At 36.4% G+C, this 72089-nt stretch overlaps 1 protein-coding gene and 1 long non-coding RNA gene across 2 annotated transcripts in view; both read right to left on the minus strand.

Annotated features, from left to right (window-relative positions):
• Positions 1 to 14835: 14835 nt before the first annotated feature.
• On the minus strand, positions 14836 to 19885 carry LOC149963342 (uncharacterized). The gene is made up of 13 exons (XM_090166254.1): positions 19142 to 19885; positions 19040 to 19100; positions 18754 to 18983; positions 17378 to 17561; positions 17152 to 17310; positions 16977 to 17090; positions 16297 to 16896; positions 16026 to 16175; positions 15789 to 15950; positions 15623 to 15724; positions 15316 to 15554; positions 15076 to 15235; positions 14836 to 15015 (listed from the first exon to the last, which is right to left on the minus strand). Exons 1-13 carry the CDS (start codon positions 19883 to 19885, stop codon positions 14876 to 14878), a joined length of 3045 nt encoding a protein of 1014 aa, XP_090022380.1. The 3' UTR covers positions 14836 to 14875.
• A 48584-nt stretch (positions 19886 to 68469) lies between these two features.
• Positions 68470 to 72089, minus strand: part of LOC149963343 (uncharacterized) — a 13529-nt gene continuing 9909 nt past the window's right edge. The window contains exons 3-4 of the long non-coding RNA XR_016480222.1: positions 68653 to 68805; positions 68470 to 68596 (exon numbers count right to left, since the gene is read on the minus strand). This is a non-coding gene — a long non-coding RNA (uncharacterized LOC149963343). The remainder of the gene's footprint in view (positions 68597 to 68652; positions 68806 to 72089) is intronic.

Raw genomic sequence — 72089 nt, forward strand, 5'->3', positions numbered from 1 at the left:
TGTTTCGCTTTAAATTGTAAAAGTCAAACAAGAAGAGTTTATAGTTTATCCTTCTATTCAATATCCGGTATTTTTAAAAACCAAAGTGTGTATACTCGCGAATTATCCGATAATTACCTCTGAAAAGAAGAAATGCATGGATTAAGGCTCTTTAGTTAAGAGATTTCAGAACCAATGAGATGGCATAGAGTTTGTAGTCGCCACTTTATTACTGGTAAGTTTTGTTTTAAGCTTAATTAATATAACATGATTTATCTTAATTGCAAGGAAAACCACATTTGTTGGAAGATGAAACTCTTCGGACTGGGTTCCGACAATTTGGGGTATAATACCAAAGAGGGTAAAGTCGCTTCGCTACTGAGAGGCGTCTCCCGTTCCAAAATCCGCATTTATTTTTTCCCGCGAAAATGCCCACAGGATCCGAACGTTTGGGGGCGATGCAAGAGTATCCGCCAGACCTAGCGCGCGATTCAATATTCAGTTTAGGACGACGCAAAAATTGATTAGTTTGTAATTTACATTTTTAATAGTTTTTAAATGTTTTAAATATGCCTGGACCATTTTGTTCCGCCGCTAATTCTTCTAATACGAAAAATAAGAATTATCATTATCATTTTTCAAGTTTCCAAGGGAAAAAGAACAGTGAATACGCGTTTTTTGCATAGGTTTGTTCTTACTTTAACTTTCTTATTGAAATTTCAGTTCCCTGTCATGGTTGAATAATGTAAAAAATGAAAAACTAACAAATAAAAAACGGAATACCTTCACTTTAACCATAGGCTTTTAATAATTTCACTGACGAGAGTTAGTCTAGCAGCCCAAGTATTAAGTAGAAGCGTTGCTAACTGTATCCAAACAGCTTGCTCATTGGGGTTGGGAGAATTAACGATAAAAAGCAAGTTCACCACAGAGTTCCTCTTATATATGAATGATTTATTTGATTTGTTCAACCATGAAACCCTGTGTAAGAGAGCAATGAGCGAGACATCAATTCATATACAAATGTTGAAGGATAAATTGGAATGGTTCAAGACCATAGCTGCACGCCCCGTGTTGGACTCGGGCTCGTCTCAAAGTTTTTACAGAAATGTTTAAGTGCTCGTCTCGGGCTCAATTTAAGGGAAAATATTGTACAGGCTCAGCTCAGACTCAGTTAAAATGACAATATTCGAAACGTCTCGTCTCGGACTCGTGTTAAGCTTTATTTTTTCTGTGGACTCACCTCAGTCTCATTTGATTTACAATTTTTCGCTCGTCTCGTCTCGAGCTCAATTTTCTTAAGTTAATGAATTTTGACTCGTCTCGGGCTCTTCTCACCTAAACAATTCGTTTAGGACTCGTCTCGTACTAGGTCTCTGAATAAATATTAGAGGGCTCACTCGTTTTGAGTCCACGGCTCAACACAAATTTAGCTATACTTTACTTAAAAATTATATTTTTATCAAAAAGAAAACGGTAGAAAGCAGAGCCAATCTGAGGCCCGTGGCGAAAGTTACTCGCGAGCCCTTTAGTTAGCCTCTCCCGTCCAGCTTCCAGGTTAACATGATTTGGCACCCCCACGCCTTGTAAACATTGTCTAAGTTATCCCCCTTGGGCCTTTAGAGCGTTTTCAATCCGTCTGATTTGAACCCCCCTGTTGTCTCTTTGATGGGCCCCTATCAGTCCTTAGTGGGCGATTTACAGCACTGCCCCCTCCTGCACGGTCTTGATGAGTCACAAGATTTTTAGATATAGCAGGATACGTGGATTACGAGACAAATAAATTTTAAGCTTTAAGTCTTTGTTTTGTGCCCTACGGAATTTTAACTATTTCTATAGTATAGTATCCTCCAATCCAGGGACGGAGATCCCGTAGGGGCTCCGGGGCCAGTGTCCCCAAAGAGAAAAAAGTAGGCGCATAGCCCCCACTGAAAAATATTTGTGCTGAAAGCCCCAAGACCAATTTTAAATTATGGTTTTTAAATTATTAAAATGTATTAATTTGCTATTACTAAAGAACATAAAAATAAATAAGCATAAGTTTTAGTCCTATAAAATGTTTAACCCAAAGTTTATCCGTCGCGTACACAGCTTTATCAAAATATTTTAATTATCCGAAGACAACGACTTTGAATTAACTATAAATGAATTCATTGACGTTTCAGATATCAGAAAAACACTTTTATAGAAATAAACATTAATATTACCTATTTTAGTTTGATGTAAATAAATTTTATATGAAAAAATCAGCCGAGCCCCCACAATAATTTTGTACGATCGTTAGTACACTACTGCACATTTATGAGTGCTTATGTTACATATGATGACAGAAACTAAGCGAATTTCTAATTCGGGGCTAGCGATCATGAAATATTAAACACAAAATAAACTTTAATAATACAAAGTACACATAAAACATTTGACCTGAATAGTGTTTGAATGTTTTGATTTCTGGTTTGAATTTCCACTATGGTACCGATTTCAAATGTTGCTTCAAATCCTCGCCGTACTTGGAGGAAAAGGAATAATTTTCTTCTTTGCAACCGTACTTACCTGCCTCCAAAGATTTCAGCCTCCCACACTTTCTTGTGCTCATAATACCAAGATTCTTTCTTACACTCGCATACTTTTCTTCGAATTCATCTCAATTCTTAATTTTTTCGCGCCAAAAGAAATCTATTCCACCCGCTTTCCCCGCCAAAACACGTAAAATATCTTTTCCACCCGTGTTTTCAACACGTAAGACTTGTATACACTTAGACGTTAGGAGATATAATAATAATAATATCCAATAATTAAAATAAATACACTTTCAAATAATTAAAATAAATGTTCTATAAAATAATTAAAATAAATGTTCTATCTCATAATTAAAATAAATGTTCTATCAAATAATTAAAATAAATATAGTATCATATAATGCAAATAAATATACTATCAAATAATTAAAATAAATGTACTATCAAATAATTAAAATAAATATACTATCAAATAACTAAAATAAATATACTATCAAATAATTAAAAATGTTCTATCAGTAGTGGTACAATGAGAGAACTATATCGCTTGGTGGAGGTGTGGTGGAGGTGTATGTTAAATTTGCCTAGAGTTTTGCTGGATGAGAGTTCTAAATCAGGAATGGCGGAGGTGTACATTAAATTTACATTTGAATTTTTTGCTGGATGAGAGTTCTAAATCAGGAATGGCGGAGGTGTACGTTAAATTTACATTTGAATTTTTTGCTGGATGAGAGTTCTAAATCAGGAATGGCGGAGGTGTACGTTAAATTTACATTTGAATTTTTTGCTGGATGGGAGTTCTAAATCAGGAATGGTTGAGAGTTAAATTTCGATAGAGCTGGTTGATAGTTCGAGACTATAGAGATAAGTTTATAAGTTAAGAACTTGATATCGCGCGTGTGTATTTACTACGAGATAATACCGATATATAAGACGCGTCGCGAGAGACAATCATCTGTCAATTTGTGGAATAAACGAAACACGGCTCCATGTAACAACTCTAAAGATCTAGTCCAACAATGGAGATCGAAGACTGTTACTTAATTTTCTCTCAGAGATTCAGAAAAATTAACATTTACCTATATACATTGATCAATGGGATTACATTATATTTGACGCGACCGATTCCTTAAAACAATATGTTCAGTCTTTTCTTCCATGGTGGAGGTGGGATTGAGGTGGGACTGAGCTTATGATTTTGGCGGAAAATTTTTCCGAGCACCAACGCGTTTTCCGCGATATTTTCAGTATATGAGCGCGTTTTCCGCATACGGTGGTTGTAAAACATTATACATTTGTGTCGGGCTTGTTTATTAAGTAGTGGTGGGTGTTGTATGTTAAAAGTTTAAGTTTTTTAGTAATAATAGGTGGAATAGGTTGCGAATGTATTGGAATTTTTGTTGTATCGTGTATAAACGCACGTGTCCAAGATCAGGTTGACTCAAGTGGAATATCTTAAGTTGAGATTAAAAACCTTATCAACAATATCGGAATATTTACCCTAAACAAATGAGGTGGAGATGTGTGTAAATTCACTTTATCTTAAAAAGACGATGCTGATGAGAACTATATATCAAAAGTTATTGGAAAACATCATCACATTTATTTATGACCACCCTATATAAGATCGATGTTTGGTATATTTGCGCTTAAATCTCCAAAAGCTGAAAAATGTAAGTAAATCAACGCTCTATATCTATAATTTTTATAAGTTATTAATAACTGGTATCCTTTATTTTAGGGCTGACCTCAAAACGTTTCCAGTATCTCGAGCTAAAGGCGTTACTATCACGGCGGAATGCGAAATAAGACTAGGAGTATTGGATGGCGGAAGTGGGATAACTCTAACCGACAAAAATGTGAAACTCTTCATGGGAAAACCGGAGATTAAGTGTGTTATTTTGATCCACCGTGCCGCAATCACTATTTTAATGATATCTGTGGACGGTACCCGTTTAGGGTTAAATACTGGATATGTGAGAAAATATACCTAACCACGAGATTACTTAAAGTTCATCTACTAAGTCATTTATCTTGTAATAAAATAAATGAATCATCGGATGATGAAGTGTGCGATTGTTCGGCAAGTGAACATTTGCATTATATAGCTGAAGATGAAGCTATAGATGATCAAATTATTGATTATCTTAACGAGTTTATTGTCAGATGTCAAAAGCCGTCCAAACGTGATAAAATTAAAAATATGGAAACAGCGTCCGAGCTAACAGCGGCCAAAAAAACTCTTGATTCGCTAATGCCATCTAACGTTGTTTTTCCACCCGATTTAAAAATGCCGAATGATGAACAGCTGGAAGCTTTGGTATATTATCAAGAATATTGTAAGAATAATCAAATAATTCACAATAACGGTATGGAAACTCTCGCCGAAGATTCAGAAAATTTAGAAAAATCTTGTTAATTGCTTGAAAATATGTGAATAAATTTTATTTTTCCTATAAAATCCATTGTTATTGTTTTAAACATACAGTAAGAGTGACTTCAGATATTTGCATTAATAAATAAATAAATGATTGTGTTTTATGGTGGTATATTTGTATATACAAAATAAAAATAAGGTTTTGTATGGTTTTTGTTTTTCAAGAATAGTAACCATTTGCTTTAAAGAAATTATTTTATTGAATACTTTTTATACATAAACTCTTTAATCATTTTATCGTTTACATTTTTATCTTTCTTAAACCTAGACACATTATTATACATTTCTATTCTTTTACACCTGTTTATAGCAAAATAGATACAGAATGCTCCACATGTATTAATAGAACTACTCTGTAATTGGTTAGAATTGAAAGTAACAGTTTTACTGTTTCGTTCAATAAAGTCATTAAATTTAAAATAATCTGGCGGTTTTCCAAAGGAATCCATGAATTCACTATTTTTATGTTTAGAAATATATATTAGAACCCAGTGTTCTCTAGGTCCGGCACTCGTATCGGTATTTACAATAAATAGAGAAGGGAATATTTTTACATATTTAGGTAACTTGTCAACCGCGAACACGCCTCGAAAAATACTTTTAGTACTTAAATCTTTTTCAAGAATTTTAGTTATCTGTAGCGAATCCATTAATTACTGTAATCAACAATCACGGTTCGATTTTTATCAATTTCAATCAAATTTTGAAACTAGGCGTAAATTAGAATGGAAATCGTCTCCGGTAACGGTTTTGCAAATTTTAATTCTAATCTCAGGTTACTGTTTTTCACAAGATGCAAGTGATTAGCGTTGTTGTTAAGATCGGAGGTTAAATTGTACGCGAATAAACAATTTCCGTTGGGATAATCTTCCCGACTTATCTGATTCCCTTCATCTACGTTCCACTGATTAGTTTGAATGAAAAGATTGCAATACGCTTGAATATATTGATTTTCCTCAAAGTTTAGGGATAACGCCTTATGAGGGACGCTGCTACCGTCAATGTACAATCGAATGCTTGATAAATCGAAATGTTGAAAGTTGTACGGTGATATTTTCAAATCTCCTAGAAACGCTTTTTGTTCCACAAACCCGATAACAACTTTTTTAGGTGCTTGTCCCGTAAATAAATGATCTTGCACACTAGTCATAAGACCAACGGGTATAGAAAATGAGGTGCACTACGAACGAGTTACAGGATATTTAGCGTTTCCATATTGTAGCGCCTTGGCTTGAGCGAGCGATAGTTCCGGTATCACTTTAACTTTCCTCAGATAAACGGAAGCTGATAAAATCTCCACTTTACATTTTACGTCGGAGTGAACGCAAAAAGCTGCTCTATTTTTATCGAATTTAAATTTCAAATCAACCATATTTAATAAAAAACGTGGTTGTTGACATAAATCAGTATGGACTACGCCTAACAAGTGAATCGCCCCTTTTTGCGCTAAACTCGCTCGTTTAGAGAAACCATCGTTATCGAAAAATGAATCGAACTTTCCAGGCGTATCCCGATAGAAAAGTGAACTTGTTAAGTAACTTTTTTTCGCCGAATCTCCGAACGTTAATAGAGTTTGTATCATACTTTTATAAGCGTAATTTTGACTGGAAGGTGTTACTGATCTTTCATTGAGAAATAAATGAACGTCGCTAAAAAGCGAATGAAGAAACAAGTTCTCGGGGGCGATATTGTCGGCTGGAGTTACGGCTGCCCCACCCGCAACACCTGGAACCGCAGGCTGTGGTAGTTCACCATTATCTTTAGTTACGTTAACTAGAACGTGCAACAAAGTTTGTGAAAGGTCTATATACGTTTCAGAGTTACCGTTGATAGAAAATGTAATTGAGGCGTTATCAACTATATTTGATATTGGATTATACTCAACCCATTCACAACTAATAATCGAAGATTGTGTCATAGGTACTTGAAACAAATCTAGCTCGGAATTTATACACTCAACTGAGTGCGGGTGTAAAAGGGACATTATGAGAATATATCGGATCGTTTAGGGAACCGTCCTTTCACTATCCCGCCTGCTGTTGAAATGCCGCTTTTCGGCTGAATTCGTTTCCTTTTATTTCCGGAACCTGTCATTCTTTTAATATGATCCGTAGCTGAAGATGTTAATCTCATGGCTTCATCAGCTGCTGAAGCTAGAGTTTCCTTTCCGGCGTTAATAGAATGCGATTTAAGCGCTGTTTTAATTGGGACTCCGCTAACAACATCGGTAGCTACTTTCGCTCCGGTACTTAAAAGTTTTTTTCCCAAGTAAGAAGTGCCTTTCTTCAGTAAAGGTACCGCGAATCTAAACGCTGAAGATAATATATTTCCTAGTCAATGTCCTCTTTGCACGGCTAAACCTCTATATACAGGTATTCCACCGAAACCAACCTGGTTTAAATAGTAACTTTCATAATCAGTTCTTGAAGGTGAATATTCAGACCTCATGATATAAACTGTTCGCTCTCTTAAGCTATAATGAGAGTGTGTCCTGAATGATTAAAGGTTTATAGTGAAGTCCACATTTTACGGGGTTTAAAATGTAATACAACGTGAGCTTTTCCACTATGAAACTGTATTGGCTCACCTAAATCAATGAGGTTGTGAAAATATTTTTGTAACCGTTTTCCCGTTAGACTCGGCTTTCCTTTCGAGGCTTATGATTCTTAATAGAGGTGCTAAACTATCTAAGACAACGCTATTTTCAACCAGACCAGAATAAACGAATAAGGAATGTAACCCAGCGTCCATATCAACTGGGTAGGGTGTTATCATTGAGTTTAAAATGGTGAAATCATTAGCTCTTCTATCCTTAAAACCTAGTAAAATCGATAGATCGGGGCCAATTACAGCTCTTATTTTCGGTTGCAATTTAACTTTAATTCGATTAGAATAATTTAAATAAGCGAATGTAACTTGTTCTTCTTGGTTGTGGACGTTCATAACATGTAATAGTTCTTCCGGAGTTTTATAAAAACCCGCGGGAACTTCAATTATTTTATCATATTCGAGAGGGTCTTTAACTAGAGGGTTATCAGTCATTTTATCATATTCGAGAGGGTCTTTAATAACCAATAGATTAGATTTTCGAACGTTATGCCATGTCCGAGCCTCCGAGGATAGCTTATTTCCGCTAACCCAACTTCGTACTGTTCCTCAAATCTTAACGGTTCAGCTAAATACGTTCGAAATTTACCAACGCTATTATCTTGGTAATATAATGACGAGGAATCTGAAGGGGTGGCGGAGTGTAGTGGGGTGGCGGAGTGGTTAGCACTTTCACCTCGCAGCAAGAGGAGCCGGGTTCGATCCCAGCTTGTGGCACTGGGCGAAAACTCGGAACAACTCATTCTGCGTTGAGTTTAAGGGGTTTTCCCCCGAGTTCTTCGGTTTCCCTTTCCATAAAAACTTGTCTAGGTTAACGGTAATAGTTAGTGTAGGGAGCTGTTGGCTCGATCTCGTGGCATGCAGGGCTTGCCACCACCCTCCTACGCATTGTAACCCGGCCACCTGAATTAAGGGCTTCAAAAGTCACATGATGACTTAGGCCTAAGGTGGTGCCTTGGGTATTAGCCTAGCTGATTATTATTAAGATAGCGTTACGAAAAAACTCATTTTAAATCCACTTCTTGTATCCAAGAATTAAATGTAGGGTCGTAATCTTGCCACTTGACCTACAGTTCTACGCGGCCGTCCGATCTTTTCCTCTTTTTTATTACTTTTCCGATTATGAAGTAACAGTCTTTTAAATCTCGACCAACAATCTGAACCTCCTCGCGATAGAATACTCCTAAAATGGGGTTAGAATTTAAATCCATCAGCTTATATACAGGTGGGTCTCAGCTATTTTAAACAATTCTGTAGTAAAATTTGGGTTATATTTCTTATCGAAAATTGATAAATTTCTACTTATTCTACAAATATCTCTAATTTCAAACGCGTATGTTAACGGAGGAGAAACATTTACCGAACCGTAAAGATTTTTCCATATTTTAGCAGAGTTATCTAGAGTAACTTCCACAGGCTTAAATTTAATTGATCTGTGATAACTATTGTTATAAGCGTTTATAATATCATCTAAAACGTCGATATATTTAAAGGTGTTATTCTGCGTGAAATAGCGGTATAAACGAGATTTAAAACTTCTAATGAATCTTTCAATAATGGACGCTTTCATTTCCGATCGGGTAGCGAAAAATTTAATGTTCCTTCTTTCTAATTCACTCTGCACTTCTTGACAGAAAAATTCGTTTCCATGATCACTTTGAATTCTTTTCGGTTGACGGGCTTTTTCAAAAACGTTACGTAACGCTTCTGAAATTGTTACACCTTTCTTATTTTTAACCGCTACAGCCATAGCGTATTTGCTAAATAGGTCAATAATACATAATACGTAGCGGAATCCTGAATTATATTTAGACAGCTTCTGAAAATCTGCCAAGTCCGCTTGCCACTGTTCGTCAATTCCATAAACAATAGTTTGATTTCGTTTGAATCGTCTTCTAGCAGGTTTATGTAATGTATATGTATCCTGCTTTATTAGAAATGGTTTTACTTTTTCCAATGAAACCTTTAAACCTTTATGTCGAGCTGAATTATAGAGCGTTCGAACTCCAGCGAATGACCCTGGGTCTGCGGGATTAGTATAGATTTTCTCAAGTTCTTTCTCCATATCGGGTAATTTTTTGATGTAATGGTATGTAACGCCAAAAAGTTAATTAAATAATTCTAATATTATAATAACTATGATAATTAATACAGCTGTGATAACTTTCGGTGATTTTGAAAATGATTGTGATAAATAGGCTAAAAGTCCTAAAGAGACCGTTTCTGTACAACATTCCATTGTAGGCTTATACTATGAAATGATAACAAAATTATCAGGTTAATATATTTTATTTAGTATGTATCCAAGGTCTTAGAGGACTAGGTGAAGATGAAGATAACGTTGAACTACTTGGCGGTGTATGAAATACGGCGTTTTTTTTAACAATGCCAATCTTACAGGATTTTTATTAAACGTTTTGAAATATTTGACTTATGAACACCCTCGTAAAACTCTGTAACTCCTAAATGATCGATTGCCGTTCCAGGTGTTTTTCTCACAGCATCATACAAGAGATCGATTATATTAGATCCTCCAATCACCTGCCCACGAAAAGAAAGCTCTCCTGAGTTAGCCCATCTAATATATCTCGGATCTTCCATAGTGGCTCGGTATAGCGCAATTGCATCACTAACATAAGTTGCAGGTAGAGAATAAGATATTTGAGCGAACCAGGTCTTTGGCTGTCCAGTTATCAATATCGGGAGTGATTTGCTCTTTACGTATGAATGTTAGACGTCGTTGAAGAGTTTGATTGTATAATGCTAATTTCTCTGATTCGTTTAAATCTGGATTATCTAGAATGGATTTCATTTCATCATCGAGTGTCTTCTCTTTTTGAGATATAGGTGTTTCCACAGTTTTGGGTGGTGTAGTGTTTTTTAATCTCTCCAATACATCTTCAGGTACTAGAAGCATTTTTCGAGCCATTATCGGTTTATAGCTCGACTTATTGCACTTCCCGCGACTGAGCTAACGATAGATAATAGCGGTGCTAATAAAAATGGTAGAAAACCGCCCTTTTGTACCAGAATCTTTCGTCGTTTTGATATAACTATCTCCTTTGACACGTTTCGTATAACTGCGCTATGTTTCTTTAGCCGCTTACGATGACGTTCTAACAGTTCAATTGTTCCGTGTAATACATTTATACAACATTCAACAACGGCCAATATAGCTTCCTTACTGGCGTACTTAATGGCTGTCTTTCTTTGATTTGGATTGCAGGATGTTAGGAAACGTAGAAAGTCTATGTTTGGAGGCATACATTTAGAGATTTTTCTTAACCTTTCTTTAAACGTAATGAACAGTCTTGGAATATCTTCTAGTTATGATAATTTAGTGCCACCGATATCTTCGATGTTAGTAACTGAAACTCTTAGGAGTGTTGATAACTGTCTATAATACACTTCATTTGGGGATAAAGACCGCTGCTTCTTCACCAGGTATTAAACCCGTTCGCAGTAAATACTGATCTGAGGTGTGAGGTTTCAAGTCAACTAATAAATACCCAAATTTCCGTGACGTGGCTTGTTGGAACGCGTCTATAACGTATTTACTATTGGTTGGAGATATTTGTCTCGCGAGATGGTAAATTGTTGATTTGTCACGTGGTGATTTAAAAATAAACAGATAATGTGCATTTAAATTTAAAGTTCTTATTTCTTTCCAAGGTAATAAAGGTTTTGCATTAGAATTAGCACGGAGGTGTTTCTGTGATGAGATCCACGAATAAATAAATTAGTTACGTCTTTATTATTAGATATCTCGCATAATAAATCGTCTAAAATAACTAAATTCCTAATTTGAGAATTTAATATATTAACGTTGAGTAACCCTTCGTGAAACTTGACTGAGGGTGTATGTTCTAATATTAATTGAAAAAGTTTCGGCTGATACTCGGTATAACACCATATTATCCTCTCTGGAGGAGGGGATATGCAGGTGTTCCTATGTTGAATCAACTGCCCTACCAGGAATGACTTCTCGCATTGGGTTGACCCGGCTACAAGCCCATTCATAGGATGTTGTAAGCTTAAATCCATAATGGATAATGAGAATTGGGGCATTAGTGTAATCAATTTTATTAGTTTTTATCAAGTTTTTTTAGCATTGCATATTATTAGCAACATTATATTATTCAAACACGAATTCATCCAAACGTTAAAAACGGATTTCAAATTTGGTGGTAAATGTATGATGGGTAAGATTCTTGTTAGGATAAAATTTCAGCACATCCATGTAGGGATGAAAATCACTTAAATCACCTCCACCATGGAAGAAAAGACCTAACATATTGTTTTAGGGAATCGGTAGCGTCAAATATAACGTAATCCCATTGATCATTGTATATAGGTAAATGTTAATTTTTCTGAATTCCACAAATTGACAGATGATTGTCTCTCGCGACGCGTCTTATATATCGGTATTATCTCGTAGTAAATACACACGCGCGATATCAAGTTCTTATCTTATAAACTTATCTCTATAGTCTCGAACTATCAACCAGCTCTATCGAAATTTAACTCTCAACCATTCCTGATTTAGAACTCTCATCCAGCAAAAAATTCAAATGTAAATTCAACGTACACCTCCGCCATTCCTGAATTAGAACTCTCATCCAGCAGAAAATTCAAATGTAAATTTAACGTACACCTCCGCCATTCCTGATTTAGAACTCTCATCCAGCAAAAAATTCAAATGTAAATTTAACGTACACCTCCGCCATTCCTGATTTAGAACTCTCATCCAGCAAAAAATTCAAATGTAAATTTAACGTACACCTCCGCCATTCCTGAATTAGAGCTCTCATCCAGCAAAAAATTCAAATGTAAATTTAACGTACACCTCCGCCATTCCTGATTTAGAACTCTCATCCAGCAAAAAATTCAAATGTAAATTTAACGTACACCTCCGCCATTCCTGATTTAGAACTCTCATCCAGCAAAACTCTAGGCAAATTTAACATACACCTCCACCACGCGATATAGTTCTCTCCTTGTACCACTACTTCTATCAAAGAATTAAAAATGTTCTATCAAATAATTTAAATAAATATACTATAAAATAATGCAAATAAATATACTATCAAATAATTAAAATAAATATATTATCAAAAAGTTAAAATAAATATACTATCAAATAATTAAAATAACTGTACTATCAAATAATTCAAATAAATAAATACAGGGTGTCCATTTTTAATCGAAAAAGTGATTTTTCTCAATAACCGTTGTAGTTATAATTTTGCAATTTTTTGTGTGAATTGTCAGTACCGGGGGCCATTGTTGTACATAATGTTTATCGATTTTAAAATAATATTTTAAAATTTTGAAAAAATAAATTTTTATGTATTGGAGCTCGTAAAATTTTGTCAATGAGAAAAATGTAGAGTGGCGTCGAAAACATAAGAATAACGTTTGGTCGTTGAAAACACATTCATTTTTCACGAAATTACACGCGTTTGAAAATTGACTTAACGGGTAAACAAAATAATTGGAAAAATCAAAAACTAGAATCTTTTGGATGCAGTGGAAGTCGTAAGACAATATTATTTTTAGGATGAACTATTTATTATTTTTATTTATTTAATGTAAGATTCTAAATTTCTAACTCTCATTTAAATGCTATATTACCATAGAACATTTTCGTTCAGTAAATACTCGGGGAACCTTCAAGATATCACGTATCTAATTTCGGGGATATTGTTTTTGAACTTTCGGTTATTATTCATTAAATTTAATTTAAATAAATAAAAATAATATTTAGTTCATCCTAAAAATAATATTGTCTTACGACTTCCACTGCATCCAAAAGATTCTAATTTTTGATTTTTCTAATTATTTTGTTTACCCGTTAAGTCAATTTTCAAACGCGTGTAATTTCGTGGAAAATGATTGTGGTTTCAACGACCAAACGTTATTCTTAAGTTTTCGACGTCGCTCTACATTTTTCTCATTGGCAAAATTTTACGAGCTCCAATACATCAAAATTTATTTTTTCAAAATTTTAAAATATTATTTTAAAATCGATAAACATTATGTACAACAATGGCCCCCGGTACTGACAATTCACACAAAAAATTGCAAAATTATAACTACAACGGTTATTGAGAAAAATCACTTTTTCGATTAAAAATGGACACCCTGTATACTATCACATAATAAAAATAAATGTACAATAAAATAATTAAAATAAATATACAATCAAATAATTAAAATAAATATACAATCAAATAATTAAAATAAATATACAATCAAATAATTAAAATAAATATACAATCAAATAATTAAAATAAATATACAATCAAATAATTAAAATAAATATACAATCAAATAATTAAAATAAATATACAATCAAATAATTAAAATAAATATACAATCAAATAATTAAAATAAATACACAATTAAAATTATATAATTCGATAGACCAGGACCATATATTTTTATCAAAATTTAGAACTTTTAATATATGGCGCATATAACACCGCGAAAAAGCGAAGAAGTACCATTTTAATATTTTGCTTAATTCAATCAGCAATGTTTCCCCGCCAAAACACGTACAACATCTATTCCACCCGGATTTTTAACACATACGAAGCTAAGCTTCCAATATCAGTATGACTTGTATACTTAGACGTAAGGAGAGCGTAGGCTTGAGCATGCTGAAACAAGGGGTGAAAGAGAATATAAAAACACGCCTCCCTTTGAAATGCGCTTTCCCATAGGACAAAAAGAGTCAGGTGTAGTCGAGGAATTATCGGCTCGTATAATTTTTGGTTAGACTAATTCCCTAAGCTCATTTTAAATTTTCGAAAGGGAATAGTATCCCTAGTAGCACAAAACCACTGGCCCAACTGCGTTGGAAAAGCAGTTGGCCTATACAGTTGGGAAACCAGTGATTTTACCGTCAAAATGTCCGACCTGGCCGCCAGCAGGTAAATTAGTGGGGTACATGCTGTTGGCCAATCGTTGGCCAACTCTAAAACGGAAAGGATATACAGTCGAAATACAGTTGGCTTTCTGAAAGAGATTACGAAAAACGACTGTTATTTAACATCTATAATAAAGATGGCCAACTTATGGTTCCTAGTTGGCCAACTCTAAAACGGAAAGGGATATTTAGTCAAAATACAGTCGGTTTTCCGACAGATTACAAATGTTAAATAAGTCATTTTCAGTAATAAAGTTGACCAAATTACGATTTCTGGGTAGGAATTCTAAAGAATTCAGTTTTTCTCTACATGATTTAATTATGCTTAACAATATACTAATTTAAATGAAAAGAAATTTGAATAAATCCAATCAATTTTATTTGAAGATCAATCCAAATAGTCTATATGTCATCAAATACATTTGATATTTTGCTTCTCTTTTCTCGGCCTCCTTCTCGATCTGGAGCATATTTTACCCAATTTTGAATAACTTTAATTATTTCAAAATCTTTGCTATTTCGGAGATTTTGTTGGACGGCTCCTACAAACAAGACATTTATTTAGAAATTAAAAAAATGCAATTCAAAACTTTAATTCTCACCTACAACCACATCATTTAGCTTTAGACTTTTAAACGAGAATTTTCCATTGACACCTTGCCAATTAAATTTCAATATAAGTGTGTGGGCTAACACTTTGCGTAAGATCCTTCTGCAGCAATCAGCTAGGTTGCTCCCACCATATGAAGAAAATTTCTTTACCTAAAAAGTTAATTGAAATTTGTCATACAATCATATTTTTTGGCATTCGAGTTATGGAAAGTAATTTGATATATACTTACTGCAAGTTTCCTTAATTCTGGTGTCTGCAAAATATTTTCTAATTTTTGAAGATCGTCTACATTGTTTATAGGGATTTCTGGAAATCCCTCTATTTCAATCTCGTTATTTTGAGCACAACCTAATTTGTCCAATACAAAATTCATTTTGGAATTCAATTCGCTTATGCTAGTTTTCAAATCTCCAAGAATAAACAGCACGCTCTTTTGAAATTGCAGATTGCCCTTTTCATCACCTCTAACTACCGAAAATAAAAAAATATAATTTTACTATATGCAAATCGAACAGTATTTTTAATTTCATCCTTACCAGAAATAGATGGAAATCTTAATTGTTCATCTCTAACATCACACCGACGAATATTGAAATTATTTTCTAAACCAATTTCTGAATAAATTCTTTCATCTTGATCTACATAAGAGAAATTGCCAGTAACCACTTAAAAAGTTGCCTAAATGGTCATTTTGAATATTACCTTCTCTGACTGTAGAATTTCCAAAATTAGCGGAGTTCTCAATTATGGAAGTAGGAACTTCATTTTCTGAATTTTGAGAAGCGTTGAAAGAAGAGGTCCACAATGAAGTGGTATTGTTTGAGCGACACAAACTGTTTTCTATCGGCCTACGTAAATTTTGTTCTGTAAAAAAATAATTTGTAATTAGTAACTTTATTACAATTTTCGCAATACCTTTTAAAAGGTGTTAAAAATTACCTTGTCTGTATTTATATTGTCGATCCTTGGCGTTGTCAAAAATATAAGTTGAATCTGGAGTTTTGTGGTTTTGAAACATATCGGAACTTCTCGAGTCCTTACTCCTACGGGGACTGAAACTCTTTTCTGAACAATCACGAGCATTTTTATCTATTAAATATATAGTAAAATTAAATATACCAAAGATATTTATCATGTTTATCAAATTATATTTTAAATTTGGGTGAAGAATTTCCTATGTTCAAATATATAGAGCTGCAAACTGGATTACTTTGGCTTGTAGTATTCTGGGATATTTGTCCATTAGATGTAGTGTTCACCCTTTTAGTATTTGGATTTAGAGGTTTAGTGATTTTTTCGGTCTGAGCTTGAACAAATTCTTTCCTCGATATTCCTTGGAAAGAATAGTTTTTGACACTGGCATGAGAAGTGTTGGATAACTTATCAGCGTTGCTTGACTTTGCAGCATTCTTTAACTTTGCGTTATTTGATTTTGCAGGGTTTTTCAACTTTGTCTTGTTTGATTTTGAAGCGTTGTTCAACTTTGAATTATTTGGCTTTGCAGTGACGTCGAATGATTTTGCAGCGCTGAATGACTTTTCATTTGCTATATTGCGACAGCTCATTGAATTTGATAGTGGGAGAGAATCTTCATCAAACGAATCAGGAGTGTAACTAGTCAAATGGTCTTGGTTTAAATTTCCCGCAACACTAGTTGAATGTTCTAATTCTGAATTTGACTGGTTTATTTCATCCTCTTTTTGAGAAATTAGTTTCTCAAGAAACGTTTGCATAGAGTTAGAAGAAATAGATTCCTCCCGTTCAAGTTGAGAAGGTTTATTAACGTCCTCCGGTAGTACCGCTATGCCAGCTAAAAGGAAATTTCAAAACAAACCAAATAAATTTATTATTATAAATTTCTATTATACGGTTTCAAAATAAAATAATTACAATTAATAGCTGGAGCCAGTGGTGCTTTTGGTAGCTCCAACAACTTTCTTTTAGAGGCCTCCGAAGATTTTCTTGGCACTTTTAAGACTGATCCATCGTCATTGTTGAAAGTTTCTTTAAGAATATTTTTAATGAAATAATTATAATAACTCGTGGTACGTAAGTAAGATTATACCTGCTTCAGACAAAGAACTTTCACTATCATATACTCTTTTTGAGGAAAAAACCTTCTTTTTGCAATGCCTTTTTCCACGCCCTAATAATTCAGTCTCACTGCCTAAATCCGACGTTTGTTCAGCTTTATTTAGCAGTTGCCTACAGCCTTGATATGTTTCTATTTTGATGAAACAAAAATTAAGACAATCTGGAAAATTACAAAAGCCAAGAAAACTATATTTTACTCGATTTTCTTAAAATCTTTCCTTGGTGAAGTAACCAGTCTTTTTCAGGAACTGCGTCTTCCAAAATAAGTTTTTTTGGATTTAAATTTGGTGGTGGGTAAAAACATAATGTTTCTGTTTTGCACCATGAATATGGTACTGCTTCTACAGTTTCATCTGCTGTGAAACTAAATATTACATACATCTAAGAAATAGAAAAGAAAAGCAAATAACATTTTTTATATACATAACTGAACTTCAAACTTTAAGTCTACTATATATAGATCTAATTATAGTCATTAGTAATTTTTTTAAAAAGGGTACGGTTAATTCTTGTAATGGATAAAAACCTTTTGTTTTAAAAACACTGCGTTAAACACTAAGTCGATTAACAATAATGTAATAATGGAACAACAGATACCAATGATTCTGTTTTGTTAGGAAACAGAAAACATTTACGTTCCACTACTGATAGTGAAAAAACCTTAAATGGTTTTGACACCCTTGCTTTAAAAATTCCAAGTTCAGATGATCGTAAAGGATATTTAAAAACATCAGACATATTTACATAAATTTCCTACTACATTAATTGATTTATCTTCTGCTACATAAATACTTTTGACAATAATTACATCTCCAGTACTTAATCGAAAGCAATTATCAGGAGTTGAAATTGAAACTATAAAATCAGAAGTAATAACTTTTTTAAAAGACTTTGCATTGTGTGGGATATATATACTACGATCTTTGAAAGGTTTCTTAAGAATAGTGTCTCGGTAGGGTTTCTTTATTTCTAAGTAAGAGCTTTCATCCACCCGCTTTATAAGTTGTTGTAGGGGCTTACTCGGTGAACGTAATTTTTTTTTTAATATTTGTAAATGGTTTTCAAATGGGAAAGCACTAAATTGATCAAGAGGGCCAAAGTTTTCAACGTCTTGCTTTAAGTGAGTCAGTGCATGCACATTAAGAGAAATAAACTCTTTTCCATAAAAATCTGGCGCCAAGGATACAAACATATTTAATAGCTCACCAGCATAGTCTAAATGGGATTTAACTAAAATTGGTGATGCAAATATATATATTGCACAATGTAGCAATGTGAAATGTTGCAAAACGTCACTAGCAATAATACCCTTGCAAAAAATTGGTCCTGTATACAACAAAAACTGTCTCAGTTCAGTTGCTTTCCATCGATCTATATGTTGTAAGGACCTTGGTTTCCTAGCAAATTCACTAGGAACATATCGACGACAAGATTCTAATTTATCAGAGAGTTCCTTAGTAACGTGTCTACTTAACCGAACTACATGCTTGCCTTTCTTTACCCAATAATGTAACATACGCCTAACAACACCGAGGCAAACTAAGTGCATATAGTCGAGAGGGAATTGTTTTACTATATCTATATTTAAACGTTCAAGAGGGCTACCATTTCCGGCTAAGTGATGTTCTTCATTGTCTCTAGAACGAAATGAAATATTACTCCGTAAAGTTACAGCTCCATATTGTGGATCATGTACAAACACAGTCCGTCTTGCATAATAAAATCCCCTAATAGTACATTTGTCACACGACCAATACCCTGTATGTCCTTTAGTGTGTTTCAAGTGAGCTTTGGCGGGTGTATCTACAATTATTGGGCCATTTAAATTGCAATTTATGACTCGTTCATTATATACAAACCCATTTTCGTTAAGCTCAGAAAGTTCATCAATGAAAGGGTCAAGATACTCATTAAGAGTCTCTGGTTTTGATTCACCAAAAAAAAACACCAATTATGAATACCTTCCCTTTAAACCCATCGGGAAAAGAATAAACGGAAGCCAAAATTGGCCAGAACTGTTTCCCTGAACTTTTATATAATGGAACTCCATCAATATTTATTGCAAAAGATAGATCACCGTTATAATTAGGATTATAATCTAAAAAATCCTTAATACCTTTAGAGAAACCACAATACCAGTATTCCCCATTAGTAATATTTTTAATACCAGTTACAAGTCTTTGAGTTTTTAATAGGGTTCTTGTATCTGAAGGTAACTCATTGTGACCATACCGTTTGAGAATTCCTAATAAACTGTTAAGCTTAACTGTATCAATATTGTGTTCTAATGACCAAGTACGGAGAGCTTCAGATAGCCCCGTTACTTCCTCATCTGATGAGCTATTATTACTTGCTGTTGTACTGATTATTTCATCATACCTTTCATTATTATCTAAGCTATAAGATGAATTTTCAGAAAAATCTGAAAACATATTTTCATGATCATCATGAATTTCATCAGAATCGGATTGCAATAATCTCTGTACATTATAATTCGTGTCGCCCTCATTTCCCATGTGTAATAAGTTGTTTACGGGGATATTGATTTCTAGTTCAGACTCTTGCGTGGCTGTTACACGATCTAAGACACTATTAACGTACTCTGCCCTTTTCCTCTGTTTATGCCTTTTACTTAAGCCATTCACAATGTCTTTACTATAGGAAGTACCAATTCTATTCGACTGATCATTATTTGTCCTATCCATGATTGGAAACGTTAGTTATTTAGAACTAAAACAGTGTGATGTATGGCTAAAATTTCATTATGGTGTAAAACAATTTAAGAAATGTTAATTTCGAGACTAAAAGATTCATTTTAAATAAAGATTGAGTATAATTTCGGCAATATATAACAGAAATAAAGAAAAATTCAATACTACTTTTTATTTAAGTTGTTGGATTACACGTACAAGGCCTTAGCTAAATCAGCCACCTAAATATAAAAAAAATATTAATATTGAACTGTATAATTACCAAAAATATATAAATAATAGTAAATAATACCTTTAACTTATTAGATTTCCGTTTTCAATTAATCTTGATGTGAATATTCTTTGTATGAATCAAATTAGTTGCAAAATACTTAACCACACGAGGGTTTGGCTAGGCCTAACTATTGTCCGAAAGAATTCCGAAAGCTATGGAAAATTTTTGGACTGCCAGGTCACATATGATGGACGGTACCCTCTATGATCGCATGCACGCGGGAGCTACTTTAAATTTCCAGATGGTAGAATGATCTGCCATCTAGCTACCTCATTCCAATAAAATAATTATGGTTTTTAAATTTGTAAATTAAAAAATATTTATATCTTTTAAAATCAAAAGTTTTATCATTTTTAAAATATTTTTTTATTATAAGAATAATTTTTATTTCTTTAATTTTTGCTATTTTTAATTTAAAAAGGCCGCCGTGAGAGACATCTGTTGAAGAATCAATTCAGTCGTTTTCATTTAAATATTTTATTATGTATTTTATTTTATTTATTTAAATTAACTATAATATAAAATAGTATAATATGAATGATTTTGCATTAATTGTAACTAGTTATCACTTAAATTTGTTGTAATTACAATAACGGGAAGATGCAGTTGGCCTTTTGGTGGCCACTTGAAAAACGTCACAGTAACTAATTAAGGATATTCTTACCTCATAATCACCTATATTTTAAGTATTTTAAAAAATAATTATGAAATATATCAAACCCACATGAATTATTTAAAGTTGGGTAAGTTTTATTAAGTTTAAAATATTTTTAAAAATAGGGGTCGGCAAGTATATGGTTTTATAGTTGGGGAAAATATTGAAGCTGTTGGGCTTTGGACTTTGAATTCCACTTTGCCAACTGCGACTCTCTCCCAACTCGGCGACTATTTGCCAACTTGAAAACGGACTACTCGTGCTACTAGGGATACGTAGCAAAATGTTACAGCCTTTGTAGAAAATATTAAAAAACTGACCTTTGGAATAGTCTTCCAGTGACTCTTCTATAAGTAATCCAATTCTTCAGCCTCAAAATCAGAGTCCTTAGACAGAAGCGCTTGCTTAACAATCACTTTCGCAGTTGTTTCACTAAATTCAATTAAATCGCTTTCAAAAGGTAAAGATTATCTTCGAAGACCATTTCTCGTGATATTTGTCACAGTTGGAAGAGTATATTCATTAATTTCATTTTGACTTTTTGATGAACATTCTTGGCTTCGGCTCGTTGAATTTACAGCTGTAAACACTTCTGTTACTCTATGATCTTCTTTAAACAGATAAGGTCTAAGACAATTCCTTTGGTTTTCTTTCTCAAAGTTTTCGAGCTTTCGTTTCCGACGTTTCTGAACCCCCGATTTGTACCTTTTGTCACTCAATGCAATTTTCTAACCCGAAACCGTGAACTGTGGCCAACTTACAATTGTTGCAAAAACACTTGCCAGTTGCCACGCTTTATTTTTATCTTTATTTTGGAAATTGGGACCAGAGAAATAGAAATGAGACTAGAACAACGATCAGATTATGGGGAGATGTACCAGCTAGAGAGCCTCCATTAGAGTGGAATCGCGCATATCCGCGCCATCTAATGAAAAAATTGAAACAAAATACGATCACGTGGCATAACGTTGTTTGGTTGGTTTATGTTCTTCGATCGGTTTTCGACATTGTTGAGTTGTAAATAAGATTTATTTATTATTTCAACGACATTATGTAAGTTATTCAAACAACTATGAAAATCATTACGTTCACAAGAATCCACATTACCGTAAATTACAGTTTTATAAACGTTTTAATTTTACTGGCCTTCAAATTAAATAAGCTTAGAAAGCATGTCTAATTTCATTTCCTTTCATTCCATGTTTTTGTCTCTGGGAATTTTGTTCAGGAGAACTTTGGCATATAACATAATTAGTTTTCTAATTAAAGTTTGCTGAAAGTGAAAAACATTTAAATAACGAGATTATAAAATAATTCTTATAATATTACATACTTATTAAATTAGCATTTTATTTCCGAAATCGGTTATTACGAAGCCAAAAAACGCAATTTTTTACCATTTCGAATTATCCAAGGTTATGCTTATAGACGCAAAAAATGCGAACACTTAAATACCGCCACGATGCGCAGTGGCTCGCCACTTCCAAATTTCCCCAGTAACCATGGCGATAATATTTAATGCGCTTGTCAGATGGCGCGGATAGCCCGATTCCACTCTAATGGCTGCCTTCTAGCTTGCCCGTTACCCTTGGGATTGGCGGAAAGCGCAATGGTTCTAGTCTCATTTCTATTTCTATGATTGGGACTTGGGAAACCGCGCAATTAATCATCTGTCTAACGATGCAACACTTTTTGATTCTTTTGAAGTAGCTAGTTTAGCAGCTACAACGAATCAAGGCGGCGTTCGAAAAAATATTAGAAATCACTGTTCAGTGTTCGCAACTTAAAACTGAGCAGGCTTTTAATTCGTATTTTTATATTTCTGGTTTCGCAAATCATTTTAGGGGGCTGTTTGGGGCCCTTTCATCTATTTTTGGGGCCCCTACAAGCGAAATAAAAGTAGGCTGTAGCTTGCGTAGCCTACCCCTGGCGCCGCCACTGAAAAAAGGTCCCAAAATATTTATTATAAATACTCGTGGCTGACTTGTCAATCGTGTACCGGTATGGGTGTGTGTGTGTGTGTGTGTGGGGATGTGTGTGGGCTGCGAACGCGTTACCGGGGTAAAGTCCAAAACGCGTTACCGGAACAAAGTCGAAAATCCGTTTTTGTAGTTTAAAGGTTGGCAGTTAACGGAGAAATTTGCGGTTGGTGCGGTTTGGTTTGGTTGGTTTTTTCGTTAACGCTCACCGTCATGACGGTTTCAACTCAGTTTCATTGGAAATTTGGTTATTGTAATGCTTATGCGTAATGTGGGAATGTTGAGTTCGTGTTAAGGCGGTTGTGGGTGTTAAGTGTGTTGTGTTTGCATTTTGTATGTATGGGCGCTTTCTCTCTAACTTGTTCTTATTGACTTTTGGGAAGGACCGAGTGCCGAGGGTTACGATAAACGTCTCAACGTCCAAATGGCAGGGTTTCCACCAATTGCTTACGGTATTCATCTTAGTATCAATTTGCGATCGCATCACGCGGAATTCGAACCCGAGACCTCCCTTATGAATGTCGGACGTTCTACCAAAGAACCACCGACACTTATTACGCTTCATCCAAAATTAGACCTTCAGCTTTATCGGAAGCATTTATTACAAATTTACAGAGTATTAAATTTCGGATTTTATTAAAATAGAACGAAATTTCGTGTTCCATTTAAATTATTGCATTGAATATATTCTAATGTAGTCTCTTCTCTGTTGATTAAAAACGGACGCGCCGCCCAGGTTTCGAACCCGAGCCTTCCTCCATGACAGGCGAACGTTCTACCACAGAACCACCGATATATGTTACGCTCATTTGAAAATTATAAACTCAGCTTAGCGGAAGAGTATATTAATGGTTTTTAAAGTCTACATTTTTTACGTATGAAAGTTTTAAGGTCAAATCTTGTTTTAGCGCGGTCAGCAGAGATAAGAGGATTAAAGGGTAGAACCTGTGGGTGGTCCACTTTGTTATTTTTTGTTATTTATTTACGGGTTTTCTTATCGACTAAAATATAGTTGTATTAATGCAAAGACGTTTATTTAACGTTTATTGATATACGAGCTGTCGTTTAGTCAAGTGGCTCTCTGTGCTTTGTTGATGGTAAGGTTTTTGCTTCTTGTTAATACATTTGGTGTGGATATTTGGATATCTACGATTCCCAATGCAGTACGTCTAACTCATTGTTGTAACTACTTAATTTATAATATTATAAATAAATTAAAATCGGTTGTTTCGTCTCAATTATTTTAATTATAATTAAAATTTTATACCGGGCGGGATTGAACCGGGATTACGTTTTTAGTAAATAACTCTGAATAGCGGATATATATCTCTAAGAATCATCTCGAGAAATTAATACCACTAGGGACAATTCTTCCGAGGAGAGGTATATTTTGGCTTGACGACTTGTTTGTAATTTATTTCGTTTTTTCAGTCGTATATTTTTATCTATTGTGTGTTTAGCGTATTAGTTTTCAAGCGTAATATTTCATTTATGAAGAAAATATCGAGTTGTATACATCGTGCTCTTACACTTATCATGGTCTGGTTTTTAACTGGGTCGTCATTACTTCGTAATTTATTTTAAACTTTTTCTCGACTGATTAAGATGTTTAATGCAGTTCATCAATTGGGTTCTTTTGTTTTTATTTATAAAGAGCCCTAACTATTCCGTCTACGGTCATTTATTGATTTAGTTTAGTCAATTGTATTTCTGTGCTTTGTGAATGGTAAGTGTATCGCTTCTTGTTAATACATTTTTTATTGGTGTGGATATTTGGACATCTACGATTCCTAATGCAGTCATTGATTTCCTGGGTGTGCGAGTCATTATATGAGATTGGAAATTTAACGGTATTGGTCTTTTTCATGCGGTATGTGTCACAACGTCAACAGGAAGTCTACGAACGTCCACTACCAGATGTCGAATATAGCTATTCTACGGTATCTTCATCAAGGGCGAGTGATGAAATAAAATGAGCGTTTAAGATGAGGCAAATATTTCGTAAGCGAGAAAAATACAAATACCCTCTGTAGATATTTCTTTCATTAAAATTTGCTTCGTGTTATATTTAACTGATAAACTTGTTCTGTAAATAGGGTTAAATTCAATTGTGCATTGTTTTAGTACGTCTAAGTAGCTGTTGTTATATTATTCTGAATAAATTAAACTCGGTTGTTTCGTCTCAATTATTTTAATTAAAATTAAAATTTTATACCGGGCGGGAATGAACTGGGATTACGTTTTTAGTAAATAACTCTGAATTGCGGAGATATCTTTAAGGGTCGACTCGAGAAATTAATACCTCTAGGGACAATTCTTCCGAGGAGAGGTATATTTTGGCTTGCCAACTTTTTGATAATGGTTTTAGTTAATTCTATGGATATTTTCAAAAAAGTTCAATTTTAAATTACGAAGATACGCCTGCACCAAAGCAAACGCGTTAGAATGAATAGAATAATTCCGGTATTAGAAACGAAAGTAACGAAAACACCGTAGAATGATTTCACTAAATTTCTAAAGCCCCACTTCACGCTTTCGTGATGGCGTAAAAAAATTCCGTGGTTCGAAACGGAAGTGAGGAAAACGCGGCAGAATAAGTTTCAAAGAAAGATATCAGTGAAAATTGTACTTTATCTTCTGTTTAAACAAGCCTTTTGGGTTTTTCACAGCAAAATGTTTAAAAACACTTGATTATCAAAAACACCACAGAACTATCATCATCACTTAATAATTATATTTTTTCTATGCATAGAAAGTTCTTACGTAACTAAAATGCTGCGAATCATTTAATTAAAACCGTACAAATATTATATTTATTTATTTTTCGTTTAAATATGAAGTCGATTTTCTTTACTATAAGGTTCGAATAACGTTCATGTAATTGAAATATATTTCGAATAAACCGCCACGGGTACAGCATAATATATCCGCTCTTGGAGAATGTGTCGCCATCTAGTGGATGGCGTAAAACATGCACAACGAAAAGCCATTCGAAAAACGCGTTAGAATAAATAGAGTAATTTCGCTATATTTCTAAAACCAGTCCGTGCAATTTAACGAAACTACCATGAAATATACCCCTCTTCACGCTCTTCGTGACGTTGTGAAAACATTGTCGGTATTGGAAACGGAAGTAAGGAAAACGTGATAGAATAAGTTTCAATCGCGGAAAACGCGTTGACGACCAAAAGCATACTGAAAACGCTTTAGAATAAAAAGAATAAATTCGCTTTGTTTTTAAAACAGTGGCGTGGAAATTAACGAAACTACCACGAAATATACCCCTCTTCACGCTCTTCGGGACGACGTAAAAACATTGCCGGTATTCGAAAAAGAAGTAGCAAAAATCGATAGAAGAAATTTGAAACACGATGAATCGCTGAGACGCCATATTTCCTACCCAAAAGGATTTAGAAGAAATAGAGTAAATGCCCAATATTTTTAAAATGGTGGCGTGGAAATTAACGAAACTAGCACGAAATATACCCCTCTTCACGCTCTTCGTGATGGCGTAAATATAATTCCGGTATTCGAAACGGAAGTAAGGAAAACGTGTTAGAGTAAGTTTCAATCGCGGAAAACGCGTTGACGACATAAAGCATACCGAAAACGCGTTAGAATAATAATAATAATATTTTTACAACAGTTCCGTGGACATTAACATTTTTTGGACTCTAGAATAAATAAATTAGTTAGTTAGTTATTATAATTATCATTATTATAAGAATTATTATTAGTATAATAATAATTATTATTATAGGTTCAAATAGAAATAAATTAGTCTAGATTCCCTTGCTATTAGGTTCGTATAAATTATAATTATCTAGATTCCCTTGTCTTAGAATAAACTCTAAAATTAGTTTTAATTCACGCGATATAAACACAAAGAAATGGCCTAGATTACAATAAACGACGAAATCGAATATAAATATTTTATTTACCTTTATGACAATGCATTTTACTTAGCTTTATTGGTATTACACGTATTTAATATTTACCTCTCCGAGGGGACTTTGTACCCTGGAGGGGTATTACAATAACCGTGTCTGTCTGTGGGTCTGTCTGTCTGTCTGTCTGTGAGTCTGTCCGGGCTGCGAACGCGTTCGCATTTTCCGTGCAAAGGTACGCAGTTTCTTAGAATCAGGGAAAAGGTTTTTCCAAAAGCACCCTCTTTTTGTCATTGGGTGTAGTATAATTTTTCTAATCATCCGTGATTAAATACTCTTATAAATAATTATAAGTGAAAAATACAGCAATTCCAAAATTCTTAGTAATTTGTTTGTAACGAGATGGCGTTGGGAGCCCAAAATGAATTAAAATGACAATTAATTCGAGGAATTTAAGTAATATTATTCGAGGAATTTAAGTAATATAAATTATTTGATATAAAAAACGGAGAAAATGTTCAAACTGAAAGTAAAATTAAAAAAAAATTAATAAGAGATATATGCGGAAGCGAGATTCGAACTCAAGCCTGTTAGCTTTAAGCGTGCGTCCTTAACCATTTACCGGCCTCTTCGGACGGGGAATATTTTCAGGCGACTCTTAGCGGCGGCGCTGGCCGTTGCTGCGAAGAGTATCCGTGGGAAAATATTTTTAGTCTTATCTCTTCGGGGGGGGGGGGGGGTCAAGGGTGACCGTGTGGCCACAGGTAGCCTGAGCCCCCCTTACGTTGTCTTCTCTCTCCTTCCTTGTCGCCGTCGCTTGTTTTGGGATAGAGCGAGGTCCGTCCCGTTCCGTTCCGCGTATTCCCCTCGAGCCCATTAACCCCTTTCTCTCTTTTCCCCAGCTCAATTATTTTTATTGTCCGTCCGAATTGAGGGTTGCCAATTACCAAGTTCGGAGAATTTACCAATTGTTAACCATTGCTTAAAGTGACTCATTTTTAGTGTTATATATGGCTGGCGTCTTGTTGGCGCCAGTTTTGACAGAACTTGAACCAGTGATTTATTGGTCAAGTAGCGACTGACCCTTTGAGGTGTCCCGCCTGTGGGACCCTTATTAAAAAGTGAACGTCACGACACGTTAGATTTTCATTGGTTGGAACCCAGCAAAAATTATCCGGGCCCAAATGACGGTTGGAGAAAATACTTTTCCCGCCAAGCACCGGATCACGTTCACGTGACACGCGAGAGAACAAAACCGCGGACTTGTGGCAAAACGAGTCACTCTGGTCGGGACGCACTTCCTCGACTGGTCGCGCTTGACCCGAGAGACCAATGCCACGATGGTCAAGTTACGAGATATCTAAGAGCCGGAAACAATAGGACCACCGCCGTTCATCTAGCCAACCCGGGTAATCACGAAAAGTGCGGTTTGTGCCAACCACGGATAGTGGCGTGAAAGATGTGCGTGTGCTCCCGTAAAGCGAGCAGCCTGGGAGAAAACAGGTGGACTCCCGAACTCATGGACCAATAAAAGGTACTATCTTATATATAAATAAATATGACCATTTAGTCATTGGCATTCTGCCGTTATGAGTCGTAGTACTCAGGCCCTCGTAATGAGCAGGGTAAGGGCCGAGAGTGATCCCGCTGTAAATTGAAAATCACGTGTTATGTTCTTAGTATGTCATCACCAGTCAATTTGTAGTGTAGTGTATTAATTATTTATCAATGTGTCGTGTATTAATTATTTTTCCAATGTGTAGTGTAGTGTGTTAATTATTTATCAATGTGTAGTGTATTAATTATTATTTTTCCAATGCGTAGTGTATTAAACTTTAATCTTATTTCTTTAACTTGGCAATCCTCAATTCAGTAACTTAAGCAATCAACCCCTAGACACCCTAAATAATCTCGCTAACCCCAAATGACAAAGTTACGCGAGAAGGGAGGACCAAAGAAACTAATGTAGGCTAGTACTCGCAGTGATTCCTTTAGGCTAGGAATAGAGTTCAGGGTTTAGGCAGAAAACCCCCTACAATTTCATTTCTAGCCGGGAAGGCGAAAAACGCATGCGCGCACTGGTGAAACGAATATAATTCAACCTGTGGTGCCACGTCAATTGGCCGTTGTATAGCGCTCTTGATGATCTACACAACGCAAACTAAGAGGAATTTCCCCCGCTTGGCTATGTTTTTTCGCGTTCTCAATCATACCCGATCACACACACATACCCACCCACACACATGGGCGACACTAAAGTACACGATTCATAAAAATCTAGTAACGTCGTTTTTTACACTCTGAAAACTAAGGGTTTAAATTTAAACCATTTTAAATGTGTATAAACTTTTTGTCCAAAATCCAATCCATCGAAGGACTTCATAAAAACCATTCTAAATTTAATTGTTTTAGTTTTAAACCATTTATATTTCCAGAGAATTAAACATTTATTTATTTGGTTTAATTTTAAACCATTACTGTAGCAATATAAAACGATTTATATGATATTAGAGTTTAATAATGGCTTGTATATAATCCATTTTAATGTTTAAAGTTATACTCTTACTAATATGGCGAGATACCTTTACTGCGCTTCCAATAGCAGCTTAATGGTTTGAATTTGATCTCTTACTATACTACCGGGAGACCTTTACTGCGCTTTCAATAGAAGCTTAATGGTTTGAATTTGAACTCTTACTATACTGCCGGGAGACCTTTACTGCGCTTCCAATAGAAGCTTAATGGTTTGAATTTGAACTCTTACTATACTGCCGGGAGACCTTTACTGCGCTTCCAATAGCAGCTTAATGGTTTGAATTTGAACTCTTACTATACTGCCGGGAGACCATTAATGCGCTTCCAATAGCAGCTTAATGGTTTGAAGTTAAACTCTTACTATACTGCCGGGAGACCTTTACTGCGCTTTTGAAAACACAGTAATGGTTGATCTGTTAGCATTATTTACCAGAAAACATAAAGTAGATTGTACCCTAATTATTATTTAAATTTATATACCCAATTTAAAATACCGACCCAAATTGAGACAATTACCCAAAATTTTATATTTACCCAAATTTAACCACCTTTGTTATGTTAATTTACATAGAGAAATATAATATTGTAGTTGTCAAAAACGTTTTCAGTTGCCATGGTAAAACTAAATCCCATCGCATTTTTTTCCTTTTGGGGTTTTTTAAGTTACATGAAGGTCTACTTAATCCCTGAATTTAAACAAAATCGGTGAGTTACACCTCGGGTAGTCTCCTTGCTAGTGTAAGGTAGGTGATGCTAATATAAACAACTTTAATCTTTATTATAATTAAATTTAATCCATTTAAATACAGAAACCTAAATTTAATAATTAACAAAAGAGGTAGGCTTACGTTAACCTAACGCCGCCAGGCCCGCCAACCACGAACCTTCAACGAATGTAGAAATCAAAATGCCACGGACATTTGAATATAAATAATCCAAGCAGTGTTTTAAGTGTATCTTACATATTATAGTTACATTTCAAAAACATAATTAAGTATTCTGTACATTCAGGGGCGTAGCGGAGGTGGTTGAATTGGGGGGGGCGGGGCAAGACATGGTTTTGCCAACTATAATTTCGACGGTTAGGGAAAACTCAAGGGGGAGGATGCTGACGAAACATTTCAAGAAGGGGGGGGGGACGAAGCTTCGGTAAATAAAATTTCAAAAGGGGGATGCTGATGGAGGTCTTCTTCGTTTCGCCAACCCGACCTCGATTATACATTAACTATAAGCAATATTTGAATTAACATTTTCATTAGTAACGAAGACTGTTTTAATCACCCTGTACACTTAGAACACATTTACGTACGAAAAAAAGCCTTACCAAGGAAAAACGTAACACTTTACTTGTTATATTATATTACTTTTGATAATACAGTATCCATACACTTAAATTTGTAACGCTTGTAGCATAACTATTAGAGGTGTCAATGAGCGAGCCGAGTCGAGTTTCGAGCTCAACTCGGTTTAGGCTCGGCTTAGGCTCGACTCGGCTTAGGCTCGACTCGGTTTAGGCTCGACTCGGTTTAGGCTTGACTCGGCTTAGGCTCGACTTGATATGTGCTCAGCTCGTTTATGGATCGGTTCGACAAAGGCTCGAAAAAAACTGACTTGGCTCGAGTTCGACTCGGGTGGCGTTTTAGCTCGCCGAACCCTATTTTAGTCGCGCTCGACTCGTTTCAGACTCGCTCGCCGCATAACTCGATCAAAATGTCTAAAATTCAAAATTTCAGCCGGAGAATCCAACCGTAGACCGGTTTCGCTCTTTTGTGGCTCATCAGTACTGTGTAGGATTTCTGGCTTTTCTTGAAAAACTACCGATATCACTAAAACTAATAAAAAGCTGTGTATATAGGGCAACACAGTTGTATATTCGCTCAAAATGGTTTCCGATTTAAATTGCTCTGTTCGACTTGTGTAAAATACATAGTTGTACCGAGCGAGTTTATGAAAATAAATAAACACTTAAAATCCGTTAATTTCTGTTTTAAAATTAATTACCCGAACAATAATAAATGCGGCTATTTTAATTGAAACCTTGGTCACCACTCGAGAATGCCATTTACAATTTTTATTCTAGCACCAAAAAATAAAGTAAAACTTATCGTCGAACTAGACAGTTTAAAGGCCCATCCATACTATCCAACTTTAGTCAGCTGACAACTTGAAAGATTTTTGTCGGACGAACAAGGCGGGTAATGTGAACGTGTCAGTTGGTTAGTGTGAATGCAAAATAAGTCAGGCTGACTAGTCTGCCTAATTTGGTCAGCTGACGAAAGTTGGTTAGTTAGAATGAGCGTTAAGGGTGATTTCAAAGTGAACTTTAAATCGGTGCAAATGCAGACCGTGTAAAGCACAGTTAACGCGTCACGTTCAAGTCAATGAGGCAATGTAGAAATCCACAAAAAAATGCATATAAAATGTTTTCAATAAGTAAAATAAAAAGGAACTGTCCAAGCCTAAATATAATTTTCACAATCAACTATTACTGTGTAAATCGTGTTAGGATATAAGACCGTTAAAGGTCTTTGATATGTACAGAAACGTCAATTAAGGCCGCTAAATTCAAGACCACACTGACCTATAGGCCGAATTAGCGATCGCCCTTTTGCCCTGGTCTCAAGAAGCAGTTTCGCCGCCCCAGTTTGATACCCTACTGCTGACTACAGCAACTTCCACCTGAGTCATTTAATTAAGTGCTCCAGGAAACCACATTTGTTTAAACGGTTTATTGTCTGCGTTTAAAATAAAGGCCAGCTATAATGTACAAAAAGTTTTATATATTCATCACCATCCATGATTATCGCTGAGCAACCACTTGTTTGCTCCCACCCCCAAAGAACGTCCTTGAATGCCTCAAATATAATACAGAATAATATGAACCTAATATCCATTTTTAGAAAGGTGCGTTCCTTTAACCTTAGAAAGTAAGCTGTCGAGCTATTAAATAGCGAGCCAATGGTTTTTTCAAGGGAGGGCACTTGATTCGTTTCAGGGCTCAACTTTTTAGCTCGTAGTTCGATCCGTTCGCCAAGAAACTAGCTCGACTCGTTGCTCGTTCGCCACGAAACTAGCTCGACTCGGTGCTCACTCGCCAAGAAACTAGCTCGACTCGTTGCTCGCTCGCCAAGAAACTAGCTCGACTCGTTGTTCTCTCGATATGACATAGGGTCGGTTCGTGACTCGGTTCGTTTTCTGCTGATTAACGAGCGAGCTCTAGAACCCGGCTCGATACGTTTTTGCTCGACTCATTTATTCTTAGCTCGACTCGGTTCGATACACTTCGAGCGTGTCGAGTTGCGAGCCCTCGCGAGTTTTTCGGCTCGTTGACACCTCTAATAACTATACAGTTTTCGTTTACTTATCTGTGTCATAACCATACAGTTTTCGTTTACTTATCTGTGTCTAAACCATATAGTTTTCGTTTACTTATCTGTGTCATAACCATATAGTTTTCGTTTACTTATCTTTGTCATAACCATACAGTTATCGTATACTTATTGTTGTTATGTTACTTTTGGTAATACGATACCATATGCACAGCCTTCAAACCAACCATCACCTACTTAGAAATATAACTTTTGTAACGCCTGTGGCATAACCATACAGTTTTTGTATATAAAAGCCGGTACACATTCCCAGGGCCCGTACAACCAAAGGGTCCCAGGTTTGAGCCTTTCCCTCATCAATGGGAAAGAGTTATGTGTTACCTCTGGTCATACGTTGAAAGTGACGCATAATGATTCGATAAGTGCCACACTTACTTATTATTTCTGGTCATACTTTCAATGAAATTCAAATATTCCAGCATGCGTAAAAAATCCACGTTTAACGCGAAATGGCTAATTATTTAACTTTTTTTTTCTACGCGAGGCGCCACAAACAGGCGGATTTTGTCCAATGCCGACCTTTTTTATAAATTCATTTTTCTCTCGATGGTTTCAACAGCACAGTAAGGGTTACCCAATATTGGAAGAATAGTTTAGCTTCCCACCATTATGATGATTTAAATAGCACAATAATGGTTTATTTCAAATATAATAAGAGTTTAACTATAAACCATTATAGTGTTTTCAACTTTATAGTAAAGGTTTCCTGCCAGTATATTAAAGGCTTACTTCAAAACCAGTATAGTGCTTTCAGCAGCACACTAAGGGTAAACCAAAAATGGAAGAATAGTTTAGCTTCCCACCATTATGCTGACTTAAATAGCACAATAATGGTTTATTTCAAATATAAAAAGAGTTTACCTATAAACCATTATGGTGTTTTCAAAAGTATAATAAAGGCTTCCTGCTAGTATATTAAAGGCTTAATTTTAAACCAATATAGTGCTTTCAGCAGCACACTAAAGGCTACCCAATAATGGAAGAATTTTAACTATATTTATGGTTTAGAACCAGTACAGCAGGTAATCCATTTATGATTTAAAGTTGGTTAAATTATTTACAAACCATTATACATCCATAATTTTCGCCATTAATGGTATACAATTTCCATTTAAACCAATTATATGCCATATTTAAACCTGTAATTTTTAGAGTGTAGTCTCAGTTTTGTCCGTCCTTGTATATACGCTTAGCTGTGGCTTCATTTTAATGAAATAATTAGTTTTAAATTCCGTAATTCGCTAAACTTTCGTTTTACTTTATTAAAAGGATACCCCAGTTCAACTAAACAAGGTAATAAAATTTAAGCCTAGTAAAAACACAAAATTCGCTTCAAATTCCAAACTAAAATACTTCGTTAAGTTTTCGCTGTTCTAAACGGTGTTTCCATATGAAACCAATTTGGTTTCACCCAAATAAATATTATTACGTTCCATTTAATCATTTTTCTCCTTCTGAAAAAGGGACATACATTAAACAAAAAACAGTGATTATTCTTGTAAGTGTTACGGCTAAGAAGGGACAGACATTAAAATAAATTTAGAATTCATGTTTTTACGAAACATCATAACAAAACAATGTACGCAAAGTTTATCCAGAATAAACTCTATAAACGTTAAGATATTATATACAAAATTAAAGAGTGGAAATATAATTATGACTGGTTTTTGTTTAATTTATTCTTTTTAGGCAGGCCCCTTTTTATCTGGAGTGTTTGATACAGAGAGACCAATGACGTTTAGAAAGTCATTTATTGTATTTTTATTGTTATTTTGATGTTTAAATACGTTAATTAATTTTAATCGTGGCCCTGCGGCGGGTATAGTTGTGAACAGCACTGTCACCAACCGGAAATTGTAAGTGGGGCACACTTTTAAATTACATAATTTTCAAGGGCAAACTGATATTTAAAAAGTAAAATAAGTTGGCATTCTATTTATTATTTTTAGGCAGGCCCATAAAAAAGTAGTTGTTACAGTTCTACCTCGCGTTCTGAAGTAGGACTGATAAGTTCATACATTTAGAAGGTGGACAATACTATTTTATTTTTACATATGATATTGTGTATTTTATTAGGCTTATTCCCGGGGGTTCCCGATTTAACGCCATGCATCTGTAATGCGAGTGTTCAACTAATAAGTAACTGATTCCCCTGAAACTGCTTATTTGATACCAAAGCTATAAAGTCTCCATTTTTTAAAAATAATTATAATTACTTTTTAAACAAATAATTATATTTTAAATAATCGGGGCTTAATTTTAAGCAACGCCGTCTTCTCTCACAAATTGGCGTAGTGAAAGTAACCACAGTAGAACATACAGTACATACGTTTTATAACGATAGTCTCTACTTTTCTATATAATTGAGTTATACTATAAACTTTTGTTAGTACTCAGATCCTACAAACATCGTAAAATATATTTAAAGCAAATCGCGACCATTTTCGTGGAATTTTAAATACGAGTAAATAGTGTTCTGTTTTAGTATTGTTAAATTAAAAATAAGCTTTTCTTTTTGTCATTTACGCACTGTACCTCAAAATTTGCATTTTCTAACATATAATATTGATATTGATCAACTTGCTTTAATGCCGTTGATTCTCGATTACTTGGACCTTGTAGGGGGCCCTCCATAAGTATTTCAAGCACAGGGTCTTCAGTAGTCCACATCCGGTACTGGGAACAATCAGTCGGTCCCCACGAAAGAGTAATCCATTATGAGTTAATATCTCCTCTTTGTAGGGCCAGTAGCGTTTCGTTAAAGGGGTTAACTAGTGCGAAAATATTGGTCCACCATCTTGTGCGAACGTCAGTAATTGTTTCATTTCTGCATCTTGTTGTATTTGAGCCTTCATTTCAGCTTCACGTGAAGCAGACAATGTAGTTAAAGAGTGTAAAGCTGTGTAAGTGTCTTCGAGATATGAGGTGTCAACATCAGTGGTCTGTAATGGCGCTCGTGAGAGGGCACCAGATGTATACATTTTAGAACCAGGAACCAAAACCAGTTGTTAAGGATCATATCGAATTAGGTGAAGTAGAAGGCGCTGCAGCCGAGGAGATAATGCATGAAAAGGATGCTGGCTATAGCCAGTAAACGTTTATGATCGGTCCGGACAATCGTTGGAGTGTCACTGACGAAGAAGTTGAAGTGTTCAAGGGCATACAGTATGGCTAAAAGTTCCTTCTCAATTTGGGTGTAGTGCTGTTGCGTAAAGTCTAATGTAGTTGATACACAGTGAACAGGGTGACCATCTTAAAGGAAAACCGCACCAATGCCAGTTTGACTGGAATCAGTAAAGATGACAGAACGCTTGATGGGGTCTTAAAAAAATAACAGGAGCCTGTGTTAGGGCCTTTTTTTACAGTTGGAAATGTGCTTGGGCGTTGGCGTCCCACAGGAAGGACGTATCAGATTTTAACAATGCACGTAGCGGATCAGTATTTCCAACGTGATTTTCGATAAATTTGCTTAAGAAATTGACAACACCTAAAAAACTTTGCGATAGTCATGAATACGGACACCCTGGGCAGACACAATGTGGCGTAGGTAAACAACTTCAGAGCACGCCAATTGCAATTTTAAAGGCTATATTTTACGCCTGCTTCCCGCGTTTTAGAAAGTACAGCCCGTAGAATAGTATTGTGTTGGAGCGTGGTAAATGTTGAGATTAAAAAGTCATCTGTAGATATATGAGCCACGGTATGCCCACAAAGATATTCTCCATAAAACGTTGAAAACTTTCCGTGGCAGTTGCTATATCATAGGGTAGACGTAAATAGAAAAAACGCCCATAAATAGTGCCAAATGTAGCCAGGAGAGAGTTTTTGGCGGTGAGTCGAATTGCCAAAAAGCCGAGGAAACATTTAAGACCGTAAAAATAGTGAAGCCGCTAAGCTCACTGAAGATTTCTTGTGCTTGAGATGAGAGCGCAGTATGAATTCATTTAGATTGAACCCAGTCAGTGGGCTTAGTGACAGGTTTTATAATTTTAAGTTCAAGCATAGGTTGAAGTTTAATCGCAGGGGCTCACGATAAGCAAAAGGAACACTTCGAATAGAAACCACAACTGGTACACCGTTTCCCTTTATTTTATTATCATAAAGTCCCAGGAGATAACCCACGGTTCCAAAGTCAATGCTGAATTCTTCGATGAGGCTTTGTGAAGTGTCACTAATTTGTTCATAAGTTTTCATATTCACAGTGAGTAGTTCAATAGAGTTGTGGAACAGTTTGTGGTATGAACTTTGTGATGAAACATCATCAAGGCGCGTGACCCAGAGCAGCTGATGTGTCAGCACTAATTATTGGAATGGTGTTCAAAGTAGTGATGTAAAAAGACAGTGCATGTCGTGTGCCAGTGACAGATTTGCACAACAGCTGTACCCAGCATAGGCACTTGAGTTTCCAAATAAGTCATAACGCGATTTTCAGGAGGTAAAAGAGCTGGTTCGCGTTGAAGTTTATGGTAATAAGCCGCTGGAAGAACATTGACTTGGGAGCCAGTGTCAATCTAGAAGGACACATTTAAGTGTCATATTTCAATAGTTATTATCAAGTCTCTTGAGGTGGTAGTAGTTGTAGAATTTTATGATAGGAATGATATGTAGAGCGGATCCATGTCCTGATTAAGGTCCGAAGGTTGTGCAGAGCTATCTTTAAGTCTGAGGTGAGTAGGTCGAATACATTGTAATTTAGATATTCATGGTCCTCAACATCAGACGTGCCATATGATTCGCTGGGGACAACAGGAGTCCAAGTCTTGATGGTTAGTGTCCTTGTCATAAGCTACAAACGTTTCATATAGTGGAAGGGAACGGCACTCTTTAGCAAAATGGTGAAGAAACGATAACGAGACATGATAACATTCTTGTACGGAACAAAATATATCGGCAATAAAAGCAGTAACTACATCTTGGAATGTACGATGAGCTCCAGCCGCTAATAGTGGCAAATTTAGAGTTTTGTAAATGTCACGACCTTCAGTTCCAAAAGTCAACCATAGGGAATTAATTTGGACGCTATCCGCTTGAGTGGTTAGTTCGGTAGCTATCGCAAAAATGTTAAATTCATCTAGCCAGTCGTTCCAAGCATCCGCCGGTTCACCACCAAGAATAAATTTGGTTGGAGGTTGAAAATTAGTGAGAGTAGTAGACATTGCAGGAGCCTTTGTTTAAGCCAAGGCCCACGCTGTATACACAAAGCCGGTACGAAATACTGAACGTGTTTCAAATATTGATCCTGTATGTAATACTGATCGTGGACGAAATACTGATCGTGTACGAAATACTGAACGTGTTTCAAATATTGATCCTGTATGTAATACTGATCGTGGACGAAATACTGATCGTGTACGAAATATTGATCGTGGACGAAATACTGATCGTGTACGAAATACTGATCGTGTACGAAATACTGATCGTGTACGAAATATTCATCGTGGACGAAATACTGATCGTGTACGAAATATTCATCCTGGACGAAATACTGATCGTGTACGAAATATTCATCGTGGACGAAATACTGATCGTGTACGAAATATTCATCCTGGACGAAATACTGATCGTGTACGAAATATTCATCGTGGACGAAATACTGATCGTGTACGAAATACTGAAAATTGTGATTCGGGAGATAAAGATATTAGGGAAACTTTACTTTTGACACCATGTTGAGTTTATTGATGAGTGAATAGTAACACAATATCTTGGACTAACTTTGTAGCCACCTTTTACAATCTTTATTCCTTTACATTGTGCCGCTTCTTTGTTGGCTTTCTTAAGCAGGTGTTCTTACGTCATCTATATTGACCTGCGTGTTTAAGATTACTAACACACGTGAACAACATTTGTTATTACACGAAATTCAAATCGGGTTTTAAAACACCTAATCAACAAGTCGAGTGTTTTAGGACCAAACAACACCACGGGTATGACACGATAATACTTAGTCAACAGGTGATATAAACGCCAGGCACCAAATTTCGACCATATATTCAAGCGCTTTTGCTACCTGGGCGTCGTCTGATTATATCGCAGTTTTTCGTCCGATTCTTTAATATTTTTGGTATTTTTGGTAAAGAAATTTTCAAAATGAAAGTTTGATAAAACAAACATGATACACAGAGAATATAATAATATTTATATGTAAGAAAAATTTGTAAATTGAGTGGGATGCGTTATAAAAGGTGAAAATAAAAGTATGGCGATTACTCAAACAACAGATTCCGGTTTCTTGAACTAAAATTTTTAAATTACATTTCCAAAGCGAATTAGTACTGTAACAAAACTGTATCTACAACGATTTTTCGTCTGGTGGAGACAGTCGCGGAATAACTACCACACAGGCCCCTAGGCTTGAGCATTAATAGACCTCTCTGAACATGGCCCCATCCTTGTCTCCTTCCCTTAACATTGGCAAGTTCGGGGCCCCTAGCGGTTAAAATGCGACAAAAAGTATTTTCGCACGGACATAGTGGCTCAAAAATGGCTATAAATCGCACGAAACTGTTTCGAGTAACATATAAAAATAAAATTTTACAATTATTTTTGCTAATTTTTTGAAAAAGTCGCCCCGGCCAAAAACATCGGCGACGGCGTCAAATTTGCCGTTTAAAAACTGTCCACGGCAACGGCGTTGAAAGATTATCGGCGTCGGTGGCGTTGATGGCTAATCCAAACAAGGTATTGCGGCACACTTCTCTCTCCGATCAAAACTAATACAGACAGAAAGAGTCCATATATCCAAATGAAGAACGGCGGCTTCAGAAAAGTTATTGTGTTGGCTTCCCAGGAATCGGACTTGCTGACGTAGTGAGAAGACAACAGTTTCCTGAGGTATGGTCGGGCTAGGTCTATTTCCACGTATCTCAATAACCTGATATTAGATTTAGAAAAAATATATACAAATTTAAGAGTTTTCACAGTAAAGTAATATAGATTTAATGAATAGGTTTATCACATGGTTTTTAAAATTATAACACTAAATCAGGTTAAAGGCAATCTAACCTCCAGCGCAATCTTTACGGAAGACCCCAACAATTAGAGGGATTTTCTCCGTAACAAACTACAAAGCAAAATATCAATATCTGAACCCTTTGGGCCGAGCGAGATAAATAATTGAAAATCAATTTCCTTTAAAGACTGATTTCAAGTCAATTCGAGGAAAGAACACAAAATGAAGTGAAAGTTGTAAATCACTTACCGCGACTTAGTACTAGAGGTCGGCGGAACGAATAAATTAACCGTCAAAATTTCGATTAACCATAAAAATTTGGGTTAATTGTTTTTTTATGAACATTTTATACGAATAAACAACGATTTAACATGCAAAAATAATCGGTTTTTTCGTATATTTTTTGGATAATTTGCGGTTATGAATAAAAATAAATAATTGCATAATTTCTTATTCGAACGCTGACCTTTACGACTTACGAACTGAAATTCAGATAAACCTGAAACTAGGAAAATCGGCTCTTGCTCTTCCTTCGCACACTAGGAACAATCCACTGGAGGGAGCTACAAATTTAATTCCTGTTATGTATATTTATTGGTTAAAAATACGTAAAACTCAAATTGCAAAAAGGGCTCCAAATTTTAGAGATGTTACTATAACGAAATTATGAACAATTTGAGATGATAGGAAATTCAATGATAATTTTTATTTAATTAATCTGAAAATTTACCTAAAATCTATTATTTCGAGGAGATTTTTGGCCAATCTCTTGTTGAAGAAAAGATTGAGAGTTCGCAGTTCATACTGATTCGTTCCGAAATGAATTTTATCCTTGCATTCGGGAAATTGTTTTTCTATGTTCTTCTTGAAATCCATGGCGTATGTTTCGGGGGCAAAAAACACCGCGGCCGAAGAAATAGATTTCATTTCAGCAAAACTCTTTATTCCAACGAGTCGATCACGAAATTTTTCATAATTATGATTCTGCCATTTCTGTTAAAATAACATGGATTAAATATTGAGATAAAAATACGAAATAAACCTGGCAATGGAACTATTATTTTAACAAATTTTTAAGAAACACTTTGATCAGTACATCGTCGTTTTTGGACCGGAAGGATTCCAGCTGGGAGTATCATCGCGCGTCTACAACCAGTCGCTATCCACTAACTTCAATTTTTTTTAAATAATAATCAGCTAGGCTAATACCAAGGCAGAACCATAGGCCTCAGTCATCTAGCGACTTTTTAAGCCATTTAATCAGGTGGCCGAGTTACAATGCGTTGGAGGGTGGTGGCCAGTCCTTCATGCCACGCGAGCCAACAGCTCTCTACACTCACTATTACCGTTAACCTCAACAATATTTTATAGAAGGGGAAACCGAAGAGCTCGGGGAAAACCCTTTAAGCCCATGGGGAGAGAACTTGCAAACTCAACGCAGAAGGAGTTGTTCCGAGTTTCCACCCAGTGCCACAAGCTGGGATCGAAACTGGCTCCTCTTGCTGCTAGGTGAAAGTGCTAGCCACTCTACCACCGCACAGTTCTACAGTTCGACTCCTTACATTTTCTCCATGTTAGTGTTATGGTTTCGTGCTATTAATTATTATTATTAAAGTGTTAAAGGGCGTAAGAAACTATTAGTTTTTTCCCTTTTAACTCTTCCAGCCTTTGCTTAGCTCCCCTAAGTTGATATCTTTAAAATTTAAAAAAGACTTCTCCCTTCGAATCCAAGAGACAACGTTCAAATAAAATTCTTCTAGGCTGCCAAATTTCTTTTAATTAGTAATTTATTAAGATTATGACTAGTTTGAAAAAGCTTGGTGACAAGTTGGCTAGCGCTTTTCGCTCGCCAACATTTCGTAACAACAGTAACTAGGTCAACTCCTTCCACATATACCATTGATTTCCCTGTTTGTTTCTTCACATTACGGCATATTTTCGGCATAACACTTTACAAAGGTTCTAAAGAAACTTGTTTCGCGAATGAGTAGAATAATCTGTAAGTTATAGCCAAAATTACATTTTCTTACTTTCTAAAGGGGGAATCAGGGAAAACAATCAATATTGTATATACTTTGTTTCGCGCCCAGATATGAGGGGCGCCATTTGAAGGAAACCTTTTTATTTTTCGGTTTACTGTTTTTCACCCTCCAGAAGGTCGATATTTTGAACCAAGCTAAGGTGGTATTTTAAGTGTAACGATTCATTTTAAATATTTAAATATTATCAATAGAATTTTAACACAATCAATGTGAAGTCGCTATTTCATTGCATACAACGCTTTGTTTAAATAATAAATAAGTGTGTATAAAATATATTTTTAATTAAACAGGTTTAAACATTTATTCTTTCATCCTCAAAAGGATTAAATCAGAGTAGCAGAAAGAACATGGAACGAATCATCAATCACAATCAGCGCTAGGTGAGAGAGAATGGTGGACATCGTGGCTACTTGAATCAAAGAAATGGCCTAATTTATCTCATATTTAGAGTACAAGGACACTAGTGATTAAATCTGGCCACGCTAGCCATAACCTGGTAACGCAATAAACATATAACTACATTTAGCTATATCAACTACATTTAGCTATATCAATTACATATAGCTATATCAACTACATTTAGCTATATCAACTACATTTAGCTATATCAACTACATTTAGCTATATCAACTAAATTTAGCTATATCAACTACATTTAGCTATATCAACTACATTTAGCTATATCAACTACATTTAGCTATATCAACTACATTTAGCTATATCAACTACAATTAGCTATATCAACTACATTTAGCTATATCAATTACATTTAGCTATATCAACTACATTTTTAGCTGAATCTGAAAATTTATTTTAGCTCTAATCTTAAACAAGAATCAAAAATGGAATAACATAAACACTTTTCTGCAAAGAGTATTATGTTTCTTTACGTTACTTGCCTTAACTCGAGGATAAAAGCTGCTTTCGAAAAGGCAATAGGGAACCACATTTCCATGCTGCATAGTTTTTTCGATTGTGTCAATGTATTCTTTTGCCCTCAACGTCGCCTGCCCATTCAGGTTCGAATGGTACGATGTCACCAAAACAATACATCCCAAACTCCAGCTGACGATTATCCATTTGCTTCCAATATCATGTTTTGGCAATTTAACAGCTTTGGACAAAATAAAATCATTACAGGGAATTTAATATTGTAGAGCTTTCACAATAACAAATTTATAGAAAGATCTAGAGGATCAAAACTAATTTGCAAAGCTCTATAGGTTTTCATAGCAAATAGACATTTTTGGAGTAATTTAACACAGGCCTGTGACGAACTGCTGGTTTTCCCCTCGTCGCACACGCATAAGTTAGAAAAAAAAATTAATATAAAACCAAAGTCTCTAATTTTGGCTTGGTTCGTATTTTGCCAATTACTAATCCCAGAACCCAGGTAACTCCGCCCTAAAAGTAGTAAAAATACCGAATATAACTCAAAGATAGAAAAAGTGCAAATTTGAGAAGGTAGTGTCAGGTTGTATTAAGAACCCTGGTGTTATTTTTCATTAGTTTTCAGCTTAATTCGACTATCTAGTTACCCGCATATACCTTGTTCAATGCCCAAAGAGGGGCAGGCACAGCCGAGAGAGACAGAATATATTCTCAAATTGCATCTGGCTCAAATTAAGAGACTTACTAGCTCATAATGGCTATTTCCTTTTAGTAGTACCCAGAACTATTTTAAGGGACTACACCACTGTATAGCGGGTTGTTAATTACCAGAAAACAAGGGGATCTTATTTCTGGACCACCCATTTACTGGGCAAATACTTTGAGACTAGCTGCACCTCTCACTCATTTTAAGCGGTTTTGTTAATGTGTGTGGTAAACGATTCACTTGAGCGTGTTTGAATAAATTATCTTCAAACATGGCCGAAAAACGTTTGGATTGATGTAAGTGAAAATGTTTCAGACATTTACAGATATATTTTTATAGAAAGCTTATTCTAAAAGGACTTAATATGTTTGATGAACTTTAGGGAGCACGTGAACAATTAATAATTAATAATTAATAATTAATATTTGTTTCAACTAATTGACAGACCTTTGCAACATAATATGGTGCACTGAATCAAAATACGCGAATATTTCGTCAAATTATCCGTTTAAAAATTTATCGAAAAGTTTGGGCTGAAAGTAGAAATATCTCGCGAAAACCAACAATTACTACTTACAGGTCTTCGTCAAATGCGAAAAATTAAACAAAATGTTGTCAACGAAGAAGTTCAGAATTTTCTTTCGTTGGCGAATCGTGTTTCTTGGAAATGTTTGGAATAAGATCGTGAACACGCAAAGGAAGAAGAAAACTCCCAGAATTCCGTTCCAGAGATTCCGTTCGAGAGCTTCTCCCGGGAGCAAAATATGCCCGAATCCTTCGGAGTTCTGTTCGCCCAAGCAAGTGATCGTTATGAACCCGCTCAAGTCGAAGGCCGGAGTTACGCGGAAACTCGAAATATAGCTTTCTGATTCTAAGAAATTGTACAAGACGTGAAAGTCTATTACCTGAAATTAAATTTACACATCAGGTGAAAAGCGATTACAGCATCTAAATTTAAGGCCGAAGACCATACTTATCGAGCTATGGCATCATATCCTCCTCGATTTGCAACTGATTGAAAATCAATTTGAAAATGAAAGCGTACGTTGCGGTACGAGGAACGAAGATTTTGCGAGATAGGCTTACCATACTAAATCGTTGAAGTCTCATAAAAACCTAGCGATTTAATCTTGACTTCGTTTGAATTTAAATTCCCTTACGGAAATGGGAAATCAAAATTGAATCAAATGTTGATTTTACTTAATTGATAAAATTATTACTTGATCCAAATTGGATCCAATGTTCATATAATTTTTTTGAACCACATTCGATCAAAATGAGATCATAAAATTGCGTATCATTTATTTAATCCACATTTGGTGATATAGGCATAAAATTATAATTTGATAAAGTTTCTATCCAAATCTAATGCAGTGTCTATAAACATATGTAATTAATACTAAGTTAATAAGTTTTCGTAAAAAAAGTGAAGCTAAATAACCTATTTCGTGGCTCTAACTGCTAGGTACATGTATAGCACCAAGAATCCATTTAGTTACCATAAGAATATGGGAGGACCGCGATTCAATACCCGTCCTCGCAAACTTTGTAACGAAAGTTCGTCTGCTTCGATATTTCGAGTAACTCACTCCTGCCATCTATGATAAACCCGAGCTACTACACGACCTTGACATATTATTTTTTTGAGTAATTGAAAATAGGGAAGTAGTTTACATCTGCCCCAATACTAGTTTTGGGTGACGTAGGGTACGCGACGATTGTATTAATAGTTGCAGGCTAAACTAAGTTTTGTTTAAATGGAAAACAGGATATTTAAATACGGAGCAGCTACAAAAGAGCGATAAATGGTTTGTTACAATAGAAAACAGGGTAATTAAATACGGAATAACTACAAAAGAAACAAATTTTTTATTTCAATGAAAAACAGGGAATGTGCATTCGGGGAAGCTACAAAGAGACAAAGATGGCTGGTTTCTATGGAAAACAAGGTAATTAATTACGAATCAGCTACAAAAGAACCAGAAATTGCTAACCTAACCTAAACCTAACCTAACCTAACCTTACCTAACCTAATGGTAGAATAAAAAAAAATCCGGAGAAAAAACAAAAATTACAAATGGAAAACATTTTATCAGATAATAAGAAACTAAAATCTTAGTTTAGTCTACAACTATTAATACAATCGTCGCGTACCCTACGTCACCCAAAACTAGTATTGGGGAAGATGTAAACTACAGTCGAAAATGGAGCTGACTAAAAAAAGAACTACGCGTAGAAATGTTAAAAAGAAAACGAAATCAAAAGCCATTATTGAAGCAAATACTATTTATTAGAGAAAAACGAAATTCGGAATTATTATTTAATAACAAACTAGTATTAAGATCTTTCAACCCATTGCCGTTCATAAAATTATTTACACTAATTTCCGCCAAGGAAGAGAATAAATAAATTAAACCCATTTGGGCAGATATTTGCTTTTTCCGCCATTTTAACGAAATGAAAAAAAAAATTAAAACACCAGATTCTAACGCCTGAGTGCGCTGTGTACAAGGTGTGAAAATTGCAGACGAACTTTCGTTACAAAGTTTGCGAGGACGATACCAGAGGCTAAAGCTATGCTCCCATATTCTTATGGTACCTAAATGGACCCTCGAAATATTCTACAGAACAAAATTAGAAACCAGCGAAATTGGTAACGAAAGTGTAGCGGCTGACGAAAACCGCCAAATTGTAGTAAATAAATAAAATGTTTCTTTTTGTTAAATTGACGAATCCAGTTTAATTTAGTTATAAACAAAGATTGCGACCGATAATTAATAATTCCCAATCAGTCTAATAGCGAGCAAAACAAACCGCTCTCCCAGTTTTGTAGACCCTGGAATACGTAAAATTCTACATGGTGCCGAAACCCGGGAAACTTTAGATAGATGTCGGTCGTGAAAAAATATAGTGAAAATAAAGCTACGGAACAGCAATCGGAAAAGAAAATTATTACCAGAAGTAAATCAAAAGAAACCGCAACCAAAGACGCCGAGGACATTCAAAATCAAAAAACGAATAGTGATCATTCCAGAATTAGTGATCAAAACATGGCAAGTCAAGATGACCCCAAAAGAGCTAAAGCCACAAGAGAAGCGCTAAGAAAAGCGGTAAATACTAGACGAAATTCATTAGAAACGGAGCTGCGAAACCAAAATGCGTCTTTCGAGGACTTAGAAGACGAATTAGCGATCCTAGAACAGCAAGAATGCAAACTTTCTCAACTCGATAACACGGTAATAAGCCTTTTAGACGACGATAAAGAAATCGAAAAAGATGCGAGTGAAGCTCGAGATTTGATAGATAAAATAACGCTACTCAAAAGTAAAACAAATAGGCGAATAAATCAATTAAACAGCGCAGGGAGCATAGCTTCGAGCATCACCACGCAAATTTATTCAGTGGGTCTGAATGGGACTGGAGCCGGAACTCAAAAGCCGCCTATCGGACACCAGCAGCCGCCGCCGCTCGGGAACCATCAGATTGTTGTATTTATATACCCCGTGCACCGCCAAAGCATTACAGGGGTTACTCATCATCTGTCCCGGTCGAGCCGTCGACCTGTATACAAAGATAGGAAATGCTTCCTAAATCACATACACACAACGGTATACACCCGTATACCTGCATCTCCTACTCACGACTCACTAGTGAGTTCGTCAAAATTCACAACGATATAACGCATTACGCGTTCAAGATCGTTGATCGTTTCGTTATCCAGATTGTGGAGTCCATTCTCGCGGATTGGTCTCCTTAACAAATGGTTCGTTCTAGGACAATTACGAACATAGTGCTCTGAGTCTGCTTCCAGAGCACCGCATATGCATTTGGGCGATGCAATATGACCCAAGTTGAACAGGTAAAGTGGGAACTTACCGTGTCCACTTAGAATTTGCGTCAAATAGTAATTCGTGTTGAAGCTACCATTGACCTTAGGAAAGTACTTCTTAGTTACCTTTCCCTTCTCACTCTCATCCCACGACTCCTGCCACCTTTGAGTCGTCACCTCATTGAGCCACCTTTTAATCACCAACTTAGTTGGCTTCATCTCCTTCTCCTCGGGAAGATCGGTTGCTGACTTTGCAAGAAAGTCAGCCCTTTCATTCCCTGCACACCCAGTGTGCGACTTTATCCAAATAAAGTTGACTTGAGTCTCCATCCGTTTTAACACCTTACGGATATCATGGCATAAACCATGATTGTTTTTATGATTGCTTATTGCGTTAATAGCAAAAAGACAATGTGTAAAAACCGTTGCACCATCACCAGGACGTTGACCATGCGTCCTTAACCAGCAAATACCCTCATGTATTGCTAAGAGCTCAAGAGAAAACGCATCCACCTTACCATTAATGCGAGTGACCTCGTTGTACACTTCCATACCATCTCTGTACACAGCAAATGCCACTCCGGCACCCCGACCGGACAACGAACCGTCAGTAAACATCTCTATCCCATTGCCATTGGGTAGTTGCTCTGTGATGTTTATACTGCTTCTGACCGCTGGGTGGTCCTCCCATGGGTCGCCTGGGTAGAGGTAGTTACCACCACGTAACTCCACCCAACAGTGCTTACTGTCTTCTCTAAAAGAAAAGGATCTGAACACAGCAGCTTCCTGACTCACCACCAGGTCCAACGGTTGAATACCAGCAAGGATCCGCAGCGCATCGCTCGAGACAGTCCGGTAAGCACAAGTAATACGAAGGGCCGCAATTCTCTGAATTGAGCTCAACTTCCTCACCATCACACTATTTTGCGTGCTCTTCCACCAAGCACCGCAAGCGTAAGCCACTACTCTCACAATACAGGCCCTAAATGGGTTAGAGTGTGCAATAACTGGTGGCTTTACCGGGGAGTCGGGGTCCGGCTCTTGTAACCCATAAGGGCGGTGGCGCACTGGGAGATGTTAGCTCTGATCAAATGGTCCTATCTCCACCTCCGACTTCGGTCAGGTTTGGGCTGGATACTGAACTTCGGTTCAGGCTAACGGAGAGGGTCCAGGCAAACTGGCCGCCTCGGCGGATTGGGTAGCCTGCTGTGGGGCGGCGAGCCTCCATATGCGGGCACGGCGGTCCTGTTTCCCGGCCTTTTGGGGCCCACCGGGATCTCCGGTGCCAGCTGTGCCGGGTTACTTGGGCTGCTGTGTGCTCGTCGTTCCCCTTTAGGAGCTCTTTCCAAAGGGTTTGGCTCCTTACCTTCATAGGTAGGGTGTCGGCTGGAGTTGCTATAGCATCCATTCTAAATCCCACTGCTGTGTGCGAAGTGGGGATTGGTCCACCCATTGCTGCACCTTCTGCTGGGTTGAGTGGCTTGCGTCAAAGGTGCGACCCTCAGTAGTGGGGTTCTGCTACCCATGCTGGATTTGTCCCCTGTCCGGGCTTGGGGACGCTGGCGTAGGGCACTATGATGATAGGCCTCCGGTGGTATGGTCTTTGTTACTAGGTACACCGGGCTATAAATTCTGACACACTCTCACAATACGCCCATTGTAGATAGTCCTTAACGCTTTATGGTCAAGGCCCCACTCAACCTTTGCAAAACAAGCAATGCTTTGCACCGGCTTCGTCACCCGGACACTTACTTCCTCGAGATGAGGAAGAAAGGAAAGCTTGCTGTCGATGGTGACATCGACAACTTTCAACTTGTCAACATTTGAAATGTTGACGGCTCCCATCTTTTAGATTGGGAGCCTTTTCATTATGGATTTTGCGGCGAAGGTGATAGCCGCCGACTTTTTAATGGGAAAACTCAGCTTATAGACTTTGCTCCACTTAGTCAATTTATCCACGATCATCTTACCCGTGGTTTCGAGAGCACGCCTGGACGTGCCCCAAAATAATGACTGCAAGTCATCCGCTCGGGAACCAGCCGACGTCATCGTTCACGCCGCCGCTCGCAAACCAGCAGCCGACGTCATCTTTCGCGCCGACGTTCGGGAACCAGACGCCACCGCCGATGGGAATAGGACCTACGAATATGGTTCAACTTAATCCGCCGAACTGGCACCAAAACTTCCCCGTCTCACCATGCAAAACTTTAACGGCGAGGTAACCAAATGGACTACATTTTGGAATAGGTTTAGATCCGCGGTGCATGAGAACCCAAACTTGAATAAGGTAGACAAATTCAATTACTTAATGTCGTATTTAGAGGGTAGTGCCGCAAAGGCTGTAGAAGGGTTATTTGAAACCGAAGATTTTTACGACGAAGCTGTAAAAATCTCAGAAAATAGATTCGGGAAAAAAGAGACCATAATTCATTCTCATAAGAAAAAATTGTTAGAGCTTAAGCCCCCGCGAGATTCGAACGACTTAATATCGTTGCGTCGCCTTCTCGATACGGTTTAATTAGCTTAAGAAGTCTAAGACTGGTAGGCATATCAACTAACGATAAGGTCTTTCTTTTATGTCCCACACTATTAGGATGCTTACCAATTTCATTTTGCCAAAAAACCAAGGGCCATTCTAACTGGGCTGCGGAAGAATTAGTGGAGTTTTTTAGGGAGCAGCTCGAGTATAGGGAAATGTCAGATAGCTTAAGCGGAGGTTTTAAACAAGAAAATTCGGAATTTGGGAATAAGGATAGACACAAACAAAAGAAATCCTTTAAAACGGATAACAAGCATTCATTTTCCGCCAGCGCGCTAACCACTCCGGTAACAAAGTCTAGCGACTCAGTTTATTGCATATTTTGCCAAAATAACGACCATAAAACAACCCACTGCAAAAACTTAAATTTAGAAGATAAAAAGAAAATAGTCAGGGATAGTGGAAGATGTTTTATATTTCTTAAGTTAAATCATTCTGCCAAATATTGTAGATCAAATTTACGAAACTGCAGAATTTGTAAAAGGGACACAACGTGGCTGTGTGTGAAGAAAATGAAGTAAACAAACCCGTAACGTAGGTAGAAATTGAAGAAGTGACTTCGGCAGTAGCCCCTGTAGAAAAGGGGGAACAGATTATGCTATTACAAACCGCTAAAACTATAGCTTTAAACCCTACCAAACAAACAAAACGCGGAGAAATTAGAATTCTCTTGGACGGGGGGAGTCAAGCCACCTTCGTTACTGAAAAATTGTCAAAAGCTTTAAGCCTTAGGGTTGAGGGAACGGAAAGGGTTAGGGTTGGAAGTTTCGGAAACGAAAACTCGGTAGAAGCTCTAAGAAAAAGAGTAAAACTAACTTTACAAAGTAGAATAGACCCTAGAGAAAAAATAGAAGTGGTAGCGGTTGAAGTTCCATTCAATTGCAAAGCCACCGCCAGGTTAGAATGCCGCGAAATTCAAAAATTCATGGAATCTAGAGGGTATGAGTTAGCGGATGACCCAGCCGAAATAGGAAACTCGGTCGATTCGGAAATTGACATTTTGATTGGGGTCGATTACCTATGGGAAGTGGCCTTTAACAAATTTCATAGATTTAATGCAAGTTTAGTCGCCCAAGAAACCAAATTTGGGTGGGTAATGCAAGGGCCCACAAATAGGGTTTTAGATAGTGCAAAGCCAAAGACTTGTTTTTTTACTACTGTTATGAAAATCACGTTAGAAGAAAGAAAGGTAAATGAATCTTTAAAACTATTTTGGGAGTTAGAAAGCTTAGGCGTTAGCAACACGGAAGAAACCTACAAAAATAGCGATAGTGACGTCGTCCAAAATTTCAAGGACACAATAGTTTTAAAAGAAGAAACATACCACGTAGAACTTCCGTGGAAGTTGGGAAAAGAAAATCTTCCCGATAATAAACAAATTGCGTTAAAAAGAGTGCAGGGGTTAGCTAAAAGATTTTCCAGAGACTTATCGCTCTATTCAGATTACAAAAAAGTTATTAGCGAGCAATTAGAACTCGGAATTGTAGAAGAGGTCCCTTTGAATGAAGTCGAAACTAACAAAGAAGGAGTCTATTACTTTCCCCACCAACCTGTTAGGAGAGATCATTCCACAACAAAATTAAGGGTTGTAAATGACGCCTCATCCCACGCCCACGGGGTTCGCTCTTTAAACGAATGTTTACATCAAGGCCCAAATCTAAACCCAGATTTGTTGAAACTTTTGCTTGGATTTTGGATAAATAGGGTAGCGTACGTAAGCGATATAGAGAAAACGTTTTTAATGGTGGCGCTAGCCGAAAAAGAACGAGACAGTGTAAGGTTTTATTGGGTTATTGAAGAAAATGGAAAAATTAGAGAAGATAAATTTACAGTACTCAGAATGACGCGCGTTCCCTTTGGCGTGACGTCATCCCCTTTCTTACTCGCGGCCACCATAAAATACCATTTAGAGGTTACGGAATTTCAAAACCCAAAAGTCAAGGAGGTCTTAGATGAAACCCTTTATGTTGACGACCTAGCAAATGGGGAAAGGGGTGAAAACGAAGCTTTCGAAATAACAAAAGAAATTTCAGAAGTAATGCTACGAGCTAACATGAGGTTAAGAAAGTGGGAATCTAACTCCCCTAGATTAGTAAAATTGTTGGAAGAGCATGACAAAAATTCCGAAACGAAACTATTTCCAACTCAAGATCAAGGCAACGAATTAAAAATATTGGGTATCAATTGGAGAAAAGATTCGGACACCCTATCAATAGCTTTGGAAAATTTAATTGAATTTTTAAAGGGCGCGAAGAAAACAAAAAGATTCGTTCTAAGCGCTATCGCCCAAATTTTTGATCCAATTGGTATTCTTTCTCCTTACACGATAAAGGGAAAAATAATATTTCAAGAACTATGGAAATTAAAAATAGGGTGGGATAAAGAATTACCCAAAGAAATAGGCAAACAATTTGAAAATTGGTATACGGATATGGGAAAATTACAGAACGTTCAAGGTGACGTCATAGAGGCAGAGTTGCACTGCTTCTATGACGCCAGCGTAAAAGCATACGCCGCTGTAGTTTACTTGAGATACGCAACCTCAAATAAGAAAGTAGGAGTCACCCTAGTGACGTCAAAGTCCAAGATAGCCCCTTTGAAACAAGTCGAAGAAATAACTGAAATCACACTCCCCCGCCTTGAGTTAATGGGTTGTTTATTAGGTGCTAGGGTCGTTAGTAACGTAGAAGGGATTTTTAAAAATAAATTGACTAAAATAAATATGTGGTCCGATTCAACGGTAGCCTTGTATTGGATTCGAGGAACCAATTGGAAAACATTCATTTCGAATCGAACCGCCGAGATAAATAATCTCACAGACATAGATAGTTGGCGACACTGCCCGGGAATAGAAAACCCCGCGGATTTGCCCACCAGGGGAATCTCAGCAAAAGGGTTAGTAAATAGTGAACTATGGTGGAAGGGGCCTCCGTGGTTAAGCAAGTCGAAGGAAAACTGGCCCAAAAATATATTTCAAAACGAAACTCCCAAAGAGGTCGAATTAGAAAGAAAGAAGACGGTTTTAGTAACCACCTGTCCAGAATCAACGGGACCCCAAAATATAATAGATTTAAATAGATATAGTTTTTTAAACAAAATCCTTAGGGTTACCGCGTACCTTTATAGAACTCGCGACAAAAGTGAAATTAAACCGGAAACATTCGCGTTGACAGCTAAAGAATTAGAGAGGGCGGAACTTATCTGGATTAAATCGGTCCAAAATTCAGAATTTCATAGCGATATCCAGAGTTTAAAATTAAAACAAACCTTAAACAAAAATTCAAATTTGGTAACTTTAACCCCGTTCCTAGACAAAGATGGCGTAATGCGCGTGGGCGGAAGATTAAACGAAGGAAAAATGACCTAAGATAGCAAACACCCTATAATTCTTCCCAAAAAAGGCCGATTTACAAAATTGTTAGTAGAAAGAGCGCATAAACAAGTGCTCCATGGCGGAATCAGTGACACAGTCACGCAATTAAGAGAAAAATATTGGATACTGTCTGGTAGGCAATTAGTGAAATCGGTAATTAAAGATTGTTAAGAATGTAGGCGCGTTATAGCAAAAGAAAATAAGCTGTTAACCGCTCCACTACCGAGGGAAAGGATTGAGATGTCCTCACCATTTTACATCGTAGGATTAGACTTCGCTGGCCCTTTGCTTATAAAAGAAAGAGAGAAAATGTCAAAAAATACTCCGTTGACAAAGACCTACATTTTACTATACACCTGCGCTACAACACGCGCCGTTCATTTAGAACTGGTACCGTCTTTGACAACGGAAGAATTTATATTAGCGTTTACTAGGATTATTAGTAGGAGAGGTGTCCCTAGTATTGTATATTCTGACAATGCCCGTACTTTCAAAAAAGCGGATAAAGATTTGTCTAAAATATACGAATCCATTAAAAGTGAGAATTTTTTTCGGGAGCAAGGGTATAGAATGGAAGTTTATAGTGGAGCGTGCCGCGTGGTATGGCGGCTGGTGGGAGAGGTTAGTGAGGTCGGCCAAAACAATTTTAAAGAAAACTCTTGGGCGGGCTCTGCTTAACCTCTCGGAAATGACCACCGCCGTCACTGAAACCGAAGGAATTATTAATTCCAGGCCGATATCGTTTGTTTACAATGACGCGAGAGAACCTGTACCCTTGACCCCTCAGAATTTTTAATTGGAAAAAGAATAACTTCTTTGAACCCATTTAACTATAAGGAGTCCAATGAGACACCTGACAAATTATCATTAACAAAAAGATTTAAGTATAGGCAACTAGTCATAGAGCGTCTATGGTCTAGATGGCAAGACGAATACTTGCTACAGTTACGCTCGGCCCATCATAGGGATTACGTAGGTAACGAAATAGTTTTTAAAGAAGGCGACGTAGTATTAATTCGCGATGAAAAACTGCCCAAACAATCTTGGAAATTAGGTTTGATTACCGAAACAACTGAAGGACGTGATAGTAAAATTAGATCGTGCTTACTGCGAACCGCGAATGGGCAAGTAATTAGAAGGTCAGTTAAACAACTTTTCAATTTAGAAGTAAAGTGAAAAAAAAATTGTTCACTGAGGGGAGTGTAGAAAATTGCAAATTTGTATAATTGTATAACTGTATATTGTATATTTAATGTATAATCGATTTTCATTCCTTTTTTGTATTGTATTGAGTTTGTAAAAAAAATACTTTGTAAACGAAACCAACGTTAAAACCCCTGGTTTCAAAATAAAATTGTAACGGCTTTGGGACGTTTCTGGAAAATATCCTTCAGAGAGGAATTTCGAAACCTGCATAGGCGAGTATTTCTCTGGTCATTTTCTAGGAATTCCCCCCAAGGTCGAGGCCTTTTGTAAGCCCCAAATGCTAAGAAAAGAGTTTGAAAAACCCTCCGAGGAGTCCCCACCGAGGCGACCCTCGAAATATTCTACAGAACAAAATTAGAAACCAGCGAAATTGGTAACGAAAGTGTAGCGGCTGACGAAAACAGCCAAATTGTAGTAAATAAATAAAATGTTTCTTTTTGTTAAATTGACGAATCCAGTTTAATTTAGTTATAAACAAAGATTGCGACCGATAATTAATAATTCCCAATCAGTCTAATAGCGAGCAAAACAAACCGCTCTCCCAGTTTTGTAGACCCTGGAATACGTAAAATTCTACGGAGTGAACTGTAAAGGCGAGGTATTTACACATTAGAAGATATAGTAGATCAGAGAGAGCGATTTAGCGATGAATTCGTTTCCGAATTTTTATGTTTGTAACAATCTTTAACTGATTCGCACTTGAATCTTTGTCCCGGGTATGTCTTTGAAGAAAACGCCAATTAAAATTTTGTTTGTGTAGTAAAGTAAGTTCCGAATTGATTAAATTTTGAATTAGAATCGATCACAACTAAACTTTCGTTAATTTCCTAAATTTCGGATCAACGTTTGATAAAATATTAATATAAATTTTAAAATTTATAAAAATTATTATTGCTTTAACTCATTGACTGCCAAATATTCGGAACTAAAAATTTATTCTAAGTAATTCATTTTTAACGAACGTTAAAGAAAGAATTGCTACGGTTTCGAAAGTAATTTCATATGAAATGGAACTTGGAAAGACTATATAAATGCTATAAACAATTATAAAATATTTTTCAAACGCGAGTCAAACGATTCGCCGAACCTTTTTGATGTACAAAACTAGTAGCATTTCGTTCACGCTCCACGAAAATTTGTCGAGATTTCAAACGTTAACTGACCAATGAAATTAATAATTATTTTTAAATATACCTTTACTGCAACAAAACACATCAATTAACATTAATAAAGGTATTTTATATTGAAATTATCGAAACTATGTTAAACTATTTATTAGAATTAAAAATTTTATGCTAAGCTTCGGTATTAAAAATCTCAAATTCTTTAAAAGCTGGCCAACAAATACGTTTGTATGGAAATTATTGTGGAAGTTAATTCTCTACTCACACGGAGAAAGTAGGTTTCCGACGCGTGTTGGACAAGAAAATATAAAAAAAAAAGTTTTTTATCGATTTCCATTTGACTCCTTGAGATTCGATCTGAATCCGTCGCTGACGTAATTGATCCTACTTTGATCAACAGGGAAATGGAACATGTTTCGAAAATACTAGCTTCTTATTTCCGAGTTTTAAAGGAACTTGTGAAAAACTTCATATGTTCATACTTCTTAATCAGTAGATAGGTTTCTAGAGCGCTCGAGAGCAGAAATGAAACGCAAATGGAACATGAAAAGTTAAACGGTTTGGGGAGCAATAGAAAGCAATCAAATGATTTAATCTCTTGAACTAAATCGGTTTATTGTCAACTAAATTTTCCAGAAGATCCAAGCGTCCACAATAAAGTAGACTGAAACGATACTTCTCTGTTTCTTTTCTTAGGCGTGTACATATTTCACATGATAAGTTACACTCTTAAAAATGCGAAACTGGGAACTTGGTGGAGAAATGCTTATACACATTGACCTATATCTGCACTGCTACAAGTTTCCCCTACTGGTTTTCGAGGCTGTCTTAATGATTACACGATGTTTTTGATAAATTTTAGGACGATCATTGACCACCTATAGATAATTATAGAGAACCGTGACCGAGTCAGGTTCGTTGTAACTGTACAATCTCTGCAACTACCCCTTGCTTTCAATAAGTTCAAATTAATAAATGTTTCACTAAAATGCATAACCAGTTATAACTGAAATTGTAAAAAAGCTTACCCCTTCAATCAGGCCGGCCAAGTGGTGTAGTTTTCCTTTACGAATTGTTTCACTTCTAATCATTTCTTTAAGTTTAGAAGATGCGATTGGAATAAACCTATAATAATTTAACAGAAAACCCAAATCATTTGCAACTAGAATTTTTAAAACGCTCAAGTTGTAGCTCCGAAGTCCTAGAGATTACATAAATTTGAGGTAATTTTACGGATCCTTTAAATTGTAATACTAATTAAACTAATTTTCTCAAACCAGTTGAAATGGTACCATTAAGGTTTGGTTTCTCCCAAGGAATAAGTTTAATAACACAATATAATTAAATATATTTTATAAACGCTTAAAATTAATTGACAATAGGTTCCTCTAATTTTGGAAAATTGATATGTATATTTTTAAGTTGGAAAACTATACATTTAACAGCGTTCTATTTAATTATGGCGCTTCAAACTGTTACAGAAAACGGATTAAATAAAAGAATTAAAATGCTGTATTTTATATTCCGTGAAAATCCATACAAGCGATCTGTGGCTCTCAGTTATACGGAGGAAATTATTACTGCTATCTAGGAGCAACAAACACAACACCCCACACAAGGAGAACGCAACCCGTCAAAATTCGTGGATTTTCTTGTGTACGTTTTTCATTGGCTAGACGCTTTAGCGCCTGCTGCCGTCGGAAGGGGAAAATTGTCTTCCCCCCCGCCCGTAAAACCTTGAGCGTAAAGGCTCGTGACGTTCGAACAATGAAATTCGTACACAACCCTTCGTTAGCGTGTTTAAACGCTAGCTGCGTTCTCCTTGTGTTTGTTGCTCCTAGCTGCTATAATGAAGTCTAGTGTCCAAACCATTAACCACACTCTAGGAAAAGCTTATGGAGAACAAGCAGGGAAAACAGTCATTTTGTTTCTCTGCGTTTTATAGCAGGAGTTTAACGTATCTATTTTATATCATAAAATAAGTTTTATTTAACATATTTACATTTACGAAAAATAGAATTTCCCCAATTTTATTGTATCTTTCGCAAAGTTTAATTTTATAATACGACAATTTTTTTATTTAATAACCTTTATCTAAATGAAAAGAGACTTAAAACGGTTTTAAAATTCACAATTTATTTATTAAAAAAATCCTAAGTTTTGGAGGAACTGTTCCTCCTTCTTCAGGGATTTTTACAAGTCTGAAGAAGGAGGAACAGTTATTGCAATCCTAGGTTATATGGAAACCACAGCTATTAAAAAATAAAAAATTCTTGAAAATCGGACTTAAATTAAGGAACGTTATGTCGACTTTCAGGCGGAAATATTTACTGATATAACCGAAGTTGTAGTTCCACTGAATCCTAACCTATACAATAATATTTTTTTAACGTTACCGGACTTAATTTTTAACGAAATATCAACCACACAAAGCTAAACTACTGAAAACGGTAAATTGGGCAAATGCCCAACTTCTTTGGCTTCGATTTCAAAAATTTGTGAAAGGCTATCAATGGCGAGATATGTACACTCGAACGAGATATCATTGACTCTTCTAGCCTTAACCGTTGAAGTTATGCGCGACACGGCGGCATCGGCGGCCACGGCTACACTGTACGTGAGACTAATACACACGAATCCTTAGGATTGTGTGTAAAAAGGAATAAATATTAAACGTAATCACAATATTGTTTTATGTCTTTTACACATGCACCAAAAAAATTGCTGATAAAAAAATTGTTAGCCGACTTATCGGTACGAGCTATTTGTAAGTTTTTCAATTTCTTGAAATTTGTTTAGGGTTTAGCTTTTTATCCCTTTTCATAATGGACTAATCTACATATTCGCTAATTTTATCATCCTTTGCAATGCAGTCCATAGGTGGTTCCTTTTAACGTTACATAATGAACTGCGCACGTGCCGACTATAACTGTTAATTTTAAAAAAGCCGTCAACAACGTTGACCCTATAAATTTCCCTTGTAGATTTTTCTCTACTCTAAAATTACCTGCGTTAAGTAGTACAATTGGGTTTCGATATGACAGTGGGAACTATGTTGCGTTATTATCTCTTTACTGTAAATAACGTCTGGTAAAGTAATATTATTGTAAGAAAGGTTTTACAATTATTAAAAGCTTTAATAATAATATAACAATGTTGACTCTTTAGACGGTTGGAGTTTACTGATATTTTGCAAATAGGCTGAATTTTAAGTATTTTCTTTGCTTTTGCATTAATAAGCACACACTATCGATGAGCAATTCAAAAGAAAAAGTTAATTTACTCACGTTACATTGTTTAAATTGAAAAGAATGAACTGCATCACGGTTAATCTGATGTCTGCGTACTGTTCAGGACTTTTTGTAAATATCGACAAAATCTTTTCACTGCACTGCTCAACAAAGAAACGATAACTTAATTTACATGAAAATGGTCTTTTTAGGGTCGCCAAGTTTTAAAAGTGAAACGTATAACTGATAAAATCAATTTTTATTTTATTTAGCGTTCGAACACTAACCGCGCATTTTTTTTAAATAAACGCTGGCCTTGAAAATGTCTGACCACATGGGTGAATGGGTTTTAATAATTTGACAAAAATATTTAATAAAATTAAATACATAGGAAATTTTATAGTAAATAATTTCAACAATACATAAAATCAGTTGTTTAACTAAAGTAGGGAATAACAAGCTTTAGTTATCCAATTATGGTAAAATTTTGTGGTTTTAGCCAGGAAAATTTGACCGGCTTTAATTCTTATATTTCTTGAGAAGACATAATTGGTTCTGGATGAAATAACAAAAAAAAGAACAGCAAATAGAAATTTCCCATTGGAATATATTAGGCCTAGTTACTTACAGTAATATCCTAGTATATTGAAACATTATTCACGAAATGTACATCACGCAAATCAAAAACTTGAAAATTTCGATTAACTTTTGAACGCCATATTTTCTTGACTTTAACCACAACAATCAGCAAAATAGTCAGTTGGAAACTATTTTATTTTCACTGCCATGGTGTCACACTTTACTAAAATAATGCCGTTTATTTAATAATAAAATAGTTTCGAAATAATAATAATAATAATAATAATAAAAATTTCCGAAATTTCTAAATATTTTATGATCTTGTTAATCATTTTTTAAAAGAGCCCAAAGGAATTTCGGTACATTATTAGGAGCCTTAGATCTAATTTATAAAAAGTGTATTATAATTAGTCAAAGGTTGAAGACGTAAAGCCAAGTCCAAAAGTGCTTTCATAATACAGAATATCAAATAAACTGGATATTGCTTAGAGCTGGTAAGGTTCTGTACAGTCAGATAGTTGAAGGGTTTCAATTAAAATATGGTTACAGCACGGGACCCAAAAACTAACCACAAAGTGCCATTTACAAGTAAGGGGGGGAGCATGGCTGGTAAAACGTTACTTTATTTGCCCGAGACCTATCAAACCCAACGTCGCAAATCATAGCATATACTTGAACCCAAATATTGAAATAATTTAACATACAATCCCAAATTAGTACTTGTTTTTCACATTTATAGTTAGATTAGTTTTTGAAGTTAGCCTATAAATAGATAAATAAAACCAATACACTTATTTGAAGGTTTATGCCTGTATTATAATGGGGGGGGGGGGGGCTTTATGATTGGTTCGTAATTTAAGGGGATGTGGTTTTTCCCATTGCTACTCTTCGGTAATTAATATAATGTATTACACTGTTATCCATTTTTACTTACATTTAACGGTAAAGCACAAGCAATCTTTAGGGAAATATTATGATCCATTATTTTCTGTTTCGTTTGTAGTCTCTGAAATAAATTTTAATCGTAGGTATAACTCTTTTAATCGACACGAGCAGGCCTTATCAGTATTTATTGGATGTCATACCTGCTACTAGGAGTTGATATCACGGTATATTAAACCCAAAATTCATGAAATCTCAGTTTTACCTGTGGTGATTTTTCAGATAATATATTCCTGGAGTAGGAAGTACGAAATCATACAATTTGTTTTTAACTAAAATGATTACTTTCCTTGATATATATTTACAACATCTTTGAAATGGTTACGAAACACGTTCTCTAAGTGAGATATCTGAGCCGAAAACTTAAAACCATAAGCTTCAATTGATCCGGCGTTTTGATGCTAAAGTTTTCTTTAAAAACGCCTAATTTCAAAACCACTATTTCATTTAACTCTCGATGAAATTTTCCATTCTATTGTGTTATTCTATTTAAATATTTTGCAAGATCGTTTATCGATAGTTTCAGGTTTCACCGAAAACGTAATATCTTTGTAACATTGCTCCAAAGGAATGATATTATTTCTATACAGGGTGTTAACTAAAAAACAATACATGGCCAATAACTACAAATGTATTTTAGCTAGGAATTGAAAATTTTAGGACACATTGAACTTGGCAACGTAAATTACCAATACCTTGAATCATGTCTTCAAGATCATTTAAAACTAATCTCGAGAACCATTAGATATACAAATTTGGTTTCAATTAGAAAAGTGTTCCACGTCACATTTTAGGTTCAATATATTTAATAACACCTAATTTGACCAATAACAAGTCTAGAAAATTTAGACAAATACTAAAAGGTTCTCGTGATAAACTAAGCATGAACTAAAACTATTAGTTGAATGTCATTCGAGTTTGCACGAGTACTTTTCGAGATAACCACCCGTCAACCTGGTATGTGGTACATTATTTTCATCACGACCTTCCTGTTTTTGTCTACATTTCCCAGACTTGTTATTGATCAAATTAGGTGGTTTCAAGGCTATTTAGACCTAAAATGTGACGAAGAGCACTTTTCTACATGAATGGTTGTCGTGATAAATTTATGAATTTGTAGACATGGTTCAAGGTCATGAAAATTCCTGTTGTCAAGTGACCCTCTGCACGTTCTCTGTGTCCCGAAAGTTTCAAATTCCTAGCTAAAACAAATATCGAGTTATTGGCCCTATATTGTTTTTGAGTTAACACCCTGTATACAGATTGTGTTTTGGGAAATGGTTTTTTCTAAACACTATAATTGCTAGAATATTGAGATTTTTATGGTTCGTTATCCATGCTGAGGAAAACTGTTTTCTAAAAACTGATCGATTTCTGGAAATATTTTCACAATTTTCTAAATATAATTTTTTACTGTAATTACTATCTATTTAAAAGTTGAATACAATATATAAACAGTAAGATGTTGTTTCTCGCATTTCATTGCATTTGCAATAGAAAACAAAGAATGTTGCCGTTTTTAGAAAAACTATTTATTGCTGTCATATAAATAGTTTTTGGTCAAAATATAACGGTATATTTATTGGAATTTCAGATCCAATGATAACAGCAGAGCTTACCTACATTACAACTGATGAACTAACTAAGATTCATTGACGCAGTACTTAAAATAACAAACATTTATTTATTAAAAATAACATATAAATCAAAGAGACTATGGAACGATCAAAGACACAATTAGAAAGACCTGATTAAAATGACATGCTTTTAACACGTGGATATATTCCTACGAGGTTAAAAACAGTAACTTCGGATTTAACGACGTTATTAAAAAATCTTATTTACATATTTTAACTCATGTTGATAAAAAAACGGAAAAGCTGATATCGTTTGCTATCGTCAACACTCGCCCTTGATGAAGACTTTTTCACACCAGTGTAGACTGATCTTCTGACGGAGACGAGTGAAGACTTCTGTGGACAGTGACTTAGTAAATATGTCGGCTAGCTGTTCTTCACTTGGGACAAACATGACGTTGATGGCGCCCTCTTCAACCAGTTCTCGAATAAGTACTGCCGAATACTAATATGATTCGTTCGGTGGTGAAACTTGGGATTGCGAATTAGTTTTATTGCTCCTGCGTTGTCGACTCGGAGTATTGGCACGTCGTTTTCAGTGTTGATACCGAGGAAAGACTAAATTCTCTCAATCCAGACGACATCCTTGACAGCTTCGGTTGCAGCTACTAGTTCAGCTTCTGTAGTTGATAAGGCAACTGATTGTTGCTTTCGGTTCGCCCAAGTGACTGGAGTTGTACCAATTAGGCATACGACCCCTGACGTTGAACGTCTGGTTTTCTCACAACCACCATAGTTGGCGTCGCTGTAGAGGATCGTCGTCATGATATCATTTGAACAAGAGACCCAGCGTTGTGGTTCCTCTGAGATACCGGAAAATTCGTTTAACTCCAATCCAGTCAGAGATAGTAGCGCTTGCCATAGCTTGGGATGCTCAATTGACGGCGAATTCAATGTCAGGACGTGTTCCTGTGGCTGAGTATCTGAGACTCCCGATGGCTGAGGCGTAGACGGTTGTCGGCTTGAAACTTTCATGACTTTCGTCTGACATGTCTGGAGTGCTGGCAGGAGGTTTTACAGGTTTACAATCTTGCATGTTGAATCTCTCTAAAACCTTCTCGATATAAGAGCTCTGGTGCAGGAATATGGAGCCGTCTTTCGACGTATCGATTTTCAGGCCAAGATAGGTTAATTTAACGACGTTATTAAAAAATCATATTTAATTGTGTTACAATTTTAACCCATGTTGATAAAACAAGTTGGCAAGCCAAAATATACCTCTCATCGGAAGAGTTTTTAATTTTCAATGAAGCGTAACTGTATCGGTGGTTCTGCGGTAGAACGCTCACCTGTCGTGCAAGAGGGCTCGGGTTTGAATCCCGGCCGATTAAAAAACTATACTACACCCAATGACAAAAAGAGGGCGCTTTTGGAAAAACTTTTTCCCTGATTCTAAGAAACTGGGTACGCAGTGATTACCCTTTGCCTCGAAAATGCGAACGCGTTCGCAGGCCTGACAGACAGACAGACCCACAGACAGACACGGTGGTTGTATAATCCCTCTTAGGGTAGAAAGTCCCCTCGGAGAGGTAAAAACGGAAAAACTGATATCGTTTCTTATCTTCAACAATATTAATACCGAAACATCAGTAGCCCACAACTATCGAAACATTAAGCTACTAAACGATGAATAGTAGGTTGCGTTTTACCAAACAGTACTTGGCTTTTCATGAAACAGTACTTTGCTTAATATGAAACAGCACGTTACTGTAAATGAAACAGGGCCCTAAATGGGTTAGAGTGTGCAATAACTGGTGGCTTTACCGGGGAGTCGGGGTCCGGCCCTTGTAACCCATAAGGGCGGTGGCGCACTAGGGGATGTTAGCTCTGATCAAATGGTCCTATCTCCACCTCCGACTTCGGTCAGGTTTGGGCTGGATACTGAACTTCGGTTCAGGCTAACGGAGAGGGTCCAGGCAAACTGGCCGCCTCGGCGGATTGGGTAGCCTGCTGTGGGGCGGCGAGCCTCCATATGCGGGCACGGCGGTCCTGTTTCCCGGCCTTTTGGGGCCCACCGGGATCTCCGGTGCCAGCGGTGCCGGGTTACTTGGGCTGCTGTGTGCTCGTCATTCCCCTTTAGGAGCTCTTTCCAAAGGGTTTGGCTCCTTACCTTCATAGGTAGGGTGTCGGCTGGAGTTGCTATAGCATCCATTCTAAATCCCACTGCTGTGTGCGAAGTGGGGATTGGTCCACCCATTGCTGCACCTTCTGCTGGGTTGAGTGGCTTGCGTCAAAGGTGCGACCATCAGTAGTGGGGTTCTGCTACCCATGCTGGATTTGTCACCTGTCCGGGCTTGGGGACGCTGGCGTAGGGCACTATGATGATAGGCCTCCGGTGGTATGGTCTTTGTTACTAGGTACACCGGGCTATAAATTCTGACACACTGTAAATGAAACAGTAAGTTGCTTTCATAAAATAGCATTTTGTTTTAAAGGAAATAGTACGTTGCTTTATATAAAACAGTACGCAGCTCTTAATGAAATTGTACGTTGCTTTAAATTCTAATTCGGATTATATTGAAATAAATCGTAGAGTGTACTAAATTTATTCCAAAATTTCGGGTATCTGAAAAATTGTGAGTACATTGCTTCAGTCGAAACAGTATATATCAAAACATAATGTTAATTCTAAGTACATGTATTTACTGCTATTATATTAAATTCACTTCAGACCATAGACGGCTATTGGTCATAGCTTTTTACACACAATCCCTAAAGCATTTGTTTTGTACAAATATGATCTGGTACGTAGCCGCCACCGACCACCTGTTTTGGAACCTCCCGGTCTTTCTAAGAGACAATGGAAAACGTCCGGATGGTATGACCTTAGTGCCATGGTCTGGTGGAAACTCCCTCTTTTGGGATTTTACGTGCACACACCCCCTCGCGCCTTCGTACGTGGTTTCTTCTTCGTCAGCCCGTCTCTGGGCCGCCACCCAGGCTGAAGCGAAGAAGAGGGTGAAATACGTTGGTCTCGAGGATCGTTTAATCTTCAACGCTGTCGCCATTGAAACATTGGGTTCTTTTGGAAGGGAGAGCCTTAACTTGGTGCACTCTAACGGTCAGAAGATTTGCGAGGCGACGGGAGGAAAACGTTTCGTTGCGTACAGTGCCGGATTAACCAATAGGCCGAATAGGCCTGGGCCTAGGGCCCCAAGCCTACAAGGGGCACCAAGAGGGTTCGGAAAAAAAAGTACATAACTTTAATTAGTTACTTTTCACAAAATATTTTCCGGAGTAATTTTAGTAAATGCGTCCACCCCTATGCACCGAAAACGTTTGATTGTCACATTCTCTGACGGACTGCCGTCTAGCCCCTGACGACATACTAAATCTGGCAGCAAATTGAATTTTCCTTCCATTTCTCAATTATTAATTGAGGATGCACCAAAATTAACTTGGGCCTAGGACCCCATAAACTCTTAATCCGGCCCTGGTTGCGTATCTAGTGCAACGACTAGCAATGGCTGTCCAGCGTGGGAATGCAGCATCGATTTTAGCCACATTTCCACCGGGATCATCTTTGGAGGACTATTTGTATAATATTCCGTTATTAGTTTTGTTTTTGATAATACTATATACACATTTTTCGAAGAAATGTTTTAAAAACAAATTAAATTATTTACAGACACGTTAAGACGTAAGCTGTTCGTGGCTGGTACAGACAGTTAATTAGATCGGGAGGTTATATTGAAACTGTGATAAGGCAGGACACGCTACAGAAAATACACGGCTGTCGTAGTATTGTCCGAACTCCAGTAGCTTCGACAAAACCCTCTCTTATTTCTTCCCCATATCGCGAGAAAACTGCCAGGAAATTGAATATAAATACTCCGATTTTTCACTGTACAGAGAAAAGACGTCAATATCTGTTGACATGGCGACTATTTTAGGTGGAAAGCTCATTATATATCTATAGGCAAGGCAACTATATGTTGGAATGACGAATAGTTTACGGTCGTAACCGAATATTTATTAGGTGGAGAGATGAATACCCTAGTAGCATTTGGAATCTTTGTTGTAGTTGACTAGCAGTAGAGATGGTCGGATTTGAGCCGGTATCTGCATTGAATCGATGAAAGCCCTTAAATAGGCACCTCAAATCACAGTCAGCCCCGACCCTTCACCGAGTCTTTTAACCATCTCAAACATGAGTTGGATTTTACCCTTATTTTACTTTATCAACCCTATAGCGTTCTAAATGATTCTTTGAAATTTTTCGTGAACTATTTAAAGTGTCTACATACTACTTTCTTTATTATTATTATTCTAAAGTCAATGGCGGTTTAAAATTTACTATTTTGAAGTTAAGAACCAGCCTTGTAATAATCACGTTACTATGCATATCTTATATTCCTAGACTATTGGTTGAATTAAAATATATAAAAAATAGCACAATCGAGTAAAATAGCTACATCATGTTACCAACAACAGGTGATATCTAATGTTTTCTTTTTTCATGGCAAAGATGATATAATTCCTTTCAAGTTCACGAGCTATCACTCTGGCTTTTGAATGGTGATGTTGCAGTGTAAGGTCTGCATGATTTCAGGGTGGTCTGACCACCCCTAAAAGTTTTATTGTTAAATTTTAATATCGTGTCGGCTCTTTAAAACGAAAAAATAAATAGTGGGCGTCGCATTGGCTTGACAAAAGATTGAGCTCGGTATAATATTGATATTTAAAAGGTTCATAGGCCAAAGATTAGACATGAAAAAGTAGCGGCAAAGATATTCCCCATTTAAATACTGAAATCAGTGCCATTTAGAAATGGTTGCTATCTTGAAATTCTTAATAGCTGAATAACAATGCTAATCCCAATCAATTTTCATTAACCCCAGCACCCATGTTTAGAAAAGAACATTAGCGTTTATTCACCCGAGTTGGAAGTTGAATGTTTCATTTTGGATATTGAGATCACTAATAATTTGACTTGAGTTTTGATAGTTAACCAATGGATTTTTTTTAATTTTTCATTTCTCTACGCGTTCTACCAAGAAGTTCGTAGTAAGTGCATCATCTAAACTTAAGGTTCATATAGCTCGTATAAGCGAGATTAGGAACTTATTGTACACAGGAGTGTCTAGCATTAAAGTTTTTATCTACCTATCGTGATAATTCTTAAGGATGAAAAAATTGGCGAATAAGTAGATAAGTCCATAATGAAAAGGGATAATAAAGCTAAACCCTAAACAAATTTGAAGAAATTTAAAAACTTACTAATAGCTCGTACCGATAGGTCTTCGAGCAAACAAAAACGTGAAACTCGGACCAAATAGATCTTCGAGTGAATAGTTAAATTAAATTAAATATAACAGCCAGAAAATCCAAATCTTAAACTTACCAGTTTCAACCGTTTCTGTAGCTGAGCCACACGAAATGGAAAATTAGCCAATAACCTATAATGTTTCGAAAATTTCTTTGAATTAATTTCACATTTATTATAATTATTTATGTTATTGGATTTGAATCAGACTTTTGCGAAATAAAAGCGCCTTTAGTACTCCTGTTAATTGTTTAAGTACTATCAAAGCTTTATACAGGGTGTCTCAATTTGCTCGATCAGGCCATTTTTCTCAAAATGTATTTATGCTAGGGTTCTGAAATTTTCAGGGTTTATTTGTTAGGTATGGAAGGCTTTGGTTACTAAATTTCAGAAAAATCGAACGATTTTGTGCCGTTTTGGAAAATTTATTTTTTCACCGGTAGGTGTCACGCAAAATGTTTCAATAGAAAAGTTGTAGGGCATAGTCGAAAGTGTAAAAATAATTTTGGTTCGGTTGAAAAAGACCTATTTTTCACTGAGTTTGGAGGTCGGGGGAAAAAACAAGATGTACTAGCAGGCAATAGCCTTTAACGAATTATAGGTAACATGCATTTCAGTTATAAGATTTCGAAAAATAAACAAATAATAATTAGCCCAAGTGACAAATGTTTTTTAATGTCTTCTACTAAAGGTTTTCAAAAATGCCAACTTCTGATGCAATGCACAAATATGCACGATGTTGCATATTGCGAAATGCTCCCCGAACCATTTCTGGAGTCACCCGGCGACATGCTTCGATGATTCTTTGTCGTAAATCTTCAACGCTCGTCACAGGTGTTTGGTATACGTAAGTAGTATAGTACCGTCTTCCTGGATACGCGTGGGGCGCGCGTGCTTTCCCCCACAGCTGCGTGACGGGGGGGAATGAAGCGGGGAATCGCGTTGCCGACCCCCCTCGGGCGCGTGTCACGCGTGCACTCGTGCGTAACGAGCACAGGTGTTAATTAACCTGTCAATCAACCTGTTCAAGGTCAAAAGGGTGAATATTAATGAGCGTGGTATTGTTTAACTAGATGGATTACCGATAGGGGTCATTGACCTGTTAGATAGTATAGTAACATGTGTTTAGGATCAACAAGTAGTTAAACTTGTTTATTATATGTTTGAATATTAATTTTTGGCGGGAAAGTGTAAGCGTCGCGTGTATAAAAATCAACAAGTGGTTAAACTCTTTAGGTTTATTAATGTACACTTATGTTTGACATGATTTTGGCGGGGAAACGGGTATAGTTTGTACTCTATAGGTCTATTACATGTTTGTACCTTTATAATTAACCGTTAGGGGTAATTGACCTGGTAGCTATATGGTTGAACTGTTAAAGTTTTGGCGCGAATTTAACATGTGTTTCGGTTTGAAAAGCGCGGGAAATTGTAAGCCTCGATTAACCAGTTAAGGTTTATTAGGAATGGTACGTTTTAACCAATCTGTATGAAATTGGTTTATATGATACAACTAATGTGCTTATTAAGAAAGAGACAAAAATAAATATAAACAGTTTATTTAAATTAAAATTTTAAGGGCGCCACCTATAATTACATAAATTAGTTGCTAATATAATAAAACATGTTGAATATATTACCCCCTTCCACGATGATTTTGATCCCCGGCGCTAGAAAAAATTCATATTATAATTTCATACGTATTAAAATATATTTAACGAATTACCTTTCCTCAAGTCCAGTACTCGCATTTCCGCCGACAATGACGGGTTGATCAAAATCTCCCGATATGGAATTGTGGGGGAGTTCGAGGGCGTTGGGGAGTTCCCGGGTGTTGGTGGGTCCGAAGGCGTGGAGGGTGGTGGCAACGTGTCGGGTCCTTTTGTTAGAAATTTTATAAAAGTATAATAAAAAATAGAAAATAATTACTTCGAACTGGTCCTAGGTCGGCGTTTTCTCCTATAATTTAATAATTATCAATTACTTGTTACAGTATATTATCAAAAGTACATTACTTTCGCGTCCTCTCCCCTTCACTACTTTAATAAATTCTGCCGTAGTATTGGAGGCCCTAAAATTTGATTTTTTTTGAAAAGGTTCGTATTAAGACGTTTTACAACTTACATTGTAGTTCAGGAACGAAATGTGATAAAACATGAAAAAATCACGCCTTTTATACCCGGCAATCTTAACCTAAATATTTGATTTACTATTTCTATAGCTCGAGGTTAGGTTCGTGTATGGAATTTTTCTCGAGAAAACATTGATTTATTTAAAAAAAACCGTTGCGTTAATAGAGTACGTAAAAATTATTACAAAACCATTAGAAAATGGAGTTTCCTAACAATTTACCACATGTTGATATAAAAAAACCGTTACGAAAAATTACGAGTACCTAAAACCGTTATGAAAATTAGCATGTGTTATAGAAGTTCCTAAGCGTCCCGCTAGGGGGTTTTTGTTTATTACGAAAAATTACGCATGTATTAATAAAAAGCGTTAGATAAATTAGCATGTGCTATAGAAGTTCCTAAGCGTCCCGCTAGGGGGTTTTGCGACTATAAATAGAGGCACACGCTTTATTTGCATTTATTTCACAACTTGCATTCGACTTGAAGAAATTGTAAGTACATTTTAAAATTTGGGGAATTACCTTTTTTAAATGACCGTTTATTGTTAGGAAATTATTCTGGCACGATGGATTTTGACCGCAAAGTAATAGTTTATTAATTCAGTCTATTTTTTTACACCATTTAATTTAGTTTAATTTTTAGAACCAATCCGAAACACCCCCCTGCTCCCAGGTCAATAAGGTCCGTCGTCGATTAGATTTCGGAAATAAAGTAAATATTAAGAAAACTCGTTTCGAAGTAGACATCCCGAAGATTCAACCTGATATCATAGATTTAACATGCCACGAGGTACTCGATAGCCCTTCGAAACAATCGCCATTCAAACCAGTTGATGCGCCACCCAAAAGCACCCTATCCAAGCCAGGTCCATCTCAACCAGGTCCATCTCAAGCCGGTCCATCTCAAGCCGGTCCATCTAAGCCAGTAGACGACGGCTGGACGGATATAGTCGTAGAGTTTTCCCGCCATAAAAATTTCGGGATAAAAATTGCAAGTTTCAAAAATAACTTGTATTTAGACGTAAGACGTTACGTCAAAAATAGCGATCGGCCAACCGCGACGAAAGACGGCGTTTGCGTCAAACTAGATTCGGCGTATGAGTTTAAAGAGTATCTAGAACAGATAGTTTATGAAGAAGGTGATTTTCAACTAAGAAACGAGAAGGTTGAAATTCTAGCGGGTCGGCGAGGTGAAGTTCTAGTTTACAAGAACCGTGGACGTCACTACGAAAAACTATTAAACTTGCAGAATTCCGGCGAAGTTTACGACGTCGCGACAACGATTCAAACCGTATTAAATATTTACACAGGACTTTAAAAACACCATGGCCCTCGATCTTAGCACCCGTTTCAACCCTAAAAATTTTTACTCAATAGATAAAATCATTGCCAGTTCTTCTCGAAAGTATAGGTGTAAATCTATGCTATTCGAGTGTAATTTTAAAAATTTAGACCAATTAAACCACGCGGATATCAGTAACCAACTGACCCGTTTTTTCCAATCAATATTAGATAGAATTACGGCCGATAATTTAGGCTACACGCGCGTCAGGGTGGTGGTAATTTCCGATGAGCTGCAAGATCCGATAAATTTCCAATTAATGAATATTAATGAGTTGACAGCTGAGAGAATTTTAACGGGGATTGAAAAGGTAGCGCAGTCCGTTAAAACCATTTATCTCGATTCACCCCTCCGATTTGACCTAATATTTCTTCAAGATACCCCTATGAGAGGTCCCCCTCGCAGCGTTAGAACAAGAAGCTATGAATGTGTAGATCAGTATATCAACCAGGGTAACACATTTATCCCCATTAGAAATACGAACAATTTATGTTTTACGAGAGCCCTGGCGGTGGGAAGAGTTTTGGGCGACTATCAGCATTTAAAAAGTGTAGGACAGGGTGCTCGTTTTAACGAATACCAATTAAAGACAATTAGAAACGGGGAAAAACCCGAACAAGAAATTGAAGCTAAAAAATTACACGCCCTAGCGGGGGTTCCCGAAGGCCCCGTAGAAATAATTGATATTAACCGATTCCAAAATATATTACCCGACTACCAAATTATATTAATCTCGGCGGACGATAATTTCGATAAAGTGTTTATTGGGCCCTTCAAAGAAAAACAAATTTTCCTCTTAAAAATTAAAGACCACACCCACGTCGTACGATCTTATTCGGCCATGTTTGGGGCGCAATCTTTCTGTAAATATTGTGTTACCCTCTTACATAGTATGAAACAGAAAAAAAAGTCATGACTGCGGACCCAATCTTAAATGCCGCCGGTGTCACGGTCCGGAATTCCACCCTAGTTTAGCACAGGCTACCCGTTGTAATGACTGTAATAGGTATTTTGCCGGACCAAATTGTTTCTCCCAACACGTAGAACTAGGAACCTGTCAGGTTTAAAGGCGCTGTTTAAATTGTGGGAAAGACTATGAAGGTAATCATAATTGCGACAACAAATGCGCTTTTTGCAAAATTGAGCATCCCAAAAACGAGTGTCACGTCCGCCCATTAGAAATAAAATCAAATGAGAAACGGCTATGCTATTTTGAATTTGAGACAATAACGACTGACACTGCAATTAGACCAATTTTAATCATTTCCGCGATGCAAGAAGCGCCATTTTCGACCAATTATGATTACCGGAAATTTCACGGCTTTGATTGCGTTCAAAATTTCCTAGATTATTTATTAGCATGCCAGGTGACAGTTAATGGTCGGAAAAGAGATACGGTTACGAGGCCGGTCTTTGAAAACGTCATATTAATTAGCCATTTCGGGAGTGGTTTCGATACGTTGCTTATTCTTAACGGTCTATTAAAACGAAAAATAAAACCCGAGATAATTTATACCGGTTCCAAAGCCCTGGGTATGTTTCTCGCCCAATTTAAAATAGCTTTTATCGATAGTTTTATGTTCCTACCTACAGCCCTTCGAAATTTCTCGAAAACTTTTAAGATTGTCCAAAAGAAAGGTTATTTTTATTATTCATTCACTACGGAAGACAATTTAGATTATATCGGCGC

This window comes from Leiobunum rupestre, chromosome 1 (genome assembly GCF_980474605.1).
Source record: "Leiobunum rupestre chromosome 1, qqLeiRupe1.1.hap1, whole genome shotgun sequence".
NCBI lineage: Eukaryota > Metazoa > Arthropoda > Arachnida > Opiliones > Sclerosomatidae > Leiobunum > Leiobunum rupestre.

Coding starts and splice junctions, on each gene's coding strand:
- LOC149963342 (XM_090166254.1), bottom strand. CDS start 19,885: ATGGATAGGACAAATAATGATCAGTCGAATAGAATTGGTACTTCCTAT. Junction 17,311..17,377: donor AAAGATTTTAAGAAAATCGA/GTAAAATATAGT, acceptor TCATCAAAATAG/AAACATATCAAGGCTGTAGG. Junction 15,555..15,622: donor AAGATTTCCATCTATTTCTG/GTAAGGATGAAA, acceptor TATTTTCGGTAG/TTAGAGGTGATGAAAAGGGC.